Source organism: Eumetopias jubatus, unplaced genomic scaffold (genome assembly GCF_037043125.1).
Source record: "Eumetopias jubatus isolate StellerSeaLion01/CBP00866 unplaced genomic scaffold, mEumJub1_p1.0 scaffold_2, whole genome shotgun sequence".
In the NCBI taxonomy this organism is placed as follows: domain Eukaryota; kingdom Metazoa; phylum Chordata; class Mammalia; order Carnivora; family Otariidae; genus Eumetopias; species Eumetopias jubatus.
This window is the reverse complement of record NW_028274808.1, coordinates 201721061-201789174: the sequence shown is the minus strand read 5'-3', so window position 1 is coordinate 201789174 and position 68114 is coordinate 201721061. Positions and strand designations below refer to the sequence as shown.

Sequence of the window (68114 nt, the reverse complement as noted above, 5' to 3'; positions counted from 1 at the left end):
GGCTGCGTGTCACCTGGACGGGTGGAGACAGCCTGTCAAGGGTGACTGCATGGCAGCCGGCAATTATGGGAGTTGTGAGCGCCTCGTTCCAGGCCAGGCCAGGGCCGCCGCCACTCCAGGCCCAAACTCCGCGGCCGAGGGCACGGGAGGCGCTGCTGACATTTGCGCATCTGCGGGCGGTAATTGAGGTCCTGGCCCGCGAACTACGGGCATGTCCCTGCCACTGTTGCAGGCCTGGCCCGCGACGCCCCACAGGCTCCAGAGTTCCCCCCTCCGTCTCGGGGACCCCGGTTCTGCCCTCAGCTAAGACTGATTGGGAAACTGAGGCCCAGTGGGTGTGGAGGGCCCTGCGTGGCTCCCTCCTTTGAGCTGCGGGAGCCTTCCACGCCCGGTGGCACACAGAGTCCCTGGGGAAGTGTGGCCTGTGTGGCCTGCCGCGACCTTGGGACCTGTGTGGCCCAAGGTCCTTCGAAGCCCACGTGCCCCCCGAGGCTTTCCCCACTGGAGCGGGCATGCGGCCTCTGTGGGAACTCTTAGGCCACCATCCACCCCACCCCCTGAGCCTGGGCTTCCGCATCTGTGATGGGGCCACAGAGGGTTGACCCTTGTTGGAGAGTGAGATGTGACCCTCGGTGGGGGCCACCCATCGGCGCCCACTTGCTGCCTCCACCCTGCCGGCCACTAGGGTGCCCCATCCTAGGAGGTCATGCCCCAGGCCGGGCCCCTAAGACCTCTTTGTGCCACCCCCTGGGGCACCTTATCGTGCACCCTCTGGCCCCTGGGGCCACACGCTCCTTCTGGACCTGGCCCTCTCCACTCAGAGGACACTGTCCTCCTGGTATCCATCTGCTCGGCCTTCTTCCTCTGCCTCTACCAGGCTGGCCTCCTCTGCCTCCTCATGTGGAGGTTTTTCAGGGCTCAGTCCCGGGCCCATGGCTCCCTTCACTGACCCACCTGTGCCTTCTGCCCCATCGCAGGCTCAGCTGCCACCTCAGATCCCTGGCCCCCACCCCAGCCAGCACCTCTAGCAGGTGACCCCAGCCCTTCACAGGGGGCGCCCCGAGCACACCTCCATGGTGCTCCCTGTCTCAGGGGCCAGCACCATCGCCCACCCCAGAACCCAGAGCTGTTAGCCTCTGGCTTACCCCAAGGATTCAGTGATACCAGCATGACCAAGTGTGCACACATCGGGGCATGTGTGTATGTGCATGAACACAGGCAAACATCAGGGAGTGCGCGTGTGCAAGGGAGGGCTCGTGTGTGTGCATGGGCACCTGTGTGCGCACGCGTGCAGCCCTGCACACATGTGTGCGTGTAAGCCCGTGTCCACGTGTGTTCACACACACGACTGTGGACATGTGTGCACTGGGCTGTATGGACAAGCATGCAGGCATGCACGTGTGTGCACACGAATACGAGTGTGCTCAGACTGTGTTCTTGTGTGCACGTGTGTGAGCTTGCTTCCCCACAGTTGTCACCTTGTGAGGACAAGTGCAGGGGGAAGGCGGGCTGAGCCCTCTCTTGCTCCCTCCCACCCCGAAGGCTTTGTGGGTTTGCTTTCTCCTCTCTTCGGCCACCGCCTGGCTCTCCTGGCCCCACTGAGCTTCTCCCCACTTCTGCGAGCCCAGCATGGAGCCCTGGTCTGAGGGACCCCACCCCAGGCTCCTCTGGTGCCCCCTACCTCAGGAGGGCCGAGCCCTCGGCTGTCCTTGCCCCTGGACAGCACTGCAGGACACAGGGTAAGTCAGAGGGCCCTGGAGCCACCTCCCTGTGCTTGCCTCTGTGAGGTGGGGGTGATGGGTCACAGGCAGCCCCAGCTCAGTGTCCAGTGAGCACGCGCCCAGGGGCAGGCGCTGCGGTTCCAGAGGCGTCCCTGTCCCCTGGGAGCCACTGGGGCTGGGGGCGCGGCGGGCGGGCCGGGGGCTCTGCGGTGCGCACCGAAGGCTATTTAAATGCTCCATTGGAGAGGGATTAAAGTTTACGCAAGGTCACCGAGGATGTGATAATTATAATCACAGGTTTTTGGCTCCACAATGACAGCCATTTGTTATTTCCGCTCGGGCGGCTCCCGCGGCCCCGAGCTGGTGACAGGCGTGGACTGATTTAGTGGCCCGAGCCCATGCCCCTCCCTCCCACTGCAGCCCCAGCAGCCCCCGCTGCTGGGGGCTGCCCAGAGCTCCACCCGCAGGGCTCTGGCTGGTAATGGGATGGGAGGGGGAGTGGCCAGTGGCGGCTGGGAGGCGGTGGTGGAGGGGGGCTGGCACCCCGGGCGCCCGGTGGGGGTGGGTGCCTGTTGATGCCCAGGCTGCAGGCCCAGGCTGCCGGCCCTGGCCCCAGCCCCAGCACGCGTCCGCAGAGGGCCGCATCGAGAGCATCTTGTCTTTCCCGACCACATTAATAAGTCAGTGGTGGCCAATGTCCGGACAGAAAGTGGTATGTTCTCCCTGTGCTATCACCAGCTAAAACTTGTGCTTGGATTCCCATGTTTCCCTTGAAGGGGTCTGTTTCTCCTGGTGGAAGATTCTGCCCTACAGCCGGCCAGGGTCCAGCGCAGCTCCAGCACGGACGGGCCTCACGGCGCCCTAGCCCGGAGGGCCCTTTCCTGGGCGGCCTGTGCCGAGAGGGTTATGGCTCTCCTGCCCCCGGGCTCCACAAACCCTGACCGCCGGTGCTGAGATGGTCTCTGCAGGGAGGGCCAGGCCGGCGAGGGCTGAGACCTGACCAGAGGTGGGCCTGAGGCGTGAGCTCTGGCAGGAGCCCCTTCCCGGTGGGACACCTGCGGCCATGGGCCCCTGTGTGCCATTTCCTCCCTGTGCCGGGGACGACGGTGGGGGATGGAGTGGGGAGGTCTCCCTATAGGTGGTCTCCCTATGGGGCATATCCTCTGCTTGCTGGGACGGCCCGCCCCCAACCCCCACACCCCACCCACCTCCGGCCTGTTGCTGCACCATGATTGATGCAGCTTTTTTTTGTTTGTTTTTGCAATCAGAGGTGAGAGCACTTTAATATATATTAAATGGTGATAAATAGGGGGTCCAGGCGGCCAGCCTGACGCGGCATTTGTCTTGGAGAGAGCGGAGATTGATAACTCACAGGCGGCATAAAAAATCAAGCCAAAGCCCGCTTGGGGAGCCCGTGTCCCGGGAACATTTCCCTCTGGGGGTCCCTCAGGAGACCTGGCCGCTCTGCCCAAGACCCGCTGTGGCCACAGAGCCCGTGGCTCTGGCCCTGGGCCCGGCCAGCTCACCACTGCCAGCCAGGCAGCCCTCCTATCTGCCCCACTCTCGCCCCGCCCCAGCAGAGGAGGGACACCCAGCCCAGCCCGGTGCAGAGCTGCATGAGGGGGGCTGCGGGCTATTTCCTGCAGGGCCTTGGCGCCCGAGCCTGCACACCGGCCCTGCTCACCTATCCCCATCCTTCTGGCTCACGTCCTGACGCTAGGTCTTTACCACCCACGCTCTCAGGGCGCGTGATTAGACCGGCCAATCCCCTGGCCAGGGTAGAGCCCTGCCTTTGACTTGGGCCAGTCAGGGCCATTTCTGGAGCAGGGCCTGTCCTTTCAGGTTCCTGACACTGACCTGGGGCCTCTTATCTCCCACCTTCACTGACTTGGTCCTCCCCGGCCCCTGCCCTCCCTGGGCCCTGCCCTCCCTGCCCTCTGCCCTCCCTGGGCCCTGCCCTCCCTGGCCCCTGCTCTTCCTAGGGGCAGCCACTCACAGCACACACAGGAGTGGCTGGAAGGGGCCTGGGCTGTGAGGACTTGACGGCATCTGCTCTGCTTTGCACTGGGCCGTGCTTATGTACAGGGGCTTCCGGCCCTCCTGGCACCCCTGCTCTGCGCCTCCCTCATGTCCGCTGTCTCCAAAGTGACCAGGCAGTCGAGCAAGGTGGGAGAAAGGGGCTCTGGGCCATCCGGGGAGCCTGGAATCGCGGCCGGGCTCCAGAAGTGGGCCCGACTGGCCCAAGTCAGAGACAGGACACGACCCTGGCCAGGGCATTGGTTGGTGCACATGACCTGGGCCCCCTCGGATGCAGCAGGAGGCCAAGAGGGTCCGATCGGGTCCCACTAAGTCAGGGGGCCAGCGCGAGAGGGCCTACTGGGTCCCAAGGTCCGTCTCCAGCAGGCCACCAGGGAGGACATGGCGGGGAGAGAGGACGTCGCAGTTCATGGTTTAGGGCAATCCCTCCTTCCCTCCCCCGTCTCCAGCTGGGGCCCCAGGTGGGGCTCTCCATGCTGGTTGGGGGTTCAGCCATCACAAGAGGACATGGCCCAGCCTCCACCTGGCCTTGGTCTCTTGGGCCAAGACCTGCCCTCTACCCTCTCCTTCCCGGTACAAAATATGTAAATCCCGTGTGCTTGTGGTCGATGACGAACCTGCTCCCTCACCTTCTGGGGGGGTGACAGATGGGCCCCTGATCGATGACGAACCTGCTCCCTCACCTTCTGGGGGGGTGACAGATGGGCCCCTGGAAGTGCCGAGGCTCCCTCTGCATTCAGGGAGTCAAAGTGAGTTTTATTTAAAACCCCTGCAGAGCCTTCCCCGTAGGACAGGTGCTGGTCCTCATCCTTGGGGGCAGGACTGGTTTCTGGGAAAGGGGCAGCTCCTTGGCCAAAGACCCCCTGCGTCTTCCCCTCCAGAAGCAGAGACCCTGGCTCCTCTGTCTTCCAGAAAGCCTGGCCAGGATGGCCGCCCTGCTGCCCAGCACACCCTCCGCCGTGGGGGCTGGTGCTGCCCCCGAACAGGGCCTCCAGAGGCCCCAAGAGTATCAACTGAGCAGGGGGGACAGGGTGTGGTGCCTGGCTCGGGGACGGACGATGGGGAGGGACTCGAGGGCTGGTGATGGGGAGGGACAATGGGGATGCACTTGGGGATGATGATGGGGACAGACTCGGGGACAGACTCGGGGACAGACTCGGGGACAGACTCGGGGACGGAGTCGGGGATGGAGTCGGGGACAGACTCGGGGACAGACTCGGGGACTGACTCGGGGATGGAGTCGGGGGCTGACTCGGGGACAGACTCGGGGATGGAGTCGGGGGCTGACTCGGGGACAGACTCGGGGACAGACTCGGGGACAGACTCGGGGACAGACTCGGGGACTGACTCGGGGATGGAGTCGGGGGCTGACTCGGGGACGGCCTCGGGGACGGAGTCGGGGACAGACTCGGGGACAGACTTGGGGATGGAGTCGGGGGCTGACTCGGGGACTGACTCGGGGATGGAGTCGGGGGCTGACTCGGGGACAGACTCGGGGACAGACTCGGGGACGGCCTCGGGGACAGACTCGGGGACAGACTCGGGGACGGAGTCGGGGGCTGACTCGGGGACAGACTCGGGGACGGACTCGGGGGCTGACTCGGGGACAGACTCGGGGACAGACTCGGGGACAGACTCGGGGACAGACTCGGGGATGGAGTCGGGGGCTGACTCGGGGACAGACTCGGGGACTGAGGAAGGGCTGGTGCCACATGGCCCTGCTCCAGCTGCACCCAGTGCCCCCAGGGCCCACAGCCCAAGAACAGAGCAGCCGCAGACTGGGTGGCTTGGGGGTCCCAAGTGGGGCAGGCCGGGGCTGAGCGCCATGGTGAGGATGGCCTTCCGAGCGCAGCAGCTGGCGGGGTCCCTCCCCGCCCCACTCGGGCACAGTCTTCCGCCGTGGAGCTGGGCTCCGTGTCACAAGCCACACACAGCAGCCTCAGCAGTGGCTGGAACAGTGCCTCTGTGGGCTCAGGGGGCAGAGGGGATGCCCAGGGCCCATGGGGGCCGGCTGGGGGTCAGGGAGGGCTCCACAGAGAAGGTGACAGGCTGCCTTTGTCCTGAAAAACAGGGCTTTCAGTGCCTGGGGCACAAACTCAGCGAGCAAAGATCCCAAGGCGCCAGGGAGCAGACGAGCCCTGGGATGCGACAGGGTGTTCTCAGACGGCCGAGGAGAGGGTTTGTGGGCCCCTCACTTACGAAGAATAAGATGGTGGCAGCCGGGCATGAAAGCAAGCGTGGTTGCCTCTGGGGGCAGGGCCTGCGTGACCGCCGAGCAGACGTCGGCGGCAGGCCAGCTGCGCGGGGCGGCTCCCCCGGGAGGGCCGGGGCCGAGCCCCCAGGCCAGGATGGAGTAGGGCAGCGGGGGCGGCGCCGGGGGCCCGCCAGGCCGGTCCGGGGAGGACGCAGGGCTGCTTCTCTTCCTCAGGCCTCGGCTTGCCTCCTGACAGGGCTGGGCCTCTTCCTCTTTAGGAGCTTTTCCTGTTGAAGGACGTTAGCCGTCCATCTCTCAGATGGGCTGCAAATACCCCTACCCCACACCCCATTTGTCTTTTTATGAAGGGGCAGTTCTTGCCGCTTAGAAATACTTGATTTTATGGGGTCAAACATACTAATCTTTCATGGCTTCTGTGTTCTATGGGGCTTCAAAGTTTTCTCTCCCCTGAGACTGTGTTGAGGACGCGGGAGGCTCTAGTTTACTTTGCTCTCGGGAGTGGGGGCGGTGCTCAGCAGCTGCTCCCCCCCTTTCATGAGCTCGTCCGGCCTCTGCCCTCCCGCGAGGTCCCCTGGAGCCGCCCTAATCTCAGCATGCAGGGGGCCAAGTCCGTGGCTCTGTCGTGGCTGTAACCCTGTCGTGGCCGTGGCCGTGGCCGTGGCCGTGCCCAGTGCCCGCTGGTGGTGCTTTCCGCTGCCTTCCTCCTTGGGATGTGCCTGGCGCTGTTGCCAGACAACCACGCAGGAACCACCGGGAACCAACCCCGGGGGGCCGTCTCTATCGGGAGACAGTGGTAGACTCTGTTTCCTTCCCACCCCTACGCCCTCCCGGGGGCTGCGGAGCTTTGTCCGTGCAGTACGGGGCTGCTTTCCCACTGTTCTCTCTGCTTTCAGCCCCTTACTGGAGGGAGTTACCACCAGATCTGGTTCCAGCCAATTCTTCCCCGGATCCGGCTGCATCACCTATAAAAAAAAAAGCGTCATTTCTCCTCCGGTTTTCGACCCTGATGGCGTGTCTCAGTCACTCTGGCTGCCATGACCAAGTACCACAGACCAGGCGACTCAAAGAACAGAATTTATTTCCTTATGGTGCCAAGGCTGGAAGTCTCAGATCGGGGTGCTGGGGCTTGTTTCCTCCTGAGGCCCCTCCCTGGCCTCCTGGTGTGACCCCCTGTGTCAGCAGGCAGGGGGTGAGGTTGGGGGTGGAGGCTGGCATTCTCCGGGGTGGCTGTGGCGTGGGGGTGAGGCTGCAAGGGCACGGGGCTCCTTGGAGAATCTGGGGGACCTTGTGGTGGTCCCTCTGCGGACCCCCGGCAGGCTGGAGCCCCGGTTCTGCTGACCTGGATCCGACCAGGCTCACAGCTGCATCCCTGTGGCCGGCAGGGGTGGGGCTTGGAGGCCTGGGTCTCACAGTAGCTCTGCAGCCCGGGCCAGGCCCTGGTGAAATGCACTATATAAATGTAAATTTCCCTCTGAGTCGCGCTCACTCATTCAACAAGCTATCAGCGCGGTGCTGTCAGCCCAATTCTTCACACTTGGTGTCCCTGTTCTCTGTCTGGGGCAATCCCGTTTCCCTGGGCCGCAGCGGGTTGGCAGCTGCAGAGGTTCAGCTTTGTAAATGCAGACAGGCCCCCGTGGACAGGCGGGGACCCAGGCTGGGCCGGTCCTGGGGCTGGGATGGGGGATGGAGTGGGCACTTGCGCGGGGGGCATCTGGGGAGAGAAGGGCTCCTGCCCTACTGCCTGTTTTTCTGGTGGGTGGGCTCTGTGCAGATGGGGCGGAGGAGGGGAGGAAAGTGTGCTTCTCTCCCTCCCATCCTTCCAGACCTAGCCCACCGCCTCAGGCAGCAGCCAGGCCTCAAGGTCTCCCTCTGACCCCATTTGGTGGGGGCAGCAGATCCCGGAGCACCACAGGGTCCAGCAGGACATGACCCGTTAGGTGGCACCTTGCCCCCACTGATCAGAACAGGGAGAGCAGCACCTGGGGCCCATTCTACAGGTGGGAAAACTGAGGCCTTGGAGAGAGGGTCTCACCTGGGACATGTAGCAGAGCTGAGGCTCAAAGCCAGCCCTGGACCGGATCCTGTGGAGGAGCAGATGGGCAGGCAGAGCACGGTTGTCAGGAATCTGGGGGTGTGACCACGCTCAGGGCCAGGACGTGTGAGCTGCTCAGCTCCCCTCGGCCCCGCAATCTGCACTCCGCAGTCTGAAGATGCTTTCTGCAGTGTTCACTGCTTCCTACCTGGCCTCCCCTGGTGTTTACTGCCCACACCTGCTGGGCAGGGAGCCCTTGATCCTCAGATCTGAGAGCCTGGAGGGAGGCCCTGCTTCCATGCAAGGGGCAGGAAGAGGGGCTCAAGGCCTCCCAGGGCCTGGGGGCGCATCCGGCAGAGGCCCCAGAAGGTTCAGGACTGATGCCCACCTGCCAGGCCCATTCAGGGGACACAGGCAAATGACCATGATGGCCCGGGATGGGCGGGGGGGGGGGGGCGTCACTTTTTAAAACAGTTTTATCCAAGTGTAATTGACATACACCAAACTCCACAGTCTTGACAGGTGTGTATGCCGATGAAAATGTCCCCATGACCTGGATGATGAGCATGCCCACCCCCAAAGCTGCCTCTGCCCCTCCCAACACCCCTCCTGCAACCCTCCTCGGACCTCACCCCATCCTGGCAGCCATGGATCTTTCTGTCACCACTGATTCATTTTCTCTTTCTGGAATTTTCTACAAAGTACCTTTCCCCTCTGGCTTCTTTTGCTCTGCATCATCTTGAGGTTCACCAGGGTGCTGTGTGTGACTGTGCTGTGCCCCTTTTCGTGCTGAGTGTGCACGGGAAGCAGCCCATCCACTCAGCCGTCGGGGACACGGGACAGGTTCCAGTGTGGGTTGTTTCAGGGAAAGCTGCTGTGAACGTTCGTGGGCAGGTCTTCGTGCTTCGAACACGCTTGTGTTCCCCTGGGCAGGAACCTCAGGGTGCACTATAGCTGGTGCATCTTGAACTTTTTAAGACGTGGCCAAGTTGTTTCTGACCCTGAGGCTTTCAGTCCTGGCCGCAGGGAGAGCTCCCCCCCCAGCACACTTGGGTCCTGCCCTTGGGTTGCAGCCCATCCTGGAGGGGGCTGCTGTGTAGGGAACGTGCGTTTCCAGAGGGACGGAGCGTGGGGAGCATCTTTTCCTGTGCTCATTTGCCATCCCCGAATCTTCTTTGGTGAAAAAAAAAAAAGGTCTGCTCAAATCTTTTGCTCGTTTTTAATTGGGTTGTTTGTCTTCTTAGCATTAAGTTGTAAGAGATTTTTTTCCCCCTGTTTTTTAAAAATTGAGATATAATTCATGTAACATAAAATTCCCCATTTTAAAGCATACAATCCTGTGATTTTCTCCATGTCGTCACAGGGCTGTACAGCATTACCTGGTTCCAGGACACTTTCATCACCCCGTGGGAGACCGGTCGCCACTGGTGGTCACGCCCCCTCCCCAGTGTGGCACCTGCTGGTCTGGCCTCCTCCGTGTGGGTCTGCTGTTCTGACAGCCATGCAGTGGATGGACTCCTACACGCCTGTCATCCCCCTGAGTGTGTGAGTGGTCCTGGGGAGTCCAGGCCTCAGGGACGGGCGCTGGGATGCGGCTTTGTTGTCACCTCCCACCTCTGCGGGGCTCAGGGCCCAGAGCAAACTCAGGGGCACCAGCCGACTCCCAAGTTAGTTCCGTAGGACATCAGTAGGGCGGGCAGGGGTGGGAAAAGAGCCCTGAGTGTGGGGAGGAGGAAGGGGGTGATGGGGATGGAGGAGCTGGTGGGGGGAGGGCAGGGAGAAGGGGGAGGGGTGGAAGGGGGAAGGTGGGAGGGGAGAGGCTGGGGGAGGAAGGAGTGAGGGGAATGGGGGGGTGGGGCGTTGCAGGTGTTTAGGGCTCTGCTGGTCCAAACCCAGACAATAAGGCACAGTCCTCCCTCCCAGAGCAGAGTCCGATGGCTTCTGCCTGGACAGGCCTAGAGGGGGTTCGGGGGACTTCTCTGCAGGGCACAACTCCTCACCCCACACTGGCAGCCTTCCCACCAGGCACCTGCCAAAGCAGGGATTTGCCTGCCCTGGGGTCTGATTTATAGGGTGTCTTGCTCCAGGTCGTTTGCTTTTTCCAAAGGTGGCAGAAATCTAATTGCTCTTTGAAGGGGAGAAAATGCTCTAAATAAAGCAGTTAATTGCAAGCATGCAGCTCTTCTAATGGGCAGTGTTATCAGCCATGAGGTGAGCACACTGTGGAGTCCTGAGCAGCCACCGCCCAGCGGAGGGCCGGGCAGCCGGGCGGGAAGGGCTGCCGGGTCAGCTGGAGCGGGCAGAGCAGCTGTGGGGTGACTCTGGGGTGCACACCTCCCCAGAGCGCCCCTCTGGCCAGTGGTTAATTGGAATAACAAAGTCAATACTCGTGGCTGCTGTGGGACACAATCTTCATTTGGGATCTCTCTCCTGGGCAGATTAATTAAGTGTTATCAATTAATGGCCCTGGTTAAAGGGGACACCATGTGAGTCACTTTCACAGGCAACATCAGGCCTTCGGGGCCTGACAGGAAGCTGGAAATACCTGGATGTCAGACTGATTTTCCCTGAGAAAGCAGGGGTCTGAGGGCAGTGCAGGGTGCGCCGGGCAGAGGGGAGCAACCAAGCTAGGACCAGGGGCTGGTGATGATGGTGATGATGATGATGGTGATGACGTTAATGATGGTGATGCTGGTGATGATGATGGTGGTGATGGTGATGATGATGATGAAGATGGTGATGGTGATGTTGATGATTAGTGATGTGGGACGATGATGGGGCCCTTAGCACCCCAGCACAAACCGTCACTGGGTCACCTGCCCCTTTGTGCCATCCAGGGGGCTCTCCATGCAGATGCAGGTGGGTCTGCAATCAGCCCTAGACCTCAAGCCTAGCCCATGCAGCCCATGAGTCCAGCGCCTGGGAAGGACATGCTCCTCCCCTCCAAACTGTGGACGCCACACTTATCACTGAGGATGTATGCAGGCCATCCCACAGGAGAGGGGGTGTGACTGAGGGGGTGTCTGAGCTTCCTGAACTGTGTGGATCCTGAGAGGAATCCGGTGGGGGCTTCCCAGGGAGCAGGGCGAGGCACCCCTGCTGGGCATTGACTTGCTAAGGGCCTGGACGCTCCCACTTCCTCCAAGTCCCGGCCTCCCACCTCGCCCCCCACAGCCTCGTCTCTCGGGTTGGCGCTGTCACCTTCAGCAGCATGGACACTGGACATCATGCTAAAGCTGGGATGCTGTGACAATGGTGGGCTGACTCAGGGCTCTGGCTCCCAGCCTTCCTACGGGAGACTGGAGCATGGGCGGCGAGGAGTAAGGCTGCTGGAGCACACTCTCGGGGAGGCAGAGCTCAAGGACTCAAGGATCAGGGGATCAGGCTGGGGAGGAGTCCTCTCCTGACCAACCCCACCTTTCCCAGCTCTCTCTGCGGGGCCCAGCCATGGCATTCCCTTCCCTGTTGGGCCAAAGAGCACTCTCCAGAAGAGGGCCGGCGGCTCTGTCCTAGACCTTAGAGGGGATTCAGCATGCATTTGGAGTTAGATGTGGCCTCCAGTCTCGTCCTTACCATCTGTCAGCTCGCTAGCATGGAGCTGTGGCTCCTGTCTCTCTGAGTCCCGGTGTCGTTATCTTCAGGCACTGTGCTGATTAAGAGAACAGATGTGAAAAGTGCTACGGACCAGGAAGAAATGATGGTGGTGATGGTGGTGATGATGGTGACGGTGGTGATGGTGATGAAGATGGTGACGGTGATGATGATGATGAAGATGGTGATGGGAATGATGGTGATGAGGATGGTGATGATGATGGTGATGGTGGTGATGATGATGGTGGTGGTGATGGTGATGGTGGTGATGATGATGGTGGTGATGGTGGTGATGGTGGTGATGATGGTGATGGTGGTGATGGTGATGATGATGGTGACGGTGATGATGATGATGAAGATGGTGATGGGAATGATGGTGATGAGGATGGTGATGATGATGGTGATGGTGGTGATGATGATGATGGTGATGATGGTGATGACGGTGATGATTATGGTGATGATGATGGTGATGGTGGTGATGATGATGGTGGTGGTGATGGTGATGGTGGTGATGATGATGGTGGTGATGGTGGTGATGATGGTGATGATGGTGGTGATGATGGTGATGATGGTGATGACGTTGATGATGGTGATGGGGATGATGATGGTGATGACGTTGATGATGGTGATGCTGGTGATGATGATGGTGTGATGATGATGATGAAGATGGTGATGGTGATGATGATGATGAAGATGGTGATGGGAATGATGGTGATGAAGATGGTGATGGTGATGATGATGGTGATGATGGTGGTGATGATGATGGCAGTGGTGATGGTGATGATGATGATGATGATGGTGATGGTAATGATGATGATGGTGGTGTTGGTGATGGTGGTGATGGTGGTGATGGTGGTGATGGTGATGGTGGATGAGAAAAAGAAACATTAGTGTCTTACAGTTTCTGAAAGCTAGGACTCTTACAGGGGCTTATCTGGGTGGTTCTGCTTCAGGGTTCCTCATGAGGCTGCAAACTGTCAGCCAGGATTATACGCATCTCAAAGCTTGGTTGAAAGTGTGTTTGTTTCCAAGATCGCCCCAGGCTTTGTCCGGCCTTGGATCCTCACTGACTGTTGGTACAATCAGGCAGCTGGCTTCCCCCAGAGCAAATGGTTAAAGAGAGATGGGGCAGGAAGAGAAGGGAAGAAGAGGGTGAGCAACCAAGACAGAAGCCACCATCATTTTATAACCTAATCTCAGAAGAGGCATCCTACCCCTTCTGCCACACCACTTGGAAACAGGTCACCGGTCCAACCCCACAGGGAGTTCCCAGGGTATGAACCCCGGGAGGGAGCTGATGGCATCTCAGAAGCTGCCTGCCACAGTGATGGCAATGGCTAGGAAGTAGAAGCGAGAGTATCTGCTGGCTTGAGGCCCTCCAACCAGAAGGAAGGCCAGAGAGTAAGACCAGAGAGTGTCTGTGGATCCAGGTCATGTATCTTCCTTACAAAGAGGAACATTTTGCACCGGTCACCTGGGTTCTTATGATTTATCTCTTACTGCTTGGGCCAGAGTTCCTCTGAAATGTTCTGTGCATTGTGGATGGTGACCCCTTCTCCTTTAGCTCTGCATAAAACCAGAGTCAGGGTATCCTGGCTGGAGGAAAGGAGCAGCAGAGACCCCGAGAGTCCACAGGGCCAGCTTGTGGGTGCTCGTCCTAACCTAGGCCTCCTGACAACAGATATGGTCTGTGTAGCCCATTCCCCAGGGAGGGGAGGCTACTCCTGGGCAGCAGCTGGGAGCTGGGGCTGTTGGGGCCCAGCCCCCCAGGTCAGCCTACGCCTGGCCTCTCACTGGGACCAGCCCCCTGGGGATAAATTCTCCCCTAGCAACCCCCTGTAGCAGCCAGCCGGGTCTCTGAGGAATGAACACAGTGTCCCATAATTTCCGAGGCGCTTGCCCGATGGGACAGTTTGTAATAAAATTGCTTCTAAAAACATATTTGCAAGTTGCCACCACATTTTTTAAGCCAAACAATCTCTCACAGTGGCTCTTCGTCTCCATGATTAAGTAGCCGACTTTCTTACATGTTATTTTGTTATATGCGTTTTAACCAGGCTGAGAAAGCTCCTTCTCTGTAAGGGCCTCCCTTAAAAAAATGCTGTTTTGATGTGTGATTTACGGGGTTATCTGATGAATCCCTCCCTGGAGCTGGTGACAGGCTCAGCCTGCGTGATAAGGTGAAGGATGGGGTGGCCTGCCTGGGCCCTTCCTCCCTGCCAGGGAGCCATGGGGCTGGGGCAGAGGGGCAGGCCACATGGGGTGACAGTATTTTCCCAAAACCCTCTGGGGTGGGGAGGCTGGTGGGGCACGGGGTGCGTGGGGGAAGTGGATCTTACCCCAGGTGCCCAACACTGGCCTTCTCCCCTCTCCCCAGCCCCAGGCCACCCAACTCAGGGAATCTGGATCCCAGCTCAATGGGGGAGGAAGCCAGCATCTCCCATCCAGGGGGGGCATCCTGGCCCGGTGCCATGCAGGCCTCAGATGGTGGCGATGACCCTGGAGCAGGGCCGGAAGCAGGTCCCTCCCCATCCATCGGGGGCCACCCTGAGCAGGGGCCAGCAAAAGGTGTTGGGGGGCTCCTTGGCCATGCCAAAGGCTGTCCTGGGCATCTGGCAGAGGTGCCTCCCTACAGGCACACAACTTGTTGGCCCAGAGGAGTGACCGCTGGGGTCCCTTGGATGCAAGACCACTCCCTCCAGAGCCCCAGCCAGGTCGCCAGGGACACCCACCACCTATAATTGGGTCATTGACTTTTCCCTCCAGTTTGGGTGGCCATGGTGAAGCTTATTCCCCTGCCCCACCCACACGATCGGCTCCCTCTCTCAGCATTCCTGCCAGACAAAGCCAGCTCCTTAAAATCAGCCCCCAAGCCCTGGCTCCTGCTGCCTGGGGGGTGATGGGCGGGGCTTCGCTTCTGCCTAATCTCTGCACCCGCCGCCATCCTTCCAAGCCCCGCCCATGTGTGCACATCTGCACACGCATCCACGCATCCACACGGGTCCAAGTGCGTGCAGGCACTAGGAGTGTGCGTGTCCGGGTGCCAACAGACCTTGAGAGCCAGCAGGGTAGCCACAGGGGGACACCAGCCTCACGTCGGTTGGCGGGGGAGTGGATGAACGGCCCTGGCGGAGTGCACGCCGCATCTCATGCAGACTTGCCCGGGAACGGAACGCCGGCCCATGTGACAACAGGGACAGCCCAGAGGCCAGGACACCGAGTGTAATAGCAGACACAGAGGGACAAATGCCACATGGTGTGTCCAGAAGAGGCACATCTATGGAGGCAGAAGCCGGCTCAGTGGTGGTCAGAGCCTAGGGAGGGGACACGGGGGCGCTGGTGGGAGGGCTGACCATGGCGATGGGCTGCACATCTGCATGTACCGAAGATACATTGAATTGCACACTTTAAATGGTGTGTGAGTTATAGCTCAATAAAGCTGTTTAAATGGAAAAGAATGAAATTCGGGACCAAAAGGAGCATTCAGGTGACAGGGTGGTGGGCCCTGTGCTTGGAGCTGGGCCAGCCCCCACCCTACCTTGGGGCCTGGGCTCCAGCCCTCGGGCACCTCCTCACCTGGGGGTGCTGTGAAGCCTGGAGAGGACCAGGCCTGCGCTGGGGGCTGCGGTCTTCTCCACGGAGTGTGGGGTTGCCAGGGCAAGTGGCAAGCAGCCAGCCCTGGGCATCTTCCATGTACCTGTGAGAGGGCCGGGAAGGCAGAGACCTGGGTCTGCATGAACCACAGCAGGGGTCAGCCCTGGCCCGGCTCCAGACTCTAGCCCCAGGGCTCATGCGCCTCCTGCGTGGGCCCCCCACTCCTCCTGCTTGGCCGTGGGCGGGTGAGCCTACTAGAGCACCGGCCTGCCCCTGGGCCTGGGGGTGGCCGCCCCTGCCCTTGCCCCCGCTGGGGAGGCTGCCAGCTAGGGAGCATGGCCTCAGGGGAGGGCCAGCTGCCCACCAGAAGGACGTGTGGTTCTCACTCCCCTCGGGAGGTCCCTGCATGCTGGAAGGTGGCCCCCCCTGCCCTGCCCTCGCCCACCGGCCTGACACGGAGCCCACTGGGCAGCCACGTGCCCTCAAGCCCAGGTCTGGCTTGAAGACAGCCCAGGGCCGTCCCTGAAGATGAGGGAGGGGAAGTCCATGCAAAACCCTCCCTGAACCCAAGACGTGCTCGAGGCTTCCGGACATGGAAGCGATGGAAGCCCCGACCCCCAGCCCGGTGGACCCCTCCCCTGATGCCCTTCTCCCTGGGGTAGAAATGGTTAGAGATATATTAATTATATTTCTTCTCCTAATGGGCTGCTTACTTTATGATGTGGGGACACAAAAGTAAATTTTAAAATCAATTATACAATTACATATGTAGTAATAACAGAGTACACAGCTAATCTCCACTGGGTCAGGACTGCAACCTTCCAATAATGCAGGTTTCATTAGCGGAAAGGCTGTTATTGCCAAGAATTACAGAAGTAATGGGAGTGGGTGTATTCAGCGAGAAGTAACAAATGAGGCTATACCAGTGAGATAAGACGCAGAGCCGGCTGCTCTCAGAGAGCCCGTTAAGGCCAAGTACATCCGCAGGTCACCTGCACCTGCTTCAGGAGCAAGAATTAATTTTAGAAGCTTTCTGGGGCCAAGCAGGCAGGGGTTTCTGCCCAGGGAGTTGTGGCCATGCCTGCTGGGGGGGCGAGGGGCAGGCAGTGGAGGGAGGGCCCCTGGCCTCCTTCGCCTCTGCGCCTCTGGTGCTGGTGGGTCCCCGAGGCCGCGAGCCCCCACAGACGTGTTCCTGCCCCATTGCCCCCCTCTCTGCACTGGCTGACAGCTGCAAGCTGCTGGCCCCCAAGCTGCCGACCTCATACTGCTGGGCATCGGGAAGCCTCACGGGTCCCTGGTGGCCACTTCCCACCATGGCCGGGGTCACTGGGAATGCAACCTCTCCCGCTTCGGCCCTGGTTTCTGATGGACAGAAAAACAGATCCCCAGGGTGCTTAAGAATGTGTGCAGAATAAAATGAATGGTTCAGCGCGAGGGTTGGAAGGCTCTTCTCTGCCCTGTGTCCTGCCTGGGGCTGCTTGCTTGCACCCGCAGGCCCCAGAGATCATTTTGGGGGTGGGGGTGAGATGGGGGTTGCCAAGAGGTGATATGTGTTAGAACAGAGAGCAGAGGCCAGAACGCTGAAGGGGATGGCAGGAGGGGCGGCTCCTTGGCATCTCCAGGGAGAGCCGGCCCAGAACTCCTGGCTCCTGGAAACTGAGGAGGGGTTTTTGCAAAGAGTGTGGCCATGTCATCTGTGCAGAGAGAAAGTGAAGCCCAAGGTCACAGCCCCCAGGGTCCCAGGGCTGGGCACCAGGATCTGCTGGGCCGGGCTGCTCCCTGCTGCTAGGGTTTGTGCAGGGGGGCGGGGCTTGGCCCCTGTGAAGGAGCGGGGCCTTGGGGCCGCCTCCGGTTCTGGCAAGCCCTCAGCAGCACGGAGGGCCCCATGTCGAAAGCGCATAGCTATGTTTTGTCTTGTCCTTGGAGTTGGGGAGCAGTAGCCCTGCTGTCTCCTAGTGACGTGGGCCCTGAGGCCTCCCTCTGATGCCCTGCAGGTGCAGGACTCCTGCTGGTCGGCGCAGTGCCCCTCTGCCAGCCCCACGGCCCAGTTCAGGGCCCTCCCTCCGTGCTGCCCGTGGCTCCCAGAAGCACAGATTGCATGGAAGCAGCCACCTGCCTGGCTGGGACGGGAGGGCTCAGTGAACAACGGGCAGCACCGGACTCCCGGTTCCATACTCCTGGGTTGGGGCCTTCTAGAAGGTACTGCTTTAGGACAGAGCTGAGAGGTGGGGACTGGTGGTCACAGGAAAGACCCATGGAGGGGACTGGACAGCGGGGTGATGTTTCGGGTGAAATGGGTGCCAAGCAGGTGCCTGGGGGTGGGGCCCGAGGGGCGGGTCTCCTGCCTGCTGACCTTGCAACCCGCATGCTGAGGGCGGGGAGGGTGAGGCCAGGCAGCCGAGCCCCCCGCCCCCGCCCGTGCCTGGGTCCCGTTTGGAGTGGCTGTTGTGGGTCCGTGGGACGCTGGGCAAATCTGAATTTCATTCAGTTCAAGAGGCCTCTTTCCTCCCCGACCTGTGGGGGGGGGGGGGTCCACGCGAGGCCCAGCAGGGCTGGGGGGAGCCCTCTCCCTAGAGGGTTCGGAACTGTTCGTTCCACATGAACTCCCGGTTGCCGAAGGCCGTGGCCCAGGCCCGCGGTGGCTGGCAGACGGGCAGGACGGCCCAAGTGCATTGAATCCCAGAGTGACTGCGGCCGCGGATTACCGCGCATGCAAATGAGCTGCGCGTCGCCAGGGTCGGCCTTCCCTTTCTGTGCCTGCAAATAGACTCCGATAAGGGGATCTTTGTAATTACACGGCGCTACACTGGTCAATTCTGACTTTTAAATACCACAGGGCCCTAGAAAGGAGAAGAAAGCGCTGAACACATGTTCTCCTGGGCAATAGCAGCGGCTTCCTTTTGAATTCCACCGGCTCGCCCAGAGCCCGGCCGGCCGCGCGGCTGCCCGCCTCCTTTGTGAGCACTATCGCTCCATCACGGCGCGAGATCATTTCCAAATTAAATTTTATGGTCCATTACTTACCGCTCCGACACTGGTCTAATGGAATCTTAAATGGAACTGACTTGATCTGTGTGGGGCTGGCCTCTCAGTTAAGATGTTATTTGGTTCTAATTATCAGATAATGAACTCGGGAAATTTAATTTTTAATATTTGTATGTCAAAAGTCCATTGTGCTTTGCCTAGAGACTTTAAATTAAAAGTTAACACGGGTCCAGCACCAGTCCCAGAATGTGCTCCGGACGGCTGAGGCCCCCCAAAGTCCCTACTGTGCGCCCAGTTTGTGGGCCCGCAGGCAGAAGTGGCTGCAGGGCGGCGTGGACTGAGCGTGGGTGGGAGACCACCAGGAGGGCTTCCTGGAGGAGGGAGTGACAGCAGGGGACCTGGAGGGTGGTGAGATTTGGCAATAGACAGGGTCGCAAATGGGGGCAGGGCATGGGATTGGGGGACAGTGTGAAAGGGAGGTCGAGGTTGGGTAGGAAGCTGGTGTGGGCTGTGTGAGGAGGCTGCAGGGCTGGACCCCAGGGGCCTGGGGCAGACAGGCCAGCCTGACGCCCCCGGCCCCAGTGTCTGCCACTCAGACCAGCAGCTGGCCCCCCTGCTCTGGTCACAAGGTCACCGGGAGTTGCAGTGGAGGGCAGTGGGGGCCGGGCGTGGCTGGCTGCCCAGTGATGGACGGCCAGCAGCCGTCCCTGCCAGACGCGGTGCGTGTCTCCCCGCCCTGGTCTGCAGTGAAAAATGACAGCCAGGCCCCCTGTTTATCACCAGGCTGTCGTGCCCGAGGAATCCCTCCTGTCCTGCATCACCTGGGGGGGCCCTCAGCTGTGTTGGGCTCGCCATCGCAGGGCAGGGATGGTGCCATCTGTCTGGGGTCCGCAGCACCGGGAGGCAGGCCTCCCCAGCGCACCCAAAACCCTGCACGTGGGAACCACGACGATGTCTGTTCTGCCAGAGAGCCCACACCGTGGGCAGGGTCCAGCGCCTCTGGTGCCCCTGGGCAGGTGGAAGGCTGTGACCACAGTCGCTGGAGGCCCCCTGGTGCGGTGCCAGGGGTTCGTGCGGGGCTGGGACTCGGCTGGGCCACGGCCCCTGCGCGTGGCCTGCGCTCCTCCCAGCATGGCGGCTGGCTCTGGGGCGGCATCCAGAGCGCCAGCTGGAGGAGGCTGCATCACCTTTTCTGAGCCCGTTTAGCAAGTCAGCCAGCCCTCCTGCCCCGTCCTTCAGGGGAGGGAGGCACACGCAGCATGGGGTGGGCTTCCTCCCAGCAGGGAGAGCCCTGCCCCCAGCCCCCCACGGCCCCCCACAGCCTCCTCCCTGCTGCGCCTCCCCTCAAGCTGAGCTCTCCCCAGGAGCAGGTGCTCGGCCCACGTCCTTGCAGTAGACGCCTGAAGCCAGTTCTCAAAGGGGCTCAGAGCCCCTGGAAGTGGGGTGGTCCCTGCGCACTCCCGCCTGCCCGGTCCTGCCAGCAGAGAGGCTGATTCTGGCCCTCTGTCCTGACAGCGGCCTGGCTGGCCCCCACCCGCCCCACGCCCTTTGTGACCTAGAAGTCTGGTGTCCCCACTTTGCACCCTGTTTTCAAATTTATGTTTCAGCACAGATTTCTCTAATCATTGAAGTCAAGAGCAAAAGAGCAACTCTTACCCTTTCGAGGAAGAGGCAGCCACACTGGTAGGTGACCAGGTAGGCCCCAGGCTGACCCACAGGCCTCCTCAGCACCCTGCTTCTGGGTCGTACTCTGCCCCACGAGATAGCATGTCCCCAGGCCAGGGCTCCGTCCCAGGCCTGGACCGTGGCTGGACTTGCTGCTCTCACACGGGAAGCAGTGCCTTGTACATCCGGGAGCCAGCTGCGTGGCCCTGCGTGGCCCTGCGCGGGTCGCCCATCCTGCTCTGCTCACACACTTGGAGGTGATGCATATCCTGTGCTTCCTTCCTGCCCCACTGATGGGAAGATTTTCTCCCTCTTAACATGGAAACCAGCACCCAAAGGCCTCCTGCCTGCTCCAGCAGCCCACCTGTGGTGCCGCCCATGGCTGACCACCTGCTCCCTGCCACGCCGTCGCAGAATGCTGCCGGCCCTGAGACCCCAGGCCAGGTCTGACCCAGCCAGACCAGGGCCGAGGAGACCAGAGCTCCTTCCCTCTTACAGTTAACTCCTTTCGACGTTAGTAATTCTGCACGTTAAACTTCCCTGTTCGACCCTGGGTGGTGTCTTTCTCCTGGCTGGACCCAGGCTGACACACCCTCTTCATGTTTGTTTTCATATTTCTTTTTCGTGGTAAAATAGGCACGCCATAAACTTAGCATCTTCACCATTTATGTGTAGAGCTCAGTGGTGTTAAGTACATGCACATTGTTGGGAGTCACTGCCATCCATCCCAGAATCTGAAACTCCGTCCCCATTAAACACCACTCCCCTTCTGCTCCCCCAGCCCCATCTCCATCCTTTCTGTCTCTGTGAATCTGACCACTCCTGTGATACTTCACAGGAGTGGGATGGCCAGTATTTGCCTTTTTGCAACTGGCTCATTTCCCTGAGCATTGTGTCCTCAAGATTCACCCACAGGGTGGCAGGTGGAAGGATGTCCTTCCCCCTAGGCTGAATAACATTCCCTTGCATGGATGGACCACCTTTTGCTTACCATTCATCCACTGATGGACACTTGGTTTGCTCCCACATTTTAACTGTTGCGGCTAACGCTGCTGTGAACATGGGGTGCAGGCGTCTCTTCAATCCCTGGTTCCAATTCTTCTGGAGATACCAGACATGGAATAGCTGGGTCGTATGGTAATTCTCTCTTCAGGTTGGTGAGGAAACTCCATGCTGTTTCCACAGCGGCTGCACCAGCTTGCGTTCCCACCAACAGCGCATAGAGTTGCAGTTTCCCTACATCCTCGCCAACACGTGGTATTTTGGTGTTTGGTCTTGTTTGACAGTAGCCATGCTAAAGGCTGGTGGTATCTGATCATGGTTCTGATTTGCATCTCTCTAATGCTTAGTGGTGTGAGCATCTTTTCGTGGCTTGTTGGCCATCTGTAAATAATCCTTGAAGAAATGCCTGTTCAAGTCCTTTGACCGTTTTTAATCAGATTGTTTTTGGGGTTTTGTTGTTGTTGTTGTTGTGGAGTTTTAGAAGTTCTCTACGTATTCTGGATATTAGTCCCTTATCAGATAAATGATTTGCAAATCTTTTCTCCTGCTCTGTGGGCTGCCTTTCCACCCTGTGGATTGCATCCTTTGATGCACACAAGTTTTTTATTTTGATTAAATCCAATTTATTTTTTTTCTTGCATGTGCTTTTGGTGTCATATCAAAGAAATGATTGCCAGATCCAAAGTCATGAAGTTTTCCCCCTATGTTTACCTCCAATAGTTTTATACTTTAGCTCCTACTTAGGTTTCTGATCTATTTTGAGTTAGTTTTTGTGTATGGTGTGAGGTAGGGCTCTGATGTCATTCTTTTGCATGGGGATGCACAGTTTCTGTGCAGTTCCAGCACCATCTGTTGGAAGACTGTCCTTTCCTTTTCCCTTGTTGAAAGTCATTTGACCACATATATGAAGGTTTATATCTGGGCTCCCTATTCTATTCCATTTGTCTCTATATCTGTCTTGATGCCAGCACCACACTATTTTGATTAGTGTAGCTTTATAGTCAGTTTTGAATTTAGCAACTCTGAGTTTTCCTGCTTTGTTCTTCCAAAATCTCAAGATTGTTTTAACCATTGAGATTCCATATAAATTTTAGGATGGATTGTTCTATTTCTGCCAAATGCCTTGTTGAGATTTTGATACAAATTGCATTTAATCTATAGATTGCTTTTGGTAGTACTGTCATCTTAATATTACATCTTCCAGTCCATGAACATGGGATGTCTTTCCATTATGTCTTCGTTAATTTCTTTCAGCAAAGCTTTGTTATTTTCTTTTTTTTTTTTTTTTTACATCTTAAATTTTTAATCCTTTCTTTACAGGTTACCTAGACCGCTTTTGATTAAGAAAACTGTAGAAAGTTAGTAACTGCCACAAGCAAACGCCAGGCAGCCGCACGTGTCAATTTTCCAGAGTCCTGCTTTGCGGGGCCTCCGCTCACACTCGCTGGAATCAGTCGCGGCAGAGTTTAGTCCACAGGTCGCTTCTCCCTGTATTTCTTTGTAAACTCTTCAGCATTCTTACAGAATTTTTTACGGTCCTTAGAGTATTCTTCAGCTAGGTCAGCCCGAAGCGGGTGCTCGGGCTGGGGGTCGTTCACCAGTGCTATGAGGGACTGGATTACTTGGTCGGTTTTGGTTGCTGGCTTCCAGTTTTCAGCACTAGTTACTGGCAGACAGACCTGCCCCTTTTCGTCGATGTTCGGGTGATAGATCTTTGTTTTAAACGTGATCTTCGGTGGTTTGAATGGGTACTCTGCTGGAAAGTTGATTTCGATTCTGAAGGCCCCCTTATCATATGGAGGGTTGTCAGGAACAATAAGCCCTTGCCAAGTCAATAAATTAGCTTCATCAACCTGGATGTTAACGGACGTTTTTCATTCCACATTTGCGGATTTCTTCAAGCTCCTTCATCAGCCTCCTGCTGGCCGCCATCCTGGATCTGGTGCTGCTGCTTTTCAAAACTTTGTTATTTTCAATGTATAAATCTTTCACTTCCTTGGTTAAGTTTATTCCTAAGTATTTTATTCATTTTGATGTTATTATAGATGAGATTGTTTTCTTAATTTCTTTTTTGGATTCTTCTTTTTTAGTGTATAAAACTCTTCATGATTTTTCACATGCTTTAAAATCTAACCATTGTACACATGCAGAAAAGTGCATAGAACATGAATGTACCATCCAACTGTCACAAAATGAAAGTCATGTGTCCACCTCCAGGTCAAGAAATATGAGTATCACCAGCCCACCTGGTGCCACCTCCCAGGCACTTCTGTTCTCCCCAGAGATAACCATTATCTTCATTCCTTTTCTTTTTTTTTTTTTTTACTGTCCTAAATTGTTTATTAGGTAAGAATTTTACAAACATTACTTATATTAGTGGTAATGGTGGAGCTAGAGAGTACTGCGTCTTCTCCATGCCACACGGCAAGAATCACCAATAGTGTGGTAAACTTGGGACCTGTTCCAAGGCCATGTTCTCGTGGTCTGCCGATGTCAGCCCTTGCATCTCCCTGTGCTTGTGGACTGGTTTGGTGATCCCCTGGGTGTCAGGATTCCTTCTGATAGATTCATGGAATGGATCAATGAGGATGACCTCAAAGAATTGGTATGTGGAGTCCTTGCCAACCCAGTAAGAATGCAAGACTCTCAGAGCCCTGCGGTGGGGTCCAGCTCACTCCTCTGCAATAGACTGTAGGCTTCGGGCAAACTTGAGCCGGTTAGCACCGTGATGGACAGGCTCACTGTAGGTTGTACCCTTAGGAACTGTGTGTTTGCAACCACCATGACACACATGAATCTGATAGGTGACATAGCCTTGCTTGGTCTTGTACCCCAGTCTGTGTACTTTATTGGGCCGGGTTGGGCAGGGGGCCCCATGGAGCGCAGAGAGCTGGCTCCCTGAGAAAAGAAAGTGCATTATGTTGGACTGCTTCTTCCTCCACAGATCCTGGATGGACCTGTTTGAGGACCTTTGAGCTGATGGCTGCCACTGGACGGAAAGGCCCATCATCCTGACTTCAAACTCCACAAATTCACTCTGCCTGCTTGGAACCTCAGATAGAGGAACCATGCAGTGAGTATTTTTTTGTCTGGCTGCCTTGATCAACACTGTGTTCAGGAAGCTCATTTGTGGTGCTACGTGTAGCGGCAGGCTATTCGTCTCATTTGTAGACTATTTCATTGTGTGGATATACAACATCCTACTGTTGGCGGCCATCTGGGTATTTTCGAGTTTGGTGCTATTCCAGAAGAGCACTGCTAATGACATTCTTGTACATATCTTTCGGTGAACATATGTGTGTGTTTCTGTTTGGGGATGCATCTGGGGGTGGAATTTCGAGGTGTGCCATATTTTGGGCTTCTGTAGATATTGCCAAATCATTTTCCAGCCCACCTCTACCAATTCACACAGCCACCAGCTGCGTGCGGGAGTCCCGGCTTCCCCCAAGCGCTGGCGGGGGCCGGCTCACAGAGGCTCACAAGAGCTCCTCGCACACATCTTTCTCAGCTCTGCTGAGATGTGAAGCGGCACGAGCCACTGGCCATCAGCCACGTGGGGATTATTTACTCCATTGACATTGGCCAGCACTGCAAGTCAGGGCTCCTTCTGCCCTGGAGAGGGGCTCCTTGAACGTTGACCAGCACGTCTCTGCTCCAGTCCTTGCCCCCCTGGTGCTCCCTGGTCTTTTTCTGTGCGGCACTCCCCACGCCCCGGGTATGTAGTGCTGTCTCATGAGGCTTTAATGTGCCAGTTCCTCTCACAAATGACGCACAGCACACTTTTTGTGTGTTTCTTGTCCATTACTGTCCACTTTTGTGAAGTGCCTATTGGCGTTTTCTTGTAACAATTTTTTATGTGTTGTGATTATACAGCCCTTTGATAACGACATGTGTGCAAATATCTTCTCCTGTAGTCTCAGTGGTGCTTTTGATGAAGAAAAGCTTTGAATTTCTAAAATTTGTTTACAATTAGTACCTAATGTTGAACTATTTAAGAGATATTTTCTTATCCTGAGACCATGAAAATTTTTTTGCATGGGGTTAATTCTAGCTTTTTCCATATAGGTATCAGTTTACTGAGCACCCAGTTCCTACTGAAAATATCATTAAAAACACAACCAGTCTTAAGTATTTTTATTATTATTAATTTCACCTGGGATGAAAAATGTGCTTCCTCTCTCTCTCATATATGAATGTATTTACCCCGCTCTGAGTCATTTGAAAGTTAGTTACAGACACATTGTCCCTCTAAATCCTTCAGTGGTACTTCCTGAAAACAAGGGCAGTCTTTTACATAACTACAATATAACGATCAAAGTCAGGAAGTTAGCATAATAAAATGTCATCTAACCTACAGACCTTCAGATTTTGTCACCTGCCCCACTAATGTTCTTTCTGAGTGTGTGAGTTTGCATGCACATGCACACACACAGATAGCTCCTGGATCGTGCACTGCAGCGCCCAGAGTGCACGCTACCCTCCAGCAACAGGTACCCACGGCCCTCAGACCCTGGGCTCTAAGCCCTGCCCGAGAGCCGGAGAAGTGGCCGCTTCCAGGGCTCAGCAGGGAAGCCAGAGGAAGACAAGCCACAAACAGGTAACACGGAGAGGGAGAACTATTTCATTTTATAAAAAGTCATGATTAGCAATAAAAAGTTAGGGAGCCCGGCTTTGGAGGTTTCCTGGTCGTCGGGCACACGAGTCCCACAGCCGAGCTCCGTGTCACCATTGCCACAAGCCCAGGACACTCTACGTCCTCGACCTGGACGTTGCCGCCCACTAACCACCCCTTTCCTCCCTCGAGAAGCCTAGCTCTTGCCTTTGCTCCTTCTGTGTTGGGTTGTGTGTCTCTGCGAAGGTGTGAGGCATCTGCCCTCCCGGCCCATCTCCATGAAGAGCTCGCATCTTGACATGGCTGTTTCTCAGTGTTCTCCTCAGGGGTTGCTGCTTCTGGGACCCTGTTTAAGACATCAGCGGTGCCCCAGGGGCTCAGTCAGTTAAGTGTCCGGCTCTTGCTTTCGGCTCAGGTTATGGTCCCATGAGTCATGGGATCGAGTCCTGCATCGGGTTCCCTGCTCAGTGGGGAGTCTTCGTCTCCCTCTCCCTCTGTGCATCCCCCCTGCTCGCATGCTGGCTCTCTTTCTCTGTGTTTCTCTAAAAATAAATGAATGAATCTTAAAAAAGAAAAAAGATGGAAGAAATTATTTACTCCCTCCGGGCCGTGGAGATCATCCCCCACATTTTCTTCTTCGACCCCACCCTGCCTGTGCCAAGCTTTGGGTCACAGGAAGCCCCACACTCACTGTTTGTGACCCTCCTCAGGGAGCTCGAGCCCCGGCGAGTCAGATGGTGGGAAACAAGGTCGAGGAACCCCGGATGTGGCTGGGGTGTTGGAGAGGTTCCAGCAGGGCCCGGGGCAAGCTGGGGCACTTGCGGTTTGTCCTACCTGCACCCCACCCCCTGTGGTCTTGCCGTTTACACCGCTCTCTGGAGTGGAGGGGAGGACTGGCCCCTGGACACCAGCCGCAGCAGGCTGGTCCCTCCTGGCGGGGCAGGGGGTCAGTGGCGGCTGAGCAATGGGCAGGACCGGGCTCTGAGGGTCAGTGGGAGTCCGAGGAGAAAGCCAGAGGCTGGAGGGTCAGGAACAAAGGTCTGAGACGGGGCCAGGCAGGCAGGGGGCTGCCCCAAGCAGCCCCGGTACAAGCCAGCCCTGGTGCGCTTAGTGATGGAGGCCCTGGTCTTCTGGGGCAACTCTGCTCACACCACCCTCTCTACCCATCGAGATCCCACTGCCCAGGTGCAGCCGGCCACCAAATGCAGGAAGAACCTGCCTGGTGGGTGCGGCCTTCCTGGGGCCTCCCCTCGCTCCACCCGCAGCTCGGCCTTTGTCCCAGCTGTCCGTTCTTGGCCAGGCCCTCGCGGCCTGCCTGGGGGACCCCCCCCTGTGTCCCACGTAGCCTCCTGCACCCGCATGCCCCCCTGCATGCCCCCACGCGGGCTCTAAGGACCTGCTGTCCCCTGGTCATGTGGACAAGCCTGTGTGTCCCCACTGGAGGGAGCAGGTCCTCCCGCACTGAGTTGTTCTCAAGAAAGCCCCACCCCATGCCCGCGGGCGGGAGACCTAAAGTAGGAGCCGGGGAGCAGGGTCCTGGCCCCCCACTCCATGGGGCAGTGACCTTATGTGCCATTGTGGTCCCTACCCCCAGGCCACCCTGCCTAAAGTGGGCCACGGAGAGGGCGGATGGCGAGGGGTCTGTCAGGAACGTTTGGGCGGGCTTGCTCCCTATCCAGGGGTCTTGGTGGAGGGCTCTACCTCACTGGGGTGGGGGTGGGCAGCAGGAAGAAGGCTAGAGGCGCCAGCAAGACCCAGCAAGTGTTCTTGCCTGGAAGCCCCCCATCTTCCAGCTCATATTCCTTCTCTTAATTGCAATCAATACCCAGAAAAACAGTCGATTCTGTGCAGTGTTGTCTACTGGGACCAGCATAGCGGGGAGGATTATGCAAATATAGTGCGGGCCGGGCTCTGCGTTCAGGTGCCCCAAATTATCCATCCGCCGCTCGCCCAATTAACGGCGGCAGCCACCACAATCCTAAATCACCCCGGCCGCGGCGGCCAGCCCCCTGGCCAGCATCAATCATGTTCTTATTGCCACCACGTGCAGGCGGCAGCTCCTCCGTGAGGACCGGTGTGACCGTCCCCCAAACTCCGAGGCTGGTGATTGATGCCACCTGCTTCGCACGTGCCGAGCCACCATCTGCTCACAGGGAAGCATAAACTTGGAATGCGCGCGTCCTGCTGATTTTAACTGGGCTAATTTATTGCTGATGCGTGGAGGAGCGGGGTTTGCAGGGAGCTCTCCAGCCACCCGGGAGCCCGCGGCCCAGCCCTCATGCCTGTGATCACGGCTCGATAAGGGCCGCGTCAACCACGACCGCAGTCACGCCGTCGCCAGCCCCCCAAAGGCACAGGGGAAAAGAGCCCCAGCGAGAGGCACCTCCTGTGGGGGATTTATTCCTGAATTAAACCCTCCCAGCCCCAACGGAGGCCTATTCATTTCCACAATCAGCTTTCTTCCCAGTTGTAAACAGACTCTTTCTAAAACTTGTGCATGATTTTAATTACAGATAAGTTTCTCTTTAAAGGACGGGCATTCATGCCTGGGTTGCTAAGCTGAATTCGATACATCTCTATGTTCCCGGTGTCCGGCTGATGTACGGGCTGGGAGAGCCATACCCCTGGCTGGTGCCTGGACAGCTCCTGGGCTCTGGATGCTTCTTGGCCCAGAGGCACTAGGGGCCCAGCAGCCCCCACTGCCCCATGGGAACCAGTAAAGCAAGCCTCACGGGGCTGAGGCACCCAGACTCTCCAGAATGTGCCCCGCACTCGGTGGGCGGGGAGGGGGGGCCACTGGACCCCTGCTCCCCACAGAGGAGGAGGCTTCAGGCCTCGCAAACCGCCCAGCTGGAGGCACTGAGTCGTGCGGGTGGCTAGGCCTTCAGGGCCAGCTCTGGACCACCTCTTCCGAGAAGGCTCCCGGACCCAGCTTTTCTCAGCTTCCTCCTGGGGGTCCCCGCTGCTGATGGCTGAGCCTCTCACTTCGGGCCTGTCCCTGGACTGTCCCATCACTGCCCCTGGGTGGGTACTGAGGGCCCCCGCGTGGGCCCCAGGCCAGGCATGAGGCCGGGTGCCAAAGAAGGCATTTGACAGAAGGATGGACTGTTCTCAGGGCTGGTGAGCCCCTGTGATGGTGTTGAGGACCCTGGGGTGCCAGGAGGCCTCCCAGCACCTCCACCAGGGAGCACAGGCTGCGAGGGACCTGGGCCAGCCTCTGGGGTGGCGGCGTGAGTCTGTGAGGTGCTCCTGTGGGAACCCAGGCACGTGTGCATCAGCTGCATGGGCACCGGGGTTCCCCCTGAGGCAGGACAAGAAAGCTTCCCCACCTGCATGGCCCCAGGCAGCGTGCATGTGCGTGAGGGGGCACACATGCACACGTGCTCGGGCACACATGTGTGTGCACCCCTTGCATGTGTGTGCAAGTGTGTACATGTGTGAGTGTGTGCATGGGGCTGGAGGCCACCCGCGTGTTTGGCCTTGCTGTGAGCACCTCTGGTTTGAAGACACATCCTTCTGTTTGTGGGGAAAGATGACAAGTGGAGCGCTCGACAGCCCGAGGTCCTGGGCCTGGCAGAGACCGCTGTGCTAGGGCCGGGCGATTTTGCAGCAGTGAATGAAACTGCCAGACCCTCGCTCTGTGTTCCAGTGCCTTCAGCTGCCCTAACTTTAAATCCTATCATGATCACCCCATTTTATAGCATGCTCTGGCCCTGCGATCAGTAGATCGAGAGAGCTGAGGACCAGGTACAGTCTGGCCCAGATGGTCAGTGGGGCGGCCACACCCAGGACAAAGCACCCCCACATCCGCTCGGGGCAGGCAGGCTGGGCCCCCCTCTTGGGAGCCAGCTGGTGGTGGGGGCAGTGAGGGTGGGGTGGCAGGCTCGGGTCCCAGGCTCTCCCAGGGGCTCATAGCAGCTAAGTGAGCTTCACTTTTGCGGCATACACTAGGAGATGCTGGGTTTCTCCCGTTTCCAAGGCCTGGGCTCATCGCAGGACAGGGACACTGGGAGACACTGGTTTTCACAGAACCAAGCCTACTGTCACCGTGCGGTCCAGCAATCATGCTCCGTGGTGTTCACCCGCATTGACTGAAACCTTATGTCCACACCAAAACCTGTACACGGATGTTTATAGCAGCTTCATTCATAATCGCCAAAACCTGGAAACAACCAAGACGTCCTTCAGTGTGTGAGTGGGTAAATTAACCGTGCTGCACCCAGACGATGGACTATTACTCGAGCTCGCGAGAAACGAGCGCCCAAGCTGTGAAAAGACACGGAGGACCCTTAAATGCACATTACTGAGGGAAAGACGCAATAGGATTCCGGCTGTGGGACATCCCAGAAAAGGCAGAACCACGGAGACAGCACCAAGATCGGCGGTTGTCGGTTTGAGGGGAGGAGGGTGAGCAGGTGGAGCACGGGGGATGTGGGGGCCGGGGAGCAACTCTGGGTGGTACTGCGGTGGTGGGCACCTGTCCTGATGCCCTTGTCCAAACCCACAGAATGTGCACCACCAGGGGGGGCCCTGCGGTCATCTGTGGACTCTGGGTGGTGATGACGTGTCCGTGGAGGCCCGTCCACCATCACAGATGTCTCACCCTGGTGCGGATGTGGATAGTGGGGGGACGGGGGCGCATGGGAGATCTCTCTCTGAACCTCCCTCTCAGTGTTGCTCTCACCCTCAAACTGCTCTAAGAAAATGAAGTTTTTTCATTTAAAAATACAAGTGAGTGCTATGAGATGGCAACTTTCTTCCATTTCGGAGGCTCAGCCTCATCACAGGGCAACAGGACGGCTCAGGCATGGGCGCTCCCCACGCCCCCAGAGGCCCACGTCCACAGGCACCTGACCCCATCCTCGCTGGCAGAGTCTTGAGGTGCCGGAGGTTTTTGCAGCAGGAAGCCAGGCCTTGCCCCGGCAGGAGGAGAATGTCGAATGCAGAGAAAGCAGAATGTGGTGGGGCCTAAGGGGAGCTCGTGCCCCAAGCAGCACAGGACCACAGACCCACTGCAGGTGCACACGGCACACACACGGCTTGTGTTTGTCTCCCTGCATGTGCACATCCCCCATACACGCCCCACATGTAGGCCCACAGCTGCCCTGCATCCACAAAAGCAGCCCAGCTGCGGGTGCGAGCCCATGGATGGCTACACCAGGGTGGACCACAACCCCCCCTTCCTTCCCTGCATGTCTGGGTCTGGGGAGCGGCCTCCAGCCAACAGCCCAGGGCAGCCCCACGGTGTGCATCCCATCCCAGGGGCCAGGCCACAGGCAGCCAGCTTGGCTGCTGCAGTCAGGGGATGGGGGCCCGCCGCCCACTCTGCCCCACGGCTCTCAACTCTTGGTTCTACATCCTGCCCGGGTTTCCGATACCGGCTTCCACAGCCCCCTAGGACTCATGTGGGGTCAGCAGTCTTTGCGAGGCCCGGACCAGGGAAGAGCTGACTTCACAAGTGGGGAGACCCAGGCCTGGAGGCATGGTGAGGTGGCTGGCTGGTGGGTCACACGGGGTTGTGGGTGCTGTCGCCTCTCCTGCCACACGTAGCTTCAGCTGATGGGGCTGTGGGAGGGCAGGGTCTGACCTGACATGCGGACACGCTGAGCCAAGGCCGGCATGACCAGGGCCCCTCCACCACCCTGCCCGTCCCCCGCCCTGATGCTTGCGCTGGTGGGGAGGGGCCACCCACCTCTTCAGAGGCAGTGAAGGGGCAGGAGATAGGCCTGGTGTTGGGATGCACGGGTCCAGTGGCCAGGAGAAGTCTGGGGTGCAGCAGGAGGCTACACAGCAGAAGGGAGAGGCCTGGACACTGGGAAGGTTTTCTCTGCTGTGTCCCATCTGGGGCAGGTCTATGCTAGGGGTGCCCACGACCTGTTTGCCATCGGAGGCCAGGGGGCAGCCTGAGACCCGCACACAGGGCTCTGCCTCAGAGAGCCCCTCAGCCCCAACCAAGGAGGGGGCCAGACAGGCCTCTGGTCGGAGGGGAGGGGGCCCCTGAGGGGTGGAGAAAGGTGTGGGGGGATGGGCTGCCTTGGAGGCAGGAAGCTCCTTGAAGCCCCCCCCCCCAACGAGCTTCCTGAACAGGGTCAGGGTCCCACCCCTCTGAGCTGTGTGGGCGTGCTGGGGTGCCCAGGCTGCAGACCCCCTGGTGCAGGGACCCAGGCCCGGCCCCCTGAGGCAGCGCTGGGCCTGGACCCCGGAGGGCAGGGCCCTGGAGCGGGCTTGTCCACTGCACCCCCACTTGGCTGTGGCTCGGACCGACAGACGGACAGACGTGCGGCCCCCTCCCGCGGGCCCCACCCCTCCGCGGCCGTCTTCAGTGATTTGGAAGTGTAGAAAATGGGATTATCCAGGAACAGATGTGCACAAAAGGGGTGAAATGGAAAGTGCTAGCGTGGCCGCCTGCCTTTGATTACCTCTGACGGCCTTGGTGTCCGCAGCCCCCCCAGCGGGGCTGGGCCAAACCCCGCCGAGCCCTGCAACGCGGCTCATTGAAATTGAATTGATACTTTGTGAACTTCATTTGTGAATAATGTGATCTGACAGGGACAAATGTGACGGGGAATTGTTTTCAAACCTCCTCCAAATGAAGCTTATGATGGGGTAAATGCGGACGCCTTTGTCTTGAGGCCCCCGCCCGCCCGCTGCCTGCATATGCAGCAGCCCGACGTAATTGAATTGTGGGTGGGGAGGCCGGGGAGGCTGGGACGGGCGGCGGCCTCCCCAGGCCGGGGGTTGGGGCCCTGGGCTGCCTAGCCCCGTGCCCACTGGCGGCCCTGCAGCCGCGCCAGGCCTCAGATGTCCTACATATTAATTCCCTTTGCCGAACACTTGCCGGGCGCGCGCTCAAACCCAGTTAGCTGGATTGATGAAGGCGGCAAGAGGATCCGACGCGCGCTGATTCCGCCTTTTCAGCTTCGATTAGCTCAGCCCGGGTTACTCCCGTCAGCGCTCCATCACGCGACGCGGACCCTGGGGAGGGCCGTGTGGCCACGGGGCCCAGGAAAGCTTCAGTGCGGGCCATTACCTCACAGGGGTCCCCGCAGAGCTCGGTGGGCGGGCGCCGACACAGGGCCTGGCTCTGCCGCCTGCTCATCCGCCCCCTGGGTCGCGACCCCTGACCCGCCACTGGGGTCCCTGCTGCCTCGCACGGGCTGCGCCGCCCGCTCAGTCTCATGCCTCTCCTGTAGCCACAGAACCACGCCAAGGAGGGACCATACACTAACCCACATTTCCAGAGGAGGAAACTGAGTCACAGGCCTCCCACTCCTCCTCTGGGCCAATATCACGGGGAGGCATCCGTCACAGGTCGAGGGCTGGGGGCATCTGTCCTCAGCCCCAAGACCCAGAACGAAGGGACCACATTGTCCCTGCAATGACAGTGATGAGGGCGAGGGGCAGATGTGGGCTCGGGGCAGGTCCCTGATGCCAGCAAGACCCCCCTGCCCGGGCTTTGTGGTGGTTGTGGGGCTCCCCCTGGGTCCTGAAAGCCCCAGCCACACCGCGTTCCCACCACCAAGGCCTGGAGGAGGGCCGCACAGCCCGGCTCCCACAACCCAGACTGACTTGGGGCCCTTCCTATGTGTTTTTCATGAGGCTGGTAGCCCTGAGATCCATCTGTGCCCTCTGAAACACAGAGGGTGCAACCCCCAGGACACTGGGGGTCTCTGGGTTTGCAGTGTGGGGGCCACAGTTCCCTGACTGAGCGGCCGTGCTCCCGCTTGCCAGACCTGGGTCCAGGGCCGCTGAGGCCCCGACTGCGTCTCCCATGGGTGCGACACCTGGTCACCTGCGAGTGGTGCTGGGGAAGGCGGCTGGGCCGGAGTCTTCCCCCCAGAGACTCCTCTCCTCTCAGCTCCTGGCCCCCTTGTCCAGGAGAAGACACAATTAAAGGCTGTCCGACTCTGATCCCAAGGGGGTGCCAACCCCCGGAGGACACCCAGGGCCCCATGGGGCAGCCCCAGGCCTGCTGACGGCCTCAGCCTGGGGCCCTGCCCCTTGAGAGGCACCTGAGCCCAGAGCAAGTCCCCAGGTAGCCGCATCTCCAGCCCAGCCTCCCTGCAAACCCAGGGGAAACTGCAGGCGGCTCAGCAACCTCCCAGTGATACTGGCTCAGCCCCCTTCCCTCCCTGTCACCTCCTTCCTGTTTTCATGGTCTCCAGTCCAAGTTATTCATTTTACTTATTTTGTTAATTCAAGTGAAATTCAGAGAACTAAAATGAACTATTTTAAACTGTGCATTTCAGTGGACTGAGCCCTTTTGCAAGGTGGTGCCACCTGGCCCCTAGCCCCACCATGCCCGCCACCAGCAGTCAGTGCCCACTCTGGCCGCGGCCACCACCCCTCGAGTCTGTCGCCGTGGTTGCTGCTCTGGATGCCGCCTGGAAGCAGCCTTTGTGCTGGCTTCTCTCACGGACAGGCAGCTCCGAGGTTTGTCCACAGGGCAGGTGTGGCGTGGCTCGCTCCCTCGCACGGCGGCATGCCGCGCTTCTGCACGCATGGACCACACGCTCCATGCATCTGCCAGCTGGGGCCCCCGGGCTGCTCGGGCCCAGAGCTGCTGTTAGGGCTCAAGTACAGAGCGTGGTGGTGGCTGGGTGCCCGTGCTTCAGACGACCCATGGCTTGGGGCCCCCTCCCCTCCCCTCGAGGCCCAGGTGGGCCCCTTGGGCTCCCTCTGGGAGCCCAAGAGACCTGAGTGTCCACCATGTCAGCATCTGGCCTATACACTCTCTGGGTAAGCTGCTCCAGCTGCCCACCCCCACCCCGGGGCAGCACCAGCCCCTCCCTGCTCCGCAAGTCGAGCACCATCACTTTGGAACCCCCCTGTTTTGCTGACTCTGGTTGGACTGAGGGGCCCTTGGCTTACACCTGTCTTAGGATGGACGGGCTTTGGTCAAAGAAACTCCCCCACGTTTCATGGAAAACGCTACCCCAGAACAAGCAGGTGGCCCTGGAAAGTGACCTGGCTGGTCACACACACAGCCACTCACTCTGACCGGCCCCCAGGGGGCCTGGCCGCAAGCACCTCCACGCTGGTGACCCCTGGCAGTTTGCGATGCTGGCAGAATGGTGTGTAACCAACAGAAGTAAGTTTTATGGCCCCTTCATCCCACACAGGAAATGCTGGGGTGTGGAGATGGCCCCGAGTGGTCAGCCGTCCAGGTATGTACTCGATGCTGACAGCCGTGCTGGGCTGGGGCAGCCGCCCTGCGGCCCGTCGCCAACGATCACCGCGTGCATGTAGAGCTCCTTGGGCCGGGACCGCCAGTTTTGGAACATGATTAGTTTTCGTTTGGACCACGGGAAGAGGGTGTTGAGGGTGAGGGCCTGGGCTGGGGGCGGGCGCAGGGGGGACCCTTGCCTCGGGGCGTGTTTCCCTGGGACTGTGTGGCCCCCCATGCCCCTGCAGGGCTGGCCTCCCAGATGCCCTCTTGGGGCTGCTGGCTGCCCACAGCCGTGGGTGCTGCCAGTGGGTTCTGCCCAGGTCTGCTGGTGAGACCCTCGGCCCTGGTGGGGGCTGTTTTTCCACCATGAGCCCAGGCCCCAGAACAGTTCCCTTTGGCCAATCTACACGCTTGTGAGTGAGTATTCTGTTTGGCCGGGAGGTCACAATTTTACCTCCTGTTCAAGAAACTTCTCCAGCGCCGGCCCCGCCAAGGGAGCTGTGTGTGGTGCGTGCTGCGTGGCGTGCGGGGAATGGGGATTTACGTGGGAGCAGAGTGGCCTCGAGGTGCAGACAGCGGGCAGCCGGGCTCAGCCCTCCACGGCCAAGGTTGATCCCACTCGGGATGAAATTGTCTCCAGGACCAAACATGCCCTGCTCCAGGCTGTCCGTCCCTTGAGTTCCCTTGCAGATGTGGGGGCCGGGGGCGGGGCCTGGTGTGCCAGCCAGAACCACGCCCAGGGGCTCTCCAGGGTGGACGGCCTGTTTACCGGGTCATCTGCCTGGAAGCAGCCGGGACATTACGGAAGTGCTGCAGCCCGGCTCGCTGGTCTGATCGCCCATGACTTTCTGGTTCATAACGCAGAATCGTGCTTTTCATCAAGAAGCTCATATTCTCTAGATGATTCAAAAATTCACAGAGCAAATCCAACCCCTAGTGCTTCCTTCCAACGCCTTTTCTTTAACCCCAAACACGGTTTCCGGCAAATCCTCTGATGGCGTCCAGAACTGCCCCGGGGGAGGGGCCGGGTGGCCTTGGTGGCGCTCGGTGATGTGTGATGTCCTGACACTACCACGGCCCGCGTGAGGGAACGACCATGCAGGCTGCGTCCTGGGGCAGTGCCCGCCCTGCTCACAGTCCCCGCGGGACTCGGGACAAGTGGCTTAGCCTTCCTGAGACTCAGTTTCCCCGACACACCAGGTTACTATAATATGTGTCGTCAGTGGCTGACGTTTCCTGAGCTCTCCCTGTGCTGGGCACCGGCCGGGACACCGCAGGTGAACCGAATGTTCCTGCCCACCTACACGTGGCCCTGGGGCTGTCACTGCCTGTCTTTCAGGGAAAGCTCCGGGCCACCTGGCCCAGGTGAGTGCCGCAGGGGGCCGCTGGGCATGAGCACCCTGTCACCGGCAGCGATCGGGGATGTTGGGAAGCTGGGATTGTGCAGGGGCTGGGGGCTTGGACATTAGCTTTCCCTGTGGGGCACAAGCCCATGCAGGGCTAGGACCATCCCATAGATGTCTGTGCACCTCCCTTCTTCCCAAAACAGAGCGCTTCCCGGAGAGTCAGGGTGAGCACCTCACTCCACTTTTAGCCCTGAACGCCCCCCCATCTGGGACCCCCTCCTCCTGGGCCAACACGCACAGAATCCAAACTTGACCCAGGCCCAGGTGGAGGCCCGGCGCCCACAGACTGCAGGGGGAACGGCGGAGGGCGCCTCCCGGGTGTTGGCATTCACGTCTGCGAGTGGACATGCAGAAAAGCACGGGCTTCAAAAGCTGCTCTTGAAGGCATCTCTGGTTTTCCATTTATAAAGCAGAGCGAGGTTATAAATCAGAAAAGTATTTATAGGCACTCCGAGCCAGCAATAACAGGTTCGAGTGGCCAGTGCGTCTCTGTGACTATTTCATCTTCCACGCTAACTTAAACACGAGAAGAAAAGGCTTTCCAGGCTGGGCTGGCCGCGCGGCCGCAGAGATTGAGCGCGTTTGTAATAATTCATAGGCTTCTCCCTTTCTCTTCCATGGCTCTGGAATCGCACTCCACTGTTAAAATGCACTGTGCCCGCCTGGCCGGTGGGGCCTCGCTCGTCCGAGGTGGCAGCGAAGATGGGTGTGCGGGGCAGGGGCTCGGGGTGGCTGCCCCAGCGCTGCCCCTGCTGGACGTGTGGTTCTGGGGGAGAACGGGCCGGAGCCAGCTCCTGGGGGACCCTCCTGCTCCCAGGATGCTGTGCCCCCAGCTCAGGGGCGCCCCCAAATCTCCCCATCAGCTGAGGTCTAGGGTGCGGGGCGTGGGGAGGAGCTGGGGCTGCAGGCTGGAGCCTGAGAGGCAGGAGTGGAGTGAGGGCCAGCGTCTTCCTGGGCTGGCCACTACAGGAGCCAATGGGCTCTACTTCCCTTCACCAAACTCCCCACTGGCTGGCAGGGGCAGAGCCAGGACTCCCCCCGCCCTCAGGGACCGGGCAGGCCACTGGCTGACCGCCAATGAGGCCCATGGCTGCAGAAAGCCTGAGGGGCACACCCAGGCCTGAGGGGTGGGCGGAGCCCCCAGCCCCGGTCCCTGTGGTCCTCACTGTGTGTCACCTTCTCCTGGGCCTGGGGCTGGGGGGCGCCCTCCCTGTGGAAGCCAAGGCCAGGGACAGGCCCCACGAGAACTTGAGGCCCAGCCTGCAGGAACCCAGCCTCAGGAGGGGGTGAGCTGCACAGGGAGGCCCAGAGCCCGCGTGGCAGCCGGGCCCCGACAGCGGAGGACAGCGCCGAGCTGGGGGCGGCTGCTGGGTGGGGAGGAAGTTCCAACAGACGTGTTTCGGGGAGAACAAGAAGGGAAGGAGAGGCAGCGGGGGGTTTGCCGGGGAGAAGGAGCACCTGGGCCACCCACGGGCGGCCAGACCCCAGGCCACTGGCCCAGCAGCAACCCGAGCCGACGACCTCTGCTCTGAGCTCCACCGGCCCCAGGCGTGGCCGCTCTGCCCGCGTGACCTTCCTGTGTCCCCCAGTGCCGAAGGCATCTCGGGCAGAGTCCCCGAGAGCACCAAGGAGACACCTGCAGCGGGAATGAAAGGAACTCACCGCCGAGCAAGTCCAGAGCCTCCCCGGGCATCTCTGCTCCCAGCGCCTTCCCCGAGGCCAGAGGGCAAGGTGTGCAAGTTAGGCCCGACCTGGGGACGCTGAAGCATTCTGCGGCAAACCGTCTCCCATCCTGACCCCCAGCCCTCCTCATGGGCACCCACCCAGTGGGCTCGCTCGGGAGTCTGGTGGGTGCCCTGACCCCAACCCCGGGCCTCCAGGAGCGGGGTCCCAGCGCCCCCCACCACCATCCCCGCTCAGCGCCATCCTGAGCCCGTGGCCACGTCGCCGGCTCAGAGAACTCTCTGGAAGCTCCAGTGAGCTGAGGAAATAATTACGGACAGCAGCGCCGGGGTGTGCTAAGGAGCGGGGTGGGCGGGGGCCTCATGAGGACCGAGGACCGCTTTGTTTTTCCTCTCTGTATCACCATTAGCCATTTCACGGGATAGAGATGCAGAGTAGCCCCTGGTCCAGAGCGCCGTTAAACTGTGTGGGCACAGCTGTGTGTGAAGAGGGGCCGAGAACAGTCGAGCCCGGCCAAGTGTGAGCCCCCCTGCAGCATCCCCGGGAGAGGCCCACCGCCCTGCACCGGCCTCCCAGCTCCTGGGGGGCGGGACTGCCCCGAGGGCCCCACCTGAACGCTGTGGACAGCAGGGGGCAAGTCCAGGCCAGGAGGCAGGCAGGGCGTCCAGGGGCTGAGGGCCCCAGCCGCAGGGGGCCTTCTCCGGCTCAGCCAGGGCGGCCCCGAGGGGAGGCCCTGGGGCAGGCAGCCCAGAGCCCCTCTGCCCCAGCTGGACTTGAGACCAATCCAGAGGGGCACAGAAGTGCAGTGCGGGCCCCTGTGCTGTTGGGGACACTGAGGCTGGGCGCAGGGCAGCAGAGGTGAGGCAGGCCTAGGCCCCAGCTCCGGGGCCAGCACCTCTCCTTCCCTGCGCGTGTCCAGCAGCATGGGGATGGGGAACCCAGGGGTGGGGTTGGGAATGGAGGTGTGCCCAAGGGGCATGGCTGCACTGAGCTCCTGAAACTCCAAGGCCGGGGGGAGCTTCTCTGAGCCCCCGAGGTCCCCCTACCCAGCCCCACCCGGCCCCCAGGTGCTCAGGCCCTAGGTTGGTAGAGGTGGGTGGGGGTCAAGAGGGGACGCAGGAGGGTCAGCTGTGGTCTGAGTGGGACAAAGGCGTCTGGTGGGAAGGCAGATCTTGTGTGAGCAGAGCGTGTGGGAGAGTGAGCTCCCGAATGTGAGCACACTGTGGTCAGCTCACGCGGGTGGCCTCCGGGCTGGGCCGCTGGGCCAGGAGGTGGCCAGGGATGAGAATTGTTTGAGGGTGTGGCCTCCGCAGAATAGAAGGTCCCCCGGACTCACCCAGCAGACGCCCCCAGGCAGAGGCTCCCCCAGACTCACCCAGCAAACGTCCCAGCCCCCATCTGCAGCACTCACCTGTGGCTGGAAGCCGGGGGTTCAGGTCCAGGGCAGGATGGGAGGACAGCAGGTGCAGAAGGGTCCTTCCAGGCACCCAGGGCCCGCACACATGCTCACTGCACACCTGCCCTGGGTGTGACCAGCCCCGGTAGCCAGGCCTGGGGATGGAGGCTGCTCTTCAAACAACTTGGTCTGACAGCTGCAGAGCTCAGGGCGGCCGCCTGCCTGTCTGTACTTCCTCTCCTCCCTGCAGGTGGCGGGAGGCAAGGGGAAATGGGCTGGGAGCCAGACGCCAGGGCCACTCCTAGTGGGACGAGGACCGCCTGACCAGGCCACTGCAAGGGGGTCCGGGGGAGCCCGGGCCGGGTGCAGAGGGAGCACAGTGTGGACATGTGCGTTCATCAGGTGCCCCTCGCTGGCTCAATCCGGGGCCAGGGGTGTCCCGGCCAAGTCTCTGGGCTCCGTGGCAGGCTGTCCAGGCCTTTGAGGGCACAGCACGAGGGGGGCCGGCAGGAGCCTTTTCCGCAGGGCTGCGTTAAATAGGCATGAAAGGTGCGCGATCCAAAGATGTTCTACAGAATATTGATTTTGTGATCACCGCTCCCACCTGGTGCTGCGCGGCAGGGCGCTGGCTCAGAAATACGATATTTGCAGGGTCTTTTTCATAAAGGTCTTTATGGGTTTGGAAATTTAAACACCACAGAGTCTGCGTTGAATTGGAAAGCAAAAGTCTCTAAGCTTGTACATCTTAGAGGGAAAAAAATTCAATTAAGTGGGATTTTAGCTGTTTCAATAAAATTGGACTCTCCCTTTTCAAGATAAGAGCTCTCCAGCACAGAGCAACCTTTATGAGCCGCAAGCCCCTACTTCTACACGCATAATCCTCGCTCGGGACACAATACCCACAACAGGAAATCAATGTGTAGTCGAATCAATTTGAAAATATAAAATAAACTAATATATGAGTAGAAAATTCACTTCCTATGGATTAAAAGCAGCACAAATAGCAGGAAAGTGTACCTTTTTGAGCAGGAGGAAGTGGTTCAGGGCAGGGGCTCTGGGGGGGCCGGGGGGGAAGCGCCTGGAAGACCCGGGTCAGGCTGGTGGGCACGGAGCCCCCCACGCGGCGGGGCAGGGGGAGCTGAGGTGGGAGCGTCTGCAAACGCTCTCAGCCACTGATCTGAAGGCTGGGTCCTAAGAGGTCCCCAGGCGAGGGTTAGTGCCTGCACTAAGGCGTCCGAGTGTCAAGGACGGACGCCCAGCCTGTAAGTTTTCCTCTCTGGACGCCCACCCCACCCCACGCCCAGGTAAGGAAGGCCTCCTGCCCCTCACCCTGGAGGGCCAGGCCGGCCTGCAGGCAGGACCCCAGGGCCTCGGGGCAGGGAGGCAGGGCCAGGACGGGGTGAGGGTAGCCAGGCAGGAGCACGGTTTGCAAACGTCCTGCATGGCCGGGAGGCTGCTGCCAGGAGAGAGCCCCGGGTGAGGCCGCAGGTGACCAGTCGAAGTGTGTAGCCTGCTTCTCCGCCGGTCCCTCTCGCACGGGATCTGCTGTCCACGTGGCCCTCTCCCTGACCACAGCCCTCCAACTTCCATCTGCATTGATGCCCGGCATCTCCTCCTCCAGGAAGCCCTCCCTTCCCTGGGCAAGCCCCCTCCCCCAGCTGCCAGGCCTCTCCCTGGCCCAGACCAGACCCCAGACCCACCCTGCTCCCGACCCAGACCCCCCTCCAGCAACCGGGCCTCAGGGCCTCCGAGACCACACCACCCCCTGACTGCCTACTTCTGTCCCACCCACCCCTGCAGCTGGCCCCCCAGGGCCACATGTGCTGGGGGGTTGGGTGGGCCTCCTCCAAGTGCCCCTACTGCCTGAGCGCTCAGCCTCACCTGACAACTCTCCCTTCTGATTTTGTTTCCAAGTATTTCCCCCGATGCTGCGACAAGGTGAGCGAAGCTGCAGCTCCAGGTCCAAGTGTCCTCTGCCCTGCTGTGGAGAGGGCCAAGAAAGGCTCCGGGTAACGGGCATCTGGAAAAGCCCCCACCCAGCTCCCACTGGGCACGCCCTCCCATCCATCATCTGCTAAACTACCGTCCACGAGCTCCCCCAGAAGGCCGCCTGATCACGCATGCACCCACGGACCCGTCCCTGCACCATCAGTGAGCGCGTGTGCCTGGCCCCTGCACTGTTCCTTCCTTTAGTTCGCCCACTTCTAATCTAGCGCTCATCCAACCACAGATCTACCTCCCCTCGCTCACTCGTCCACCAACCATATACTAGCCCACTCATCAAACCCTCCACAGCCCACCTATTCACCCACTTGCCCACGGAATCACAACCCCCCACACAAGGTCATCTACCCACCCAAATATCCATCTGCCTACCCTCACACCCACCCAGCCAGCAATCATCCATCCACTCACCGTTATTCATCTGTTCATCCAACCAGCAGCGCACCAGGCCACCCACCCACAAACACCCCTACACCAGCCTTCCACACGCCCACCTGTCTACCAAACCCAGAGCCAGCATCAACTCACGTCCCAGCCATCCGACCATCTGCCCACTTACTCCATGACCGCCCAAAGCTTGGTGGCTGGGTCAGCGCAGGGCCCGTCCCGCCAGGGTAATGCCATCCCTGTGATCCACATGTGGTCCCAGCCCTCAGGGTGCCCTCCTGCTCCATTCCCTTGGCAAACCGCCGCGAGCCTGGAAGAGGGCATCATGATGGGGAAGCAGCACTGGCGACCAGAGTCCGGGCGCTGCCCTGTGGGCACGGTGCCCAACAGTGACAAAGTGGTAAGACAGAAGCCATGCAGCACCTACCCGTGCTCTCCGCCGAGCATTGGGCCAGACTGCGTGCAAAGCAGACACCCACCCGCCTGAGCACTGACATTCCAGAAGGGAGACAGGCATCCAACAAGCAAACAGAGAAAAAAACTAAGTCACTTCACACAGTGGCAGTGCCCAGGAAGGCCACATGGCCAGGCTTTGCTGGGTAGGGTCTCTGCACCAGTGACAGGCTGGTATCGGGTCCCTCACAGGAATGCTGCCTTTGGACCCTTGCCAAGAGCCGGGACAGGGCCCCTGGTGGCCCCTTTACAGAAGGGCTGACTAAGGCCTCTGGGCATTGTTGGCACACCACCCCCCTCCCGGCCTGGTCAGCTCTTGTTCAGTGTGCCTGGCCTGCCCTTGGCTGTCTCCTGACAGCAGGCCCCCCATGTCCGCCCCTCCCTGGACCCAGCGTTTCCCAGGCCGTGCACCTCAACCTGTGCATGCGCTTTCTGGGGCTGCTGAAGCCTGGTCGGCGGGCTCAGATGGGCAGGCCGGGGCCGAGTCGGCTGGACATGCACAAACGGACTCGTGAGCGGAGTTCACCGTCCGGCACGACGAGGGGAAAAACTCAATTTGTAAACCCTTGGTCAGTATGAAGTAACGCCATCAGGCTAGATTTTGGACTAAATTGGACAATCATGTTGGCTGCACCCAAGGCCCGGCAACAATAGGTAAATTAGATCGTCATTAAATTATCATGAAGGAAAAATGCATAATCGGCAGTGGGGCTGTTAGAAAGATTATGGTTATTTTCAAAAACCGTGCTGTTTGCAAATTTGTGCAAAATTATTTGTTCCTGGAGGAGTTTTATGGAGCTATCTACACATTATCTCCGCCTGAGCTTCCCGACCCTGCATATTAACTAATGTCGTGGTTTAATTGGAAAGAGAACAGCCAAATTGTAAATCGCTTTTCTGTCATCTGTCTCGTGTCCACACTGTGTCCCCAGGAGTAGGGGACTTGGAGGGAGCCCTCCTACCCGCTGGGTGGCTGGCTCCCCCGGACCTGCCCAGACGCCCTCGGCCAAGTCCGGTCCCTCACACGGGCCAGGCCGGCGCTGGGACCAACACCTCTGTCTGCAGGCCCCCAGACGCGGTGCTCCGGGCTCCGAGCGGGAGTAGGTGTCTGCAGACCTACAAACCTACAGAAAACTCACAGGCCTGTTTGACAAAGGGTACAGTTCGTGACTCCCTTCTTCAGCTGGACCATCAAAGCAAAGGGGACAGTCACTTCCTCTGGAATGAAGGGCCACTGTGGGGCCCTCTCAGCGCTCAGACTCACATCCAGGGGCGATAGGGTAGGCAGCTCCCCGCTAGGGCCGGCCCCGCATCTGCTGGTCTGGAGGCTGGGCGGAGGGGCCCTGAGGGCCTGGAGATGCCCCCTCCCCGCTCCTGCCGCCAGGCCTCAGACAGGCAGGGCAGTGGGGGCCAGAGGTGCCAGAGAGCAGGCGGGGCTGCACCTGTGGTTGGGCCGACCTTCCGGGCCCTCCGTCAGCCGCAGCGTCTGCAGGACAGGCCGCACCTGCAGGCTTGTCGGTTGGAACACCTGGGAGCGGCCCGTGCCTCGGTCGATGCTGGCGAGGGTGCCCGAGTTCTGTGTAATTGGGCAACCCTGTCTCCTTTAATTGGTGTATTTGTCTTATCGCAGTAGTATTTGTAGGGCTAAAAAGGGAGAGTGCAGAGAGGCCACCGGGAACAGCCCGAGAGCCAGGGAGCTGCTCCACGAGGGCACGTTGCCTGCAGCCTCCGCCGGCTGGAGACCAGACCCGCGTCGCCCACAGTGAGGCCCGAGGGCCTGAGGAGGGGCACGGCCTGCAGGGAGGGCAGCCCGACGCAGGCCAGCCTGGACGCCGCACAGCCCCGAGGCCCAGCAGCCGCCCCATCAGCTCCTCGCTGTCGTCCCCATGCCTCTCCGGGTCCTGCCCAGGATTGAAGTCGGAGCAGGCCACGGCCCCCGCCCCACCAAGGGCAGCTCCCGGACCCCCAGGAGCACAGCGAGGATGGGCCGTGAGGGGGGCAGGGGGCAGGGAAGAGGTGTGCATGTGGATTCGAAGGTGTCACGCCCGGGGGCCAGGACGCTGGCCAGGACTCTGGACTTGACCTTCTGCCCACGCGGCTGAGTGGCCCTGTGAGCTCATGCAGACCCATGGACCCACAGCAGCTGAGACGCCTCAACCGCCCCGGCCCCGGTGGCGGGGCTCCCTGAGGGTGCAGGAAGCAGAAGTGACAGAAGGCAACGAGGCGTCGGGAGCAGAGCGATGGCGAGGCCCCGGGAGCTCACGCCATTGCAGCGTCGGCCTCTGCCCTGTGCTTACGGTTCCTGCTTCTGTGGTGTTTGCCTTCTTGGCTTTCCGTTCTGGAGTGTGCAGGCGACGCCACGACCAAGGAGCCCACGAGGCAGGTGGGCATCCGCTGTCTGGGGAGGGACAGGGCGCCCCACCGGAGCACGCGGCGGGAGACGGTACCGGTGAGCTGTCACCCAGCACACGGCGCACCCTCAGAACTCCCCCAGCCCCCCGACCGCCGGCCTCCACCGCGTTCCGCCTTGAGGCCCGGAGCACGGAGCCCCCGGGAGCTCCTCTCTGCCACTGTGGTCCCCAAGCAGCTCCTGCCCGACAGTGTGTCCTGCTGGGGTCGCTCCCCCCACGCCCCCCCCCCGCAGCCCTGGGCCTCCACCTCCTTGCTCTGCCCCCAGACCCAGGGTGGTGGGGCTCCCTACGTCTGGCCCTCAGCCCCCCAGGGGCCCACCTCTCCCGTCCCCTCTGCTGAACGCGTGTTTGTTCTGTTTCTTGAATGACTGTTTTAACATGGCACGTGTGTCCTGGCCTCCACGCTGAGGACTCCCCTTACCTCCGTTTCCCTCCCCTCCTCCCAGGGTGGCTCTTCACTCCTTCAGTCATCCGACTGACGAAGAGCGCTCAGTGCCGTGTCTCTGTGGGCAGGGTTCCGGACCCCGCTGGGCAAACAGATACACTCGAGACCCCGTGCATTCACCGGACGTGGCTGAGCACCCGCCGGGTGCCCGGCCCCGTGCTGGGGACTGAAGTCCCCTCCCGTGGGGCCTCCGTGCTAGTGGGGTGCTAGCGGCATGGGACAAGGCCACAGGAGACACTCATACCCCCGGAGAAAGGGGCAACAAGGGGGCGGGCGGGCTGCTGCTGGCCACGGAGCAGGAGCGGAGGGATGGGGGGCCCAGGCAGAGGAACAACGGGAGAGAAGGCCCTGGCTGGGCTCTGGAGGCACAGTGAGGCCAGGGAGGAGGAGCACGGAGGCCAGAAAGGCCATGGAAACCTGGCCGTGCAGGACTCCGCTCCCCGTGGGCAGGAGGGCCATTTTAGCGGGGGGACCCTGGCCACGGGTGGGCGATGGACTCTGGGGGCGCGGGGCAGACGTGGGGAGGTGGAGTGAGGCCGGCCCAGGGCAGTGTGATGGAGACGGAAGGGACTCCCAGGAGTGCGCCCCTCGCCGAGGCGGGTGGTCAAGGGGCCGTGGGAGGGGTGGGAAATCAAGTTTGGTTTCGGCCACACTGCCCCCCCCCGCCCCGTGCCGGGGAATCAGGTTCACTCACACAAGTGGCTAGGGAAGGCAGGGATGGTGGCAGCGAGGCGGGAGAGGCCCGGGGGGTTCTGAACCAAGGTGGGGACGGGCGAAAGCACAAGAAACAGCCACAGTGCCGGAGGGGCCTCCGGAGCGGGCCCCGGGTCTACGCGCCTGGGAAGAGAAGGACGGGCAGTCCTGTGTACGTTCCCGTCTGTGTGTCTACGGCGTGGCTGCGTGGCTGCGTCCGAGTGTGGGAGTCCACGTATTCTGTGGCACTGCCACTGCGTGTGTGCATCTGTATGTGGACGTGTCCATGTGACCGTGGCAGTGTCCTCTCCTGTGTGACCACATGTGCGTCCGCATCTGCGTGGGTCCACGTGGGCTGGGGGGGCGGGCAGCCGGGGCGGAGGCTGGGGTCAGCATCCCCAGGACCACCCAGACTGCGCCTGTCCCAAGCCGGGCAGAGCCCCGAGGGCCAAGTCAGGGTTAGGGTCACTAGGGCGGCCCCACGGAGCCCGGCCTGGGGGGACCGTGCTGGAAGAAATGGTCACAGGTGCCTCGCGGGACGCTCCTGGCCGGTCGGAGGGTGCCCACAGTGACCCCAGCTCCCCGCCCTGGGGCTGCGAGGCCCCCAGTGCCAGGGCCCTGGGCTGGGCAGGGCTGGAGGACCGAGCGGGAAGATGAGAAGCGAAGCACCGGCCGGGGCCCCTCCCCACGCGCCCGGGCCGGCGGCCTCTGAGTGTCGATTCTGCGCGACTAACTCATCGATCGCCTCACCGGGGTTAATTAATTAATTAGGGGTGGCCGCGGAGGATGGTGGGCCGGGGCCTGGGAAGGATCTCACCACCAGGAGCTTTATTAGTACATAAAATGAGTGTTTAAAACCCACATGGCCACGAGCGCGCTGTTGAGGCTTTTCATTAAACAAACCTATAAAATTACTTGCCTCATTATGTATTTTCGTGGCTTCCTCTGCCTCCTTGCCCCCGCCCACCTGCCTCCTGCACCCGCTCTAAGTGCCTATTTGAAATCAATTTCTCTAATAATGGACTTAATGAGCTCATCAATTAGGGCTGCCATAACCGAATGTAGCTGCTCTCGGCGGTTATCAGTTAAACTCTGGAACTAATTTCCATGCTTCATCTATCAAGGGGGTGCCCACCGCACTCACTGCTGCTCCGGGACGATAGGGAGACCCCGGGCCCTTCCCACCCGGCGAGAGGGGCGGCCTGGGGGAGGACAATGGGGACAGAGCCACCTGCCCAGCCGGGAGCGGCCAAGGCTCGCGGCGCGGCGGGCTGGCGTAATTAGCAGTAATGGATGACACTCGCGGCCAAGATAAGATGGTCGTTCCACATGGAAAATCCCATTATGCCTTCCCTACCTTTCCACGCAGCCTTCAACAAGGCCACCCTCGCCCCTCACCCCCTTTAAATAACGCCCAACAGGCCGGCTGCACTGAGGCCTCCTGTTTCCCCCAAAATCCCGGCGCCCATGGCGGACCCCTGCTGCCCAGGCCAGGGCTGGGGCCGGCCCTGCGAGAGCATCCCAGAGGGTGGCCGTCAGGGAGAGAGAGCTGGGAGGGCAGAAGTTTCCGGAAGTGGGAACAAGGGCTGTCCGGGAGGGAAGCATCGGGTGGCGGAGCTGTTGCCGGACACAGTGGCGTGTGTCCACAGGTCCGACCGCCCGGGGTGAGGGGCCTGGAGGGGCACTGGAGGGGGCCTCCAGCCAGGCGAGACGGTGGGGCAGGGACAGGGCAGAGGGGCCCCAGGCCAGGGAGGTGCCCCGAGTGGGCCTGGGGCAGGAGCTGGGCATCGGGGGCACCCCGGTTCTGGGGACATTGCCTGGCGCCCAGGACAGGCTCCGTGCAGACAGGTGGATGGATGGAAGGACAGACAGCAGTCTCTGCTCTAGCTAGAAGGGTTCACGTGAAAACCCGCACCTGGGGGGGGCACGCCGGGGGGGTGGCGCCCAGGATTCTCTGTTGCCGCGTGGCTCACCTTGACCCCAAGTTGGGATGAGGGGGGCAGTCTGAATGTCTCCCTAGCCAGACACCCTCTGGGGGGCGGTGAAGAATTGCGCCCCTCTCCTCGGGGTGCCCTTAGGAAACCAAGGCATGGAGCAGGTGCCACCCGCCCAAGCCAGGGAATGTCCAGCCAGCTCACCTGGGCCCCAGCAAGGCCTGGCTCTCCCTACTGTTCCTTCTGCTGACTAGGGAGAAGCTGTGGGTGGCTGTGCAGAGCAGGGCAGGGGGCATGGGGGACGGGCTAAGGAGAGGGGTGCTGGGGGAGCTGGGTGGGGGAAATGCTAGGGTTTGGGGTGCTGGGGTGGGAGGGTGTGTGTTCTGGGGGTCCAGGGCCCAGGGTGCTTGGGGGCAGGGGCTTGGGGTGTTATAGGCGGACGGTGGTGGGGTAACTAGGGAGTTGGGGAGCTTGGGGGTGGGGTGGGGGCAGGGCACCCCTGGGCACTGCCCCTGCCCTTGCTCCTCCCCCCAGCCCCACCTGCAACACGCACACCCCTCTCCCGCCCCAGGCCCACCAGCGCCAGGCCAGGTTTGGGAGCCCCAGGCTGGGTGGGTGGGGCAGCGGCCCCCCCTGGCGGCAGCGAGTTGGGCACGTGTCGCCGCTTAGCCTGCTGCTCCCAGCGATTTGTCATAATCAGCCGGGCTTTTCTCATTAGCAAAAAGCCATTAGCCAGCTTTATCAGCAGCTTTGAGGAACGCTGCCTTGGGCAAGGGCCTGGCTGGGCCGCCTCCTCCAGGTGGCCCTCAGGACTAGCCCCGCCCCTCCGCCCCTTCCTCAGCCAGCTGAGGGCAGGTGCAAGCACTACCGCCCAGGGCGGCTGGCTGGGAGGGGAAGGGTGGGGCCAGGCTGCTCAAGCCCCCAGACCCTCTGCCCCAGCCCTGTCCCCAGCTGCCCTGCCCTTGGGCACACCTGGGCCCAGAACTTGGGCTGAATCGAGCCAGGGTCCCAGGATTCAGCCCCAGACATCGCTGCACTGCCCAGGGAGGGACTGGGGGGGTCCCAGCCCTGGGGAGCCCCTCCCACAGCCCAGTGGACCCCGAAACCAGTAAGGCCAAATGCGCTGCTTGGCTTGTGGGAGGCGACTGCCGTGAACGGGAGGCAGGGACAGGTGGCGGGGCTTGGAGACGCGGCTACACACAGGGTGGTCCCTACCTGGCTTGGGCAGTGGGTGGAGCCAGGTGGGCTCTGAGCAGAGGATGGGGATCATCCCAGCCAGAGGTGACCCAGCCTCGGGCAGCGTGATGGGGGGTAGGGGAGTGACTGTGGAGCCCACAGGTATGTGGTGGGCAAGACCGCACACCCCCAGGCTGCGCCTGGGGTACGTGGAGGTGAAGAGGTTGGGGCAGGGCAGGAGGGAGCCTGGTGGGGGGAGGGGAGATGTGGGGCCTGCACAGGAGGAAAAGGTTAGGCCAGGTGGCCCTCAGATGATCCCAAGTGGGGGTGTAACCTGGGATCTGAGACCTGCCTGGGGGTTTAGCAATGTGGATGCCCATGGTGACCAGAGAGAAGTGTCCTCCTGAGGGGGTATTGGAAAGGGTCAGGGGGTGGGGTGAGGAACATGGGTCAGCTCTCTTTGGAGGGGAGGGGAGGGGAGGGGAGGGGAAGGAAGGCAGAGGGGTGGGGGGCAGGAGGGACAAGGCCAGGCTTTTGCAGATGGAGAAGGACCATCCCATCTGTGCTGGTGGAATGCTGGGGAGGGGTCATGATGGAACAGAAGGTGGACTCCGGGAGGTCAGTGGCCTGAGGAGGCCGGAGGGCAGGCAAGACCCAGGGAGCCTGCAGATGCAGCCAGCAGGGCTGGGCCCAGGAACCAGAGATGCTCTCTACCTGCCCCTCAGCTCCCCAGCAAGCCAGGACTGCCTGCAGATGAAGACCGCTCCCCACCCCAGCTTACCACCCTAGTGCAGTCCCTGTCCTTCCCCAGTCATCTGGGTCACTGTCAGGGGCAAAGCGTGGGGCCATGCCCTGCCCCAGGCCTCCCTAATTCCTAGACACCATGGCCTCAATCCCCAGGTCCCACATGGGGGCCATCCTTGGCTGCTCTCAGGGCCCCCGTGCCTGGGGCCTCACAGTGAGCACCGAGTATCGTTCAGAGACTTAAGAACAGCTGCTCTCAGCAGGCGGGACTCATGCCTTGGTCATCATGGGCTCCTCTGGCACACAATCCCACGGGCAGAAGGTGCCCGCTGAGTACCACGTGAGTGAGTGAGCAAACAGATGAATGAGGAGCTAGTGAGACCTGAGCCTGGCTGGTCACACCACTCACTTCTCAGAGAAGCGCTATCAGCCTCTTAGGCAGGGCAGGCAAGAGTCCACCATGGCCAGGTCCACGGGGCCTTCCTAGCCCTGGGCTGTGTCCTCACTGCCACCCAAGCCCTGAGACAGCTCCATCCCCATTTGCAAAGTCAGCGTGCCATGGGCTAGGAAGGTGGTGGTGCTGAGGCTTCACCTGGGCTCTGCAGCTGAAAAGCCCAGGACTTTTCCTCCCTGGATGTATAACCCCGGGCAAAAGTGGGCAGCTCAGAGACTAGGGGCTCCTCGAAGTCCCTGCCCCTTGGGGGTCTCTGAGAGCCATCAGCTCATTGCTCAGTTGCTCAGAAATGGCTGTATTAACCTCAGCTGGGAACATACCACTCAGGTGAGGCTGCACCTGCAGATGGTCTCTGTGTGGGTCCCAGCCCTGGACCTGGGTTCCTGGCATTATGGGCTGGAGGCCCTGCAAAGGGTCCACAGAGTCTCTTGCCACAAATCAACACCTTACAACTAGATTGGCTGTGATCACTTAATAGCCCCTTGGCTGGACATCTGTGGAGGAACCGAGGCCCTGGTGTAGGAATGTTGTTTTAGGTGTCCATTGAGATTGCTGAGACCACCTTTGGGTTGTCTTCAGGCCTGGACAGGGCTACAGTGTGGCCCCAGTTGTGCCCTTCATGGGGACAGAAGCCTTGCCTGCTGCCTAACCCTAACCCCAACCCATATACAGAGGAGGAGCACCTACAGAGGGCGAGGGCAGATCTGGGCTGGAATCTTCTGGACAACAGATGCAGGTGTTGCCTGTACAGGAGCTGGCTGGGTACAGGATGGCATCTTGAATTTCCCCCAGGGGCTGAGGAGAAGTGTTCAGGGGACGAGGGGTTATCCCACTGGTACTGAGGACACTGACTACATGGGCCCCCTTTCCCAGGTGGTGGCTCAGGATGATGCCCAGCTTCCTGCAGGGACTCATCTCCCAAATTTTATGTGAGTGCCTTCTTCCCCCACATGGGGAGATGCCACAGCCTAGAATGCCCAAGTCCAAATCCCAGCCAAACCTCTCCTTGCCTCAGTTTACCTGACTGTAGAATGAGGATGGTGAAAACACTAACTTGAAGGGTTGTGAAGATTACATGAAGCGATATAAATGCCGCTCTAATTGCCACATATGGCATAGAATGAAACTAAGTAAGAGTTAGTGCTGTTGCCACTGGTGATGATGATGGTGGCGATAGTGATGGTGGTGGTGGAGGTGATGGTGGTGGTGGAAGTGATGGTGGAGGTGATGGTGGTGGAGGTGGTGGAGGTGATAGTGATGGTAGTGGAGGAGATGGTAGTGGAGATGATGGTGGAGGTGATGGTGGTGGAAATGATGGTAGTGGAGATGATGGAGGTGATGGTGGTGGTGGAGGTGATGGTGATGGTGGTGGAGGAGATGGTAGTGGAGATGATGGTGGAATGGTGGTGATGGTGGTGGTGGAGGGGATGGTGGTGGAGGTGATGGCGGTGGAGATGGTGATGGAGGTGATGGTGGAGGTGATGGTGGAGGAGATGATAGTGGAGGTGATGATGGTGGAGGTGATGGTGGAGGTGACGGTGGTGGTGGAGGTGACAGTGGAGGTGGTGGTGGTGGAGGTGATGGTGGTGGAGATGATGGTGGAGGTGATGGTGGAGGTGATGGTGGAGGTGACGGTGGAGGTGACGGTGGTGGCGGAGGTGACGGTGGTGGTGGAGGTGACAGTGGAGGTGGTGGTGGTGGAGGTGATGGTGGTGGAGATGATGGTGGAGGTGATGGTGGAGGTGATGGTGGTGGTAGGGTTAATGGTGAGGTAAGCACCAAGGTGAGACTTCCTAGCCCATTTACTCCCCTGGATTACAGGTGAGGGGAATGCTCTATGCCCATTGGTGGTTAGGCAGATGAGCAGGTAAATCTGGCTGGGGTTGATGCCCCGGGGCTTCGCTTCTCTCTCCTGGGCTGCAACCTGTGAGTAAATGAGCCCCTCCCCTGTGATGCCTAGACAACCTCACGGAGTGGGGGGCCTGGCCAAGGATTCCCCCTGCTGGGCACCCCTGTGCTCATCCGCACATGGTCCAGATGAGGGGGCCAGGCTTTGGCCACGGCTTCTTCCTCCCCTCCAAACCCCTGTTCTTGGTGCCCCCGCCAGCTCCACCTTCACTCTGCCTCCAGTCCCTGGCTTCACAGTGCCCCCAACCCTACTGGTGGTCGGGTGGCCAGCGTGTGGGGCTCCTTCCCCATGCCCCCGAAAAGAGCTGTGCCGAAGACAGAGGAGGTGGGGGTCCCAGGTGGTCCCAGAGGAGGTGGTGGGAGGGAGGCTGACCCTGACAGGAGGGTGCTCAGGGGACGGAGCTGCATGGTGTGGGCAGGCGCTGCTCCCTCCTGGTGGTGAGTCAGGCCTCAGCTAGCTGTCCAAGCGCTCCACTCCTCTGGGTCAGACCAGCGGCCCTCCCTCCTGGTGGCTGCCCCCTCACTGAGGCCGGATGGGAGGAGCCACTGTGGAGCCCCCAGGCCCACCTCTCCGGCAGCAAGGGGCCTCTGAACCTCCCCTGGGCATTTGCTTTAAATTTGCTGAGAACACGAACCAAGCCAGGCTGGGGGAGGGGGGGAGAAATCCCTAATGACGACGTGGATCTGGCTCCTCCCCAAGCCCAGAGCACACCTTTGAAACACCTGGAGCCAGGTGTCCCCTTTGATTTTCAATTCCAGCGGGTCTCTGGAGGGTGGGTACCCTGACCACAGAGAGGGTCTGCCTGAGCAGCCCCGGGCCCAGGGCCCCCCACACCTTCCATCCCTGTCCTCCGTAAGTGGGTGCAATGCTCCGTCCAAAGCCACCGGCTCCCAGGGTGACTGCAGGGCACCCGGTCTCCAGCAGGCCTGCCAAGAAGGGCAGGGCAGCACGCAGCCATCAGCCCCGGTGGCCTGGGGCCGTCACCGGTGGTTGGGAGACAGACCGACCCCAGCAGCCATGGGGTGCCCAGTGAGATGAGGTGGGCCCAGGGGCTCCGTGTGGGTCTAGGCAGAGCGGCCCAGAGCAGGGCGGCCAGCAGGGACAGGGTTAAGAGCGCGCCGCCGGCCTCCCTCCCGCTCCTTGAAATGGATCCCTGGTTCCAGAATGACTCCGCTTCCCCTCTTAATCTGTATTTTACGAGTGAGAAGCTTTGCATTATGCAAATCGTTAGATAGGAACAGGTGACATTTCAGCAAAGAACATGAGCGGGGAGCGGGCCAGCAGGCGGGCTGCTGATTTAGACATTAGTATTTGTCACTAGGGCGGCAGGGGCTGCGGGGGCTCGGCTAGTCACACCTTAAGGTGGAAGTCTTGGCGGCTGGCCGGGGCCAGCCCACGCCCCTTCGCAGAGGGCACCCAGCACACGGAGGCCGCGCCAACGCCAGGCTCTGTCCCTGTGATGTCCCCCCAACGGGCAGGGCCAGCACAGCTCCATTTTACAGATGAGGACACCAAGGCACGGAGAGGCTATGGACCAAGCCCGGGGACCTCGAGCTGGGGCAGGGCAGGACCCAAGCCAGGCAGGCAGTCGGGCCGTCTTTCACACCCCTCCCCGCTGTCCTAGGGTCCACCGAGCCCGGGGTTGGCTCTCTGTGTCCTGGTGCCCCGGGCCTGTGTCTGCTCCACAGCTCGCTCACGTGGGCATTTGCTCCCATGGGCCCACCCCCAGGACTGCACCCTCTGCCCACAGAGCCCCAGCACCTCCCCCTCCTCGCCTCAGCCCACCCCAGCCCCTCGGAGTGCAGAGCCAACGTGAGCCGTGGCCATCTGTCATCCCATTGTCAAACGCATCCACCGTCCACTTCCCAGGAAGTCGTCTGAGAGGAAACGGACGGGGAGAGAAGCGAAGGGCCACCGCACTTTACGGGGCGGGGGAGGCAGCAGCCCCGTCCTTCCGTCTTCTAGCTGCCTGACGGTGCTCACCGCCCTCTGCGCTGCTCCTGGGCACTGAGATCCCAGGGGAATTAAGGCCTGCCTGCGGGCCCCAGGGATCGGGCAGGGCTGGACTTCCCCGGCATGGTGTCAGCACAGCCCTGGAGCGGGAGCTCCCCAGCCGGCCTGGCGCTGCTGCTGACCGTGGGCCTGCCGCAGGCGGGCCGGGAGGCTTGACGGGCCGGGCTCCTGGCTGGGGGTCTGTGGCAGGCCCTGTGTGTCCTGGTAGCCATGCAGCACGGGCCCCTGGGGGGCCTGAGGGCCTCTGGCTAGGGCCACAGTCAGGGCCACCCACACCTGGGGCCTGAGGCCTCGTCTGCAGGAGCAGCAGGGGTGGGCTGCATTGGGGTGTCCGCTCCACCCCCTGTAGAGCGTGAGTGGCCCTTCCGGGTGCTCAGAGGAGCTTTGGGAGGGTGCCCCCAGGGGCCCCTTCCCAGGGCACCTCCACCGTGGGGCTGGATCACGAGCATTCCTCAGGTGTCCCCTGAGGTTCCCGCTGCTGAGAACGCTTTACCCCGTGGTCTAGATGAGCCCAGATGACCTCCAAGGTCTTGTAGCTCACACAGCCTTGGGAAATGGCCAGAAAAAGGGGGCTGGACCCAGGTCTGGACAGCAGCCCCCACCCCAGTCACTGAGAGGGTCTTCCGCCACGGCCCTGATTTGGAGGTGAGGAGTGGCTTGGGGAAGGGGCTACTCATCACCATCAAGGGGTCCCCTCAATGTCCTGGGGGAAGGCCTGCCCCACGTGGCGCTGTCCTCGGTACTGACACCCAGGGGCCTCCCCCCTCCCACCACCGCCCCTCCCACCACCAAGCCAGGTTTCTCAGCAGAGCTCACCGCACTGTAATGATGGTGCACCCAGCTCGGGGACCTGTGGGACCTGCCTGAGCGGCACCTCCTGGCCCAAGGCTAGGAGGGCACTCGGTGGGTGAGAGCTGGTCAGGGGACCCCATTGCATGAGGCTCCTGCCGGAGCCAGGAAGTAAACACAGCCTCTTGCTGGGTGGGAGGCAGTTCGTCCAGCAGGTCCTGCTCACACGTGCACAGGACGCAGGGCTGTCACTCAGCAAACACGGGGAGTCCGGACAGTGGCACCAGGGGGGCAAGAAGAGCCAGCCTGCCCGGAGGCGGAGGACCTGCCTCAGGCCCCACATGGGGCATGACCTGCCCATGGAGTCAGGGCCACAGTCAGAGCCAGCAGGGCAGGGACAGCTCCCAGGGGCTGAGCGGGTCTTTGCAGGCACCACCCCCTTTCCACCCCTGCAGCCAGCAGCAGTAAGACTCCCCCAAGTGCGAATCCCTGTCCATCCTGGGGTCCCTCTTCCGCATGCCAGGCCTCAGATGGAAGTGACATCCCCACCCTTCCCTCGGGGGACGCCCTCTGGCCCCTGGAGGGCAGACAGAGCAAAGCACAGAAATGGACCCCAAGTAAAACCCGCACGGCTGCCAAGGGGTTGCCTGTCAGGATGCAGAGACGCCCTGACGACAGGGAGCGTGGCAGGCTCGAGGCGCAGAGAGGAGGCGTGGGGGGACGTGGCATAGAGAAAGGAGGGAGTGGACACCCTGGAGAGGCCTCTGGGGCCAGATCTGAGTGGCTCTGGACAAAAGCTGGGGCTGTTTGCAGGTGGGGGGTGTGAGGGAGGCAGGCTGCCCCAAAGAACGTGCAAGGCCCAGCTCTGCCTGCAGCCTGAGCGCAGCATGACCAGCCCGGCTCACAGGGGGAGGGGACACTTCCCCAGGGAGGGGAGGACCCCGTCGAGGGCCTTGAAGACCTGCCCCCACAGCGGGAGGCCTCGAGGTCCTGCAGCTGGGGGCACAGGAGGGGAGGAGAGGCAGAGAGAGAGACTCACTGAGCCCCAGCAATCCGGTCCCAGACCCTCCAGGCTGTCCCCGAAGGGTCTCGTTGTTCCCACACCTCTCCTGGCTTGATGCCAACCTCGACGGGTCCTCCCTGGCCAGGGTCAGCAGGTGAACAAGGACCAGAGTGAGGCTGGTCGCTGCCGAGGGCAGCAGAGGAGGGGGCTGCCTCAGTGGATCTGCCCCCCACGTTACTCCTCCCTCCTGAGCTCCAGCGGGGTCCTTGCAGTTGGGGCAGCCCAGAAATGGGGTGTCCGCACCAGCTTTCCATCCCGTTCCCCTGCATGCACGTGCACAGCACCCCACAGAGCTGAGCACCTCCATCAGCCTGGGGCTGGGGAGCCAGCCTCCTGCGGCCCTTCAAGCCCCTGAGCCCAGGAGAGAGTGGGAGGGCGGGGTGCATCCGTGCATGGGGAGGGGGACAATCAGGGCCCCAGGACAGCAGCCAGCTCTGTTTTGCTCACCCCCGGGGACAGACTGGTATGCAGTAGGTGCTCAATAAACGTGGCCTAAAAGAAGACACAGAAATGGGCATTTAGTTTTATTTGTATTTAAAAGCACTGGGTGCTGCCGAAGCCAGGCTCCCTGGGAAGACGGGGGTCCCTGCCCCCTCTGCCCGAGGCCCCTGCTCCACGAGCTGCCTGCCCCGGGTGCCTGTCCGGGCACCGCTTTCCCAGGAGCACCCTGCACTGCAGTGACATTTAAGATGGAAAGGAAGGGCAGCTGCCCCGGTTCTAATAGCAGGTGCGGGGTTTGAAATTAGCATCAGAAAAGGAAGCAGTGTCCTTACCCTCTGGGGTCTTCACAGAAGAGCCGGCTCCCCTTCCCGAGCTGCGCACCATCGTCCATTGTCAGTAATCACTTACCTTCAGGCTCATAAATGTTGCTCTTGGGGTGCTCATAAACAGCCCGCCCCCTTTTTAAATTAGCAAGTAGAGATATGTACGGGTTTCTTTTAGTGTGATGAGTAGGGGGCTCGCAGGAGGGACGTCCGTGAGCACACAGCGCGGTGGGCACCCGGTCCCAGCCCGGAGAAGGGAGACGAAGCAGGGACGCTGAGCCCCCCCAGCTGGCCGCCCACAACCCCTGGGCATGGGAGGGGGCCTGCTGCCAGGCTTGAAAACTGCCAGAGGGTGAGATTTCAATGTGCGGGGTCCCCAGCCCCAGAGCAGGCGGTCAGACCCCCACTCACTCCCGGGAGCCTGAAACGCTGAAAGTCCTCATCAAGCCTCGGGGCAGGTGTCGGACCAGGGACGGCTCCTCGCAGGTGTGAGACTCACGGGCACACAGGAACACACACACAACGCCCTCCTCACACCCGCTCACGCATGAGTACACCTCACATGCACACACAGGAACACACAGACACACTCATGCACAAATACACACACATACAAAAGGCACATAACACACACAGGCAGCCTTCCACGAACGGGAGGGCTTTGCCTTCAACACCCCTCTGCCTTTCTCCCCTTCTCCCCCCTTCCCCTCTTCCTCCTCCCCCTCCCCCAGCAGCCACTCCACACTGGAGCCAGAGGGATTCCTTCCTAACTTTAATTTGGGGACAGTTGTATTTATTTATTTATTTATTTTTAAGATTTTATGTATTTGACAGAGAGAGACGCAGCGAGAAAGGGAACACAAGCAGGGGGAGTGGGAGAGGGAGAAGCAGGCTTCCCGCCGAGCAGGGAGCCCGGTGCGGGGCTCGATCCCAGGACCCTGGGACCGTGACCTGAGCCGAAGGCAGATGCTAACGACTGGGCCACCCAGGCGTCCCTGGGGACAGTCCTAGATTCAGAGAAGAGTCACAGAGCTAAGACAGACAGTTCCCACACACCTGCCCAGGATCCCTGCCCTTCATCTTCATCAGGAGGTATGTTAGGAGCCCAACATCGGCTCATTACCCTCAGGTAAACCCCAGGCTTGGTCGATTTCCCATTTCCCCACCATGTCCTTTCTCTGGCCCAGGACCCCTCCTGGACCCCAAGATGCCTCCTCCCGAGCCCTCAATCTCTCCTGGCCTTTCTCAGCCTTGACAGCCTAAGAGCTAGCCTGGTGTCCTGTAGGATGTCCCACTTGGGTCTGTCTGGTCTCGGTCTCACCGTGCCCCCAGTCACTCCTACCAGGGGCAGCGGCTCTGCCAGGTGGCCCAGGGCACAGGGGTGGACACTCTCTCCCCTCCAGGCCCCGTGCCTGGCCCGCCTGGGGAGGCCTAGCACATGTCAGAGATGCCCACTAGTGCCCCCAAACCAAACCCTTCGTCCCCCAGGACCCAGATGCCCATTCCCATCCCTCCCTCCTGCCTCCCCCGCCGAGCAGGCCCCACTCCTGCTCTGGGGTTCCTGCCCCAGCCAGGTGTCCTTGGCCACCCCACCACCCACCAAAATGGCCCATCTGCTCCTCGTTGGTCTGTGCCCTTGTGGAGCCGGCCCCTGCCCCAGGCTCAGCACCACCAAGGGCGTGGCTGCTCCTCTGCGTGCATGCCCACCCTTGCGCTCCATGGCGAGTGTGGCAGGCAGCCCCTGGTGGCTGGGGCAGGGGGCACAGAAGGTGGTCAGCGTGTGACAGAGGCCCCGAGCCGCGGGGCGGAACCGCACCCAGGCCAGCTCTACCCCGAGCACAGCAGGCTGGGAGCTGGGCTGCAGGACAGCAAGGGCGGGGCCGCCCAAGGCTCAGACCACGTGTGCCCTTTGGCGACCATGAGATTTCATCACCTCCCTGAAGTCTCAACAGACTGCACCCAAGAGGTGAGAAATGTGATACAGACAAATATGGACACACAGAGCTGTCGTGGGAGGCTCCAAAATGGCAACCTCTTAGCCGGACTCTGCTTTTTAACAGACAGGTGACAGTAGCCTCGCCGACACTGTAAAGCCCCTGCCCCCGCAAGCCATTGGGAGCCCCTCCCCTCGCCAAGGAGACAGAGCCCCAGGCCCCTTGGGAACGGGACAGAGCTGTGTCTGGCCCCACGTCACTGTCACCGGAGGGCCTCAGCCAAGGCCACAGCCCGGGAGAGGTGGGAAGGGTGCGAACCAGTGGGCGGGCTGTCCCAAGGGCACTGAGGGAAAGGACGTGCTGACAGCCGGCTGGCGTGGGGGAGGCAGGGTGCTGGAGGCTGGGCCTGGCGTCCCCCTGGGAGCTGGAGGAAGGCCCCTGCAGTCCATTTCCGGGGCCCACCCAGGAGGTGACCTGGCATCTTCGGGTCCCAAATGAGCCACCTCCCTCCCTGCCAGGGGAACCCCCCAACAACCCCAGGCGGAGGCGACCGGCCGGCCTGCAGCCCCCGGGGCAACTGGAAGTGCCCCCCCCCACCTCCCCGTGCAGGTGCAGGTCTGAGCCCACCCGGCTGAAGCCTCTGCCTGCCACGCCTCCCCTGCACTGCATCCCCCCGACTCCACCTTAAATGGGTTTGATCAGCCCGCGCACCGGTGAGCGCATGCTAATATCGGCGCCAATAAAGAGCAAATCAGGGCCCAAGTCTGCTCGCCTCACCGTACAGTCAGGACTGATGGCTGCAGAAGTCATAAAGATCTCATTTAATCTCGCGTCTATCTATCACCGCGGATGTCTTCGCCCTCTTTGTGCCGGGGTAATATGTGCTCATTACGAAAGCAAAACAGATCTGGCATGAATAAACGCGGGATGAAGTGCTCACTTGGAATGTGACAGCATGATCAGTGGCGGCAGTAATCCCGGAGAATCGAGGGCTAAATTATTCCATAACCGTGATTTGAGGGGACAGCCCGGAGCACCCCACAGCTGCCTGCACGGCGGCGATGGGTCCTGATAAAACATCCTTCCCAATTTACGGGGCGCGCTTGACCAGTCTGCCGCCGCGCGCACTGTCTAATCACGCCATCAGCGCCGGGAGAAGGGGCTCAATTGGGAGTCAAATGAAGGGAGATTGGAAAAGTACTCTCGATTGAAATTACATTTGTAAATGAGGCAGGGTTTTCTGTTCGGAGTGTGAACGTCACGGTAAATCTGCCTGAGGAGTCACGGACAGAGCGGCTGGCGGTGGGCAGGGGTGGCGCAGGAGCGGCGGGGGCCGACCCGTGCCAGGGGGACGGTGTGGGCCCCGTGGGGCAGCGTCAGAAACTGGTCGGCCGTGTTGGGCCAGGCCTGGGCCCCTCTCCGAGATGGGGTGCGGGGTGGCCTTCTCACGGCGGGTGGGGCAGGACCGGACGACGGAGACGCCAGAGCTTCCGGGGGGGCAGGGACGGGGGCGGTTCACACCTGCCTCCCATTCTCCCCTCCCCTCTGTACCTCTGTCTCTGGCCCCCTCCCTATAGCTTTTGTCTGTCCGTCCGTCTGTCTGCACGTCCCCGGTGGTCCTCCCTAACTGAGGCAGAGGGGTGGGGTCACATCCGACCCCAGGGGGTGGGTCAGGGACTGCACTCAGAGGGGGCAGCATGGAGGGGCAGACACAGCCCAACTCGGCGGTTGGAAGCAAGAGGCCCAGACCAGTCTGACTGGCCATGTGCCCCATGACCTTGGTATGTCCCCAGGTCCAGGCACACTCACTGGGGTCACTCCGAACAAGAACAGCCATGCACGTGCAGGGAGGGGAGGGGAGGGCTGGCCTCAAGGGTGGCCATGAACAAGGACCACATGCCCAGGCTGGTGCTGAAGGAGGGCTGTGAAGCTGCGAGCCCTCGCTCCCCGGCGGGGGCAGGAAGGGGTGCAGAGCAGACAGCGCGGTCCAGCAGGCTGGCCTGGCCTGGCCTGGCCTGAGGGCGGCAAGAGGCCTCGTGAGCACACTGCAGAGCGTGGTCACTCTGGGCAGCACTCTAGGCTCAGGGTTGGCCTTGGGGTCCCCAGCCAGCTGAGGAGGCCCTGGACAGCTGGGGGTCCAGCAGGGCTCGGTGCCACCCCATGGCCCTGCCCTGCCATGTGGCCCTGAGCAGGGAGGTGGGGCAGGACCGCCTCCACTCCTTTATGTAAATCAAGTCCTAATTAGCCCATCCGGCATTTGTGTAGAATATCATTTTTTTAATTACCGGCCCTGGGCAGGTTTGGCTGCTGCCTGTTGTGGGGCCAATTACCATAAATCCCCCGGTAACAATTAACAATGTTGGAACCGAGCTGCATGTATTTCCAATGTTATAATTATGCTCTGCGCTCTTGTTAATTGGCCTATCTGACTCTTTACTTTTTATGCTGCTCATCTGCTCATTACCGCAGCCATTTAATTCAATTAGCACCTTAATTAGAGGAACAGTCTTGTCCAATGTCGGGCCTTGTCAGGGAGCCGGCTTGATGAGCAGACAAACACGCGGGCGCCGCCGGCCCTGGGAGACACTGGAGGCCTGGGGGGCCTTGGGGGTGCTGCCTGTGGGGTGCGGCCAGGCTGCCCACGGATCCCTCCACCCTTGGAGGCCCGTGCCAGGAGGCAATGGAGAAATTCCTGCCCCCCAAGCCCCCCACCATGACTTTGCCGCATCTCTGCAGGTCTGCCCCCCCCGCCCTAACTCTGCAGGACCAGCCCCCGCGAGCCAAGAGCTGGATGCGCCCCAGGCTGGTATTCTTCGGGCTGGGTTTTGTTTTGTGCCACTCTATTGAAATTGCTATTCCCTGACTATTAATTCTCCTAATTAGAATTAAATGAAGCATGCTAAATTGCTAGATTAACCAATAATTAAGCAGCCACCGCACTAAAACTGAATCCCCCAGTGGCCCGCTGCCCCCCTGCCTCTGTGCACCAGGGGATGGGCCTCACCAGACAGGCAGGGGGAGGGCCCGGGGGATGCTGCCCAGACACAGGGCAGCAGGACGGGTCACCACAACTCTCGTCCAGCCCCTGCCTGAGCTGCAGCGGGGGACCCCGCGGGCCGGGGGACTGTGAGGGTGCGCTCACGGGAGCTGAGGGCGATGGGGGCAACGCGTAAGTGTGGGAGGCAGGAGCAGGCTATGGGGTGTGTTTGTATCAGCACGAGGGTGGCTGCAGACGTCTGAGCGTGTGTGCAGAAGTGTGGGTGGGACGGTACGGTGAGTGTGTGAATGCACACGTGTGTGAGCGTGCGTGTGTCCACAAGCACGTGTGAGTGTGTGTGAATGGGGGTGTGTGTGACATGGCATGCCTTGGCAGCCCCTGAGAAACATGCCGAGGTTCAGGGTGAGGGGCCCTGCAGGGTGACACCTCCGCCCCCCACCGTGGAACCCAGGTGACATAACAGCTCAAGTGAAAAACCAACCAGGAGTTGGGGCTGGGGCTCCCGGAAAACCCGAGGAGGGGGCAGCCCTGGGGGCTCGTGATTTGGCGTAAGACCCACCTGCGTCCCAGGCCACCTCGGGTACTCTGCTCAGCCCAGGTGAGAGCGTCCCGCCCGCACGCGGCCCTACAGGGTCAAGACCCCCAACCCAAAGCCCCCTGCAGAGGAGGGAGGGACAGGTAAGGAAGGTGCCAAAGCCCCACGCCCCCACCTTCGCCCGCCCCACCCAACAAGAAGGAAGGAGGCCAGAGCCAGGAGGAAAAGGGGGGAAGGTGGCACGGAAAAGAGCAGAGGGAAGGGAGGGGAGGGGAGTGGGAGGCCTTCCCCACCGCAACAGGAGCGCACAAGCAGGTGCTGGGCGCGTGAATACCCCGCGAAGACCCCCTGCCCCTCCCACCCGGGCCCGGTCCCCCTCTCCCCCGCCCCCACCCACCCGGGCCTGGGTATCTCAACCCTCCCACTGCGCAGGCCGCCCCGCGCCGAACCCCCAGCTCAGAGGAGGCCGCCCCCACGGGGCTCCCTGGTGGCGACCCCAAGCCCCCACGCGCGCCCAGAGCTGACCACCCGCGTCTGTAGGGAGCCCCCTGGTGGCCGCACTGGGACTTTCAGAGAGCCGAGACCCGCGCCCCTCAAGGAGCCCCCTTCCCCTCCCCAGTGTCTCAGGGCCGCCAGGTCCACCCAGCCGTCAGGGACACCGCGGCCACCCTTGGGGCCACGCCCCTGCCTGGGCGCCCCCAGCCTCTGTGCGCAAAGCCAGGGTCATGGGTGGGGGCCGCGGCGACAGCCCCTCAGCCACCATTTCCAAGGCCCTTTACACCTGCACATCTGGATGACCAGCTGCGGGACCTCAGGCAGGTCCCCAGCTTCCCCGTGCCTCAGTTTCCCCGTCTGTGAAAGGGGAGGGCACAACGTCCCAGGGTCGCTGAGAAGATGCGGTGAGTTCATAGAGCGCCGGGAACACGGCCAGACCCACACTTACCTGTGTGAGCGCACGGGGCCCAGCCCACGGCCCTGCAGGCACCTGCCGAGCGCGCGGGACACCCAGGCAGCGGGCAGTGTGGGCCGCCCAGTTCGGACTCTCGGGCTCCCGTGGGCGCGGCCCCCAGCCGCGGATCTGCACGTGCGGACATCCATCCCTCCAGGCAGCCTGCATTATCTCAGGAGCCTGGAGGCTGTAAACTTCCTCATAACAGCCCGCTGCTGCAGATATGGACTCCAGGAGAAACAATGGCACGAATAAAATAAAAATAAAAAAGTTAATTATCCTTTGTGTTTGTAATTTAATTAAAGATGCAGTAAAGTTTTAGTGTTTTTCCAGGTGATGATGTTTAGAGCCCCGAGAAGCTATTTGTGCCGGCGAGATTAAAGCGCATTTTAAAACGCTCCTCCAGTACTTTCACATTTGTTGATAGATTTTTAAATTAAACTTTAAATTGTAATCTAAATTACCTCCAACAATTCATGGTCCCTGTAATGAACTCCCACCGTTCCCGCTGTCATCCATTGATGATGGAGTGTAAACGGGCCTCCCGCGGCCTCCCGCCAGCTGGAGCCGAACCGCAGCCGCGGGGGCCCGGGCCCTGTGCAGCCGGGCGCCCCGAAGAGCCCGCCGCCCTGAGGAGCCCGCCCTCCACCCCTGCTGCAGGGCCCCTTGCCCCCCAACTCGCAGGCCTCCTGCGCAGGGCCGGCCTGGGGAGGACACGCCACAGGCAGAAGCAGCCAGAAGCCCACCGGCCGCCCATGCGGCCAGGAAAGGTCTCAGGTCCAGCGCCGGAGCCTGGCGCCCACCAGCAAGACAGGATGGAGGGAAAATGCGCCCTGCGCCCAGCCGCAGCCTCTCCTCCTGCGGGAAGACCCCCACCCGCCTCCTTGCGCCCAGCCCGGCCTGCGGCGCTCACGCCCGGGAGAAACAAACTCAAGGCTGCGTTTCTACTTTCTCTGAGCTTCCCCCCCTTGGTCAGGATGGGAAGTTAGCGTCCCTGGCGGTCCTGCCGCATCTTTAACTGTTACTGACAAACCCAGCTGGGCTCTTAGGGTGTGTCTGCGTTCCTAAGTAGGCGACGTGTCTGGCCTCGGCGCCGCGCAGCTGACTAGCTGCTGGAAAATCAGGTGGGGGACTGGCTGACCTTCTCGGCAGTCCCAGACATGGACCGCAGGGCAGGAACAGATTCCATTCCCATCGACCAGCTTCGTACTTAGGACGTGATGGATGGCATCCCTGCCACGGGGCAGTGCCTGCAGCCAGGTGGTCTTCGGAAGGCGACCTGACAGTCCGACCGGCGGTGGCAGTGGTCTGGCCCTCTCAACAGGCATTGGAATGAGCAAGAACAGAGGCGGCAGGAGCACCCTGGTCACCAAAGCAGGCCCTGTAGTCGTCAGGGTCCTCTGGAGAGACAGAATCCCCAGGAAGTGTGGGGGTGGGCGTGGGGTGAAAGTAGGAGTGGGTGTGGGCATGGGCGTGGCGGTGGGTGTGGGCGTGGCAGTTGCTGTGCGGTGAAAGTAGGAGTGGGAGTAGGAGTGGGTGTGCACATGGGCGTGGGGACCAGCATACACGACTGTGCTACCCGAGGGGCACCGAGCAAGAGTGCGGCTGTGTTATTTAAGGAGTGGGCCCTCACCGTGCGGCGGCAGGTCTGAAATGTCCAGGGCGGGCGGGCGGGCTGGAAGTCAGGGGAGAGTTGATGCTGCAGCTGCGTCTGCAGGTGTGTGAAGCAGGATTCCCTCCCCCCACCCCGCAGAAGTCAGTCTTCAACTGATTGGGTGCGGCCCACCCACCTCATGCCGGGAAGTCTGCTTCTCTCCAAGCCCACAGATTTCAGTGTTAATCTCCCCTTCACCCCGACATCTAGACTGGTGTTTGACTGAACAATTGGGCACGCGGCCTGGCCAGGTGAGCACAGGAAATTAACCATCCGTCGCTCGGCCGCCATCACCGAACCCCGCGGACCGGGCCTTCAACGACAGACCGTTGTTTCTCACGGTTCTGGAGGCTGAAGTCTGAGATCAAGGTGGCGGCCTGCAGACGGCCACCTTCTCGCGGTGTCCTCGCCAGGAGGCCAGCGACCTCTCCCCTCTCCTCCTCTTCTGTGAGGACACGGATCCCATCTCGGGGATCCCTCACCTCACCCCCGCCTGAGGGCCCCCCTCCTGATGCCATCCCGCGGGGGGTTAGGGCTTCCACGGAGGAGTTTGGGGGACGCAAACATTCGGTCTGTAGCAGACCCCTTATCTAATTTCCAGCAACCGGTCATCATCACTGAGTTTCATGGGGAGGAGCTAGGACGTCGGGACCGGGGCTCAGCTCCACAGGATTCTGAGCGCCAGTCTCACCGCTGAACCTGAAACCCACCGGCAGAGTCCAGCAGCGTGTGCCTCCACCCGGCCGCCCCGTCCCCGCTCCCCTCTGCACAGAAATACCAGCAACGTATTTGTGCCAAGGGCTGGATCTGCTGTAACACTCACCCTCGAGTACCAGGATTTGCATTCTGTTCAGAATCAGGGAGGCCCCAGAGGCAGGTGGTTCCGAGCAGCGGGCACGGGAGGGTGTCTGCACTGCTCCCACCCCCGGAGGCTGTGGGGCTGAGACCCAGTGTGACACGGATCCTCTCTCGGGGTCTTGGGCTCCGCGAGACATTGTGTTATTTAAATGTGAGAGGCGTGAGTTCAGATGCTGGTGCACTTGCCTCTCCTACACAGACAACCATCTGTCGGGGCGGGTGCTGGCTTGGGGAAGAATCCGTCCCTCTTGCCCTTCTTCCTTTCTGGAAACCTCGGCTGGATGCGCGTCCTGGGCCAGGCCCGAGCTGGGCCCCGGGGTCCTATGAGGGGCCGCGGAAGGCCCATCCTGCACTGGCTGGCTGCCCCCGGGAGGGCTCCCGCTGGTATGGGCAGCTCTGGGCAGTGCCCTCTGGAGTCCCTGCAGGAGGGAGGCCAAGCCTAGCCTCACGCTGACCCAGAGACAGCAGCTGGGCCGGCCCCCAGACTCCCTAGCCAGAGTGGAGAGACTCAGGACAGTCAGCGTCCAGAGGAAGCAGAGCAGGTAGGCAGGGCTCCCAGGGGAGGACGCCCTGGGAGGGCTTCCTGGAGGAGGCAGGGAGGAGCTGGTCAGGTGGCAGAGGCAGAGGGCTTCCTGACAGTGGGAGGCATGCATGCGGGGCCCAGTGTCCACAGAGACTGTGCAGCCGTCACGCCCAGGGGCAGTTTGAGCCCTGGGATTGTGCTCTGTGCTTAGGGCGCTAGAATTCTAGTGAGGAGAGGAACAACCAGACCAACAAAGCCATGAGAACAGCTTCGTGGAGCGACTGCCTGGGAAGAGAGATGGGAGGCAGGGCAGGAGGGCGTGCTTGGGCAAAGCACAATCACAGAGGGCTTCCTGGAGGAGGAGTCAGCAGAGGCCCAAACTTGCACAAGCACAGTCGTGCTCCGAGCTGTGGGGCCAGAGCCCCAGGCACAAGACGTACACCCCACTGCGCATGGCGGTCCATCCTGAGGGTGCTCGTCGGGATCCACAGCTCCGGGGGGGCAGCCATGGCGGGTGTCCCCAGTTCTTGTCCCTTCAGGCTGGTTACTGGCCTTCAGCGTCCCCGCCTCCCCAGGGGCCCTCGTCCAGGAGAAGTGTCCCCCTTCCCAGCCCCCCTGCTGCCTTGGGGTGATCCCTCAGGGCCCACAGCTGCTCCCACACCATCAGGACCCTCCCCAGCCCTGCCCCTGCCCCAGCAAGGCTGGCACACAACAGGTGCTCAATGTCTGCGGGCCACCGAGGGAGTGACAACCGAACAGGACATGCCCCTCTCATTAAAATGCCATTTAGGGTTTGGGGTTTGTGGGAAGACCCCCTTTTGTGGAAACATGTCATGAGAGCAGCCCCATTCTGGCGGTGCGCTCCGTGTCACGCTGGGGGGGGGGCTCCAAGCTGCGGCGGCCCACAGGTCCCCGAAGCACCTGGGGAAAGGCACCTGGCTCGTAGCCAAGCGGGCAGAGTGGACACGCTGTGTGTGCCGCGGACTAGTTCCCACCCGGGGCCCCTGACCTTGGCTTCCCAGAGCAGCCTCCCCCAGCCCCGCCCCTCCCCAGCAGCCACACGCAGGGGCAAGGTGATGAGGGCTAGGAAGCGCCCTGTCCCATGGGGGACGGGCCTGCAGGGTCACCCAGCTCCAGAGCATCTGGCAGGAGGGCCTGCGGCCTTTGCTGAGACCCCGTTACTGCCCAGCTCCTGGCCATCCCGTCCCTCCATCACGCCCCACGGTGTCAACCCCCAAGGCTCCCTGGTAGGCATCCTGCAGGCTCGTCCCATCTCAAGCAGAATCCCACCAGAGGTCCGGGCTGTCGGCAGGAGAGGCCGTGGCAGACGTGGGCTCCCCAAATAACCGAGGCTGGGTGGGGACCCTGTTAACCCTCAGAAGGAGGTGGGAGCAACTCACAGGGAGGTGCAAGTTTGGGGGAGAAGCCGCTGACACAGCTCCAGAGAGGCTGTCAGAACATGCGGCCCCCGGGGTGTTGTTCAGTCCGTGCCACCGAGGGGGTGTGATCAGGAGGCCCAGTGGCCCTCCAGGGAAGGCCAGGGTCCCTTGCACTGTGTGTGGACCGGAGACATTTCCCAGAGGTCCACCACTGACGGGAGAGCGGCGGGAAGGGTCTCCGCAGTGGGGCTCAAGTGTCCGAACACCCGTCCCTTCCCCAAAGAGACCCACAGCCACTTGCTCAGGAAGCCTCAGACTGCGCAGCAAGGGGTCATCCAAACCCTGCGAGGCCCAGCACACACAAAGTCAGGGGGCCACGGTCAGCAGGGTGCCCTGTGGAGCCTAGGACAACAGTGGTCCCCGACCTCTGGTTTCACTAAGCGTCTTCCCAAGGCACCTGATCCTGCTCATCAACCAGCAGGATGTCGTCAGTGGAGTGGACCAGGCGGTGCTTCGTGGAACGTCCATGGTGGACAGCGTATCCACGGTCAGAACCACGGCAGCCAGCCGGAGATAGATGCGGCCCCGCGCAGGTGCACCTCTGGCCCTCCCGGATGAGAGCAAGCAGACTGGGCTGCAGGGAGAGCCTCGGCCGGGTCCGTAGCTGCGTGTTCAGGGCCGAGGGCTGGTGGATTTTCTCCCGTGAAGGTACCACAGCTGGACAGCAGCTGTGATGGGAGGCGCCGCTTATTCTGGTCGCGATAATCTGCAGTCGTCCTGCAGGGTCTGTCTAGCTTCCCGACCACAAGGTACACTGGGATCGGACAGGCACCACCACCCCTGGTTCCTCCGAGTCTCTCACGGAGACACTCGTGTCTGCGCTCCCGCAGGTTACTGCCTTGGCGGGGAGGGGGCTTCTGTGGGGTCCCCCTGCCCG

The 68114-nt window shown here is 60.8% G+C and overlaps 2 pseudogenes; both read right to left on the bottom strand.

The window, feature by feature from the left end:
• Positions 1-22308: 22308 nt before the first annotated feature.
• Positions 22309-22774, bottom strand: LOC114198130 (ubiquitin-conjugating enzyme E2 L3 pseudogene; annotated as a pseudogene).
• Positions 22775-23215: 441 nt separating this feature from the next.
• LOC114198305 (large ribosomal subunit protein eL15 pseudogene) lies at positions 23216-23852 on the bottom strand (annotated as a pseudogene).
• Between the last annotated feature and the right edge of the window lie 44262 nt (positions 23853-68114).